The following is a 72,089-nucleotide window of genomic DNA, read 5'->3' on the forward strand; positions in this document are numbered from 1 at the left end:
GAAAAGAGATACGTGCTGCCCAATTTCCATACTGCACATGAAGTTAGAGAAGACAACGAGCTCAAACAAAGCTCCTGTATGACACAATTCTTGTCGCAAAACAGACAAAGCATCACGTCGTCGGCAGGGTTCGAACCTGCGCGGGGAGACCCCAATGGATTTCAAGTCCATCGCCTTAACCTCTCGGCCACGACTACTCCTTTCAGTGAGTCACATGCTATTTTCACGGCTAGATGTGAGCAGCAGAGGAGGCCGGGTCAAACCGTTGATGTACCCGACTACAATATTGAATTGGCAAAAAGGAGTTGAGTGCCGCCTTCGCCTACACGAAAAGACTGCCATGACCCGGATTCGGACTGCGGTTGCTGCGGGCACAACGCAGAGTACTAAACGCTATACAGTGATGGTAGGAACACTGTCATTGAAAGAGTTGTTTTATTTCATTACAAGTTGATAACTCTTACGTGGTTTGGAATGAATGGCCAAAAACACAGATGACCGGGACTTTTTGAAACAGTTCTCGCTTCAGACTCGAAAAGAGATGTGGGTTGCCAAATTTCCGTTCTGCATGTGAAGTTAGAGAACAAAAGCAGGTCAACTAAAGCTCCTGGAGGGAACAACTCCCGACGGAAACCGACAAAGCACCACGTAGTCGGCAGGGTTCGAACCTGCGCGGGGAGACCCCAATGGATTTCAAGTCCATCGCCTTAACCTCTCGGCCACGACTACTCCTTTCAGTGAGTCACATGCTATTTTCACGGCTAGATGTGAGCAGCAGAGGAGGCCGGGTCAAACCGTCGATGTACCTGACTACAATATTGAATTGGCAAAAAGGAGTTGAGTGGCGCCTTCGCCTACACGAAAAGACTGCCATGTCCCGGATTCGGACTGCGGTTGCTGCGGGCACAACGCAGAGTACTAAACGCTATACAGTGATGGCACTCCAAATCACCAAGGCCCGCTGAGAAGTGCCTGAACATACAGCGTCAACGGATAGCTTCAGCTCTGCTCTCTCAAGTCCCCCAACCCTGCTTGCTGAGACAGCAACCATGTCTTAAAGCAGGTAAAACAAAACCAAAGACTGGGAAAAAAACAACACCACATCTTTTCTTGGGGAGGAAGACCATTTCTCTCAAAGGCAGGAAAGAGCACGGCAAGTTATTAGGGGAGGTCTGCAACAAACTGCCAGCCCTTCACCCGAACAGGGACTTGAACCCTGGACCCTCAGACTAAAAGTCTGATGCTCTACCGACTGAGCTGTCTGGGCTCTTGCCACAGTACAGTCACCCTGGGGACATAACAGTACTTTCTCCATAACGTGTTCATGCTTTGTCATCTTAAGGATGAAGACAACAATTTATAAAGGGAAGAGATATGGGCTGCTCCTGGTAAGGTAGGAACAATGTCATTGAAAGAGTTGTTTTATTTCATTACAAGTTGATAACTCTTACGTGGTTTGGAATGAATGGCCAAAAACACAGATGACCGGGACTTTTTGAAACAGTTCTCGCTTCAGACTCGAAAAGAGATGTGGGTTGCCAAATTTCCGTTCTGCATGTGAAGTTAGAGAACAAAAGCAGGTCAACTAAAGCTCCTGGAGGGAACAACCCCCGACGGAAACCGACAAAGCACCACGTAGTCGGCAGGGTCCGAACCTGCGCGGGGAGACCCCAATGGATTTCGAGTCCATCGCCTTAACCTCTCGGCCACGACTACTCCTTGATAAGAGTCGCATGTAATTTTCTTGGCAGGATGTGAAGGGCAGAGTACAAGGGTACAATGCACACAGCTAAAAAATCGAGTTGTGAGCTGCACCTGAAGTTAGAGAAGACACTGAGCTGTAACAAAGCTCCTGTATGACACAATTCTTTTCACAAACAGACAAAGCATCACGTAGTCGGCAGGGTTCGAACCTGCGCGGGGAGACCCCAATGGATTTCAAGTCCATCGCCTTAACCTCTCGGCCACGACTACTGGATTCAGGGAGTCGCATGCTATTTTCTTGGCTGGATTTGAGCAGCAGAGGAGATCAGGTCCAACCTTCCATGCACCCGGCTACAAAATCGAGTTGGCAAAAAGGAGTTCAATGTCATCTTCGCCTACAAGAAAAGACTGCCATGACCCGGATTCGGACCGCGGTTGCTGCGGGTACAATGCAGAGTACTAAAAGCAATACGGTGACGGCACACCAATTGCCAGGGCTTGCATGCTTAAGTGGTTTGAACAGAGGAGTAAATGGTACATAATGAGTAGGCTTCTGTTTTACTATTGTAAGAGAGAACAAGTGCAACATTTAAAAAATAAAGACTAATATGCAAGGTTCTCCACAATACATAATTCAGTGACTCTTGAGCTGCACAACGTCAAGGCCTTGAAGTTATCGAGGGTTACCAAAGCCATTGCTCCGACTGCCTATATAGAATGGCCAGAAAATCAGATGACCGGGGCTTTTTGAAACGGTGCTCACTTAAGTCTTGAAAAGAGATACGTGCTGCCCAATTTCCATACTGCACATGAAGTTAGAGAAGACAACGAGCTCAAACAAAGCTCCTGTATGACACAATTCTTGTCGCAAAACAGACAAAGCATCACGTAGTCGGCAGGGTTCGAACCTGCGCGGGGAGACCCCAATGGATTTCAAGTCCATCGCCTTAACCTCTCGGCCACGACTACTCCTTTCAGTGAGTCACATGCTATTTTCACGGCTAGATGTGAGCAGCAGAGGAGATCAGGTCCAACCTTCCATGCACCCGGCTACAAAATCGAGTTGGCAAAAAGGAGTTCAATGTCATCTTCGCCTACAAGAAAAGACTGCCATGACCCGGATTCGGACCGCGGTTGCTGCGGGTACAATGCAGAGTACTAAAAGCAATACGGTGACGGCACACCAATTGCCAGGGCTTGCATGCTTAAGTGGTTTGAACAGAGGAGTAAATGGTACATAATGAGTAGGCTTCTGTTTTACTATTGTAAGAGAGAACAAGTGCAACATTTAAAAAATAAAGACTAATATGCAAGGTTCTCCACAATACATAATTCAGTGACTCTTGAGCTGCACAACGTCAAGGCCTTGAAGTTATCGAGGGTTACCAAAGCCATTGCTCCGACTGCCTATATAGAATGGCCAGAAAATCAGATGACCGGGGCTTTTTGAAACGGTGCTCACTTAAGTCTTGAAAAGAGATACGTGCTGCCCAATTTCCATACTGCACATGAAGTTAGAGAAGACAACGAGCTCAAACAAAGCTCCTGTATGACACAATTCTTGTCGCAAAACAGACAAAGCATCACGTAGTCGGCAGGGTTCGAACCTGCGCGGGGAGACCCCAATGGATTTCAAGTCCATCGCCTTAACCTCTCGGCCACGACTACTCCTTTCAGTGAGTCACATGCTATTTTCACGGCTAGATGTGAGCAGCAGAGGAGGCCGGGTCAAACCGTCGATGTACCCGACTACAATATTGAATTGGCAAAAAGGAGTTGAGTGCCGCCTTCGCCTACACGAAAAGACTGCCATGACCCGGATTCGGACTGCGGTTGCTGCGGGCACAACGCAGAGTACTAAACGCTATACAGTGATGGTAGGAACACTGTCATTGAAAGAGTTGTTTTATTTCATTACAAGTTGATAACTCTTACGTGGTTTGGAATGAATGGCCAAAAACACAGATGACCGGGACTTTTTGAAACAGTTCTCGCTTCAGACTCGAAAAGAGATGTGGGTTGCCAAATTTCCGTTCTGCATGTGAAGTTAGAGAACAAAAGCAGGTCAACTAAAGCTCCTGGAGGGAACAACTCCCGACGGAAACCGACAAAGCACCACGTAGTCGGCAGGGTTCGAACCTGCGCGGGGAGACCCCAATGGATTTCGAGTCCATCGCCTTAAACTCTCGGCCACGACTACTCCTTGATTAGAGTCGCATGTCATTTTCTTGGCAGGATGTGAAAGGCAGAGTACAAGGGTACAATGCACACAGCTAAAAAATCGAGTTGTGAGCTGCACCTGAAGTTAGAGAAGACATTGAGCTGTAAGAAAGCTCCTATATGACACAATTCTTTTCACAAACAGACAAAGCATCACGTAGTCGGCAGGGTTCGAACCTGCGCGGGGAGACCCCAATGGATTTCAAGTCCATCGCCTTAACCTCTCGGCCACGACTACTGCATTCAGTGAGTCGCATGCTATTTTCTTGGCTGGATTTGAGCAGCAGAGGAGATCAGGTCCAACCTTCCATGCACCCGGCTACAAAATCGAGTTGGCAAAAAGGAGTTCAATGTCATCTTCGCCTACAAGAAAAGACTGCCATGACCCGGATTCGGACCGCGGTTGCTGCGGGTACAATGCAGAGTACTAAAAGCAATACGGTGACGGCACACCAATTGCCAGGGCTTGCATGCTTAAGTGGTTTGAACAGAGGAGTAAATGGTACATAATGAGTAGGCTTCTGTTTTACTATTGTAAGAGAGAACAAGTGCAACATTTAAAAAATAAAGACTAATATGCAAGGTTCTCCACAATACATAATTCAGTGACTCTTGAGCTGCACAACGTCAAGGCCTTGAAGTTATCGAGGGTTACCAAAGCCATTGCTCCGACTGCCTATATAGAATGGCCAGAAAATCAGATGACCGGGGCTTTTTGAAACGGTGCTCACTTAAGTCTTGAAAAGAGATACGTGCTGCCCAATTTCCATACTGCACATGAAGTTAGAGAAGACAACGAGCTCAAACAAAGCTCCTGTATGACACAATTCTTGTCGCAAAACAGACAAAGCATCACGTAGTCGGCAGGGTTCGAACCTGCGCGGGGAGACCCCAATGGATTTCAAGTCCATCGCCTTAACCTCTCGGCCACGACTACTCCTTTCAGTGAGTCACATGCTATTTTCACGGCTAGATGTGAGCAGCAGAGGAGATCAGGTCCAACCTTCCATGCACCCGGCTACAAAATCGAGTTGGCAAAAAGGAGTTCAATGTCATCTTCGCCTACAAGAAAAGACTGCCATGACCCGGATTCGGACCGCGGTTGCTGCGGGTACAATGCAGAGTACTAAAAGCAATACGGTGACGGCACACCAATTGCCAGGGCTTGCATGCTTAAGTGGTTTGAACAGAGGAGTAAATGGTACATAATGAGTAGGCTTCTGTTTTACTATTGTAAGAGAGAACAAGTGCAACATTTAAAAAATAAAAGACTAATATGCAAGGTTCTCCACAATACATAATTCAGTGACTCTTGAGCTGCACAACGTCAAGGCCTTGAAGTTATCGAGGGTTACCAAAGCCATTGCTCCGACTGCCTATATAGAATGGCCAGAAAATCAGATGACCGGGGCTTTTTGAAACGGTGCTCACTTAAGTCTTGAAAAGAGATACGTGCTGCCCAATTTCCATACTGCACATGAAGTTAGAGAAGACAACGAGCTCAAACAAAGCTCCTGTATGACACAATTCTTGTCGCAAAACAGACAAAGCATCACGTAGTCGGCAGGGTTCGAACCTGCGCGGGGAGACCCCAATGGATTTCAAGTCCATCGCCTTAACCTCTCGGCCACGACTACTCCTTTCAGTGAGTCACATGCTATTTTCACGGCTAGATGTGAGCAGCAGAGGAGGCCGGGTCAAACCGTCGATGTACCCGACTACAATATTGAATTGGCAAAAAGGAGTTGAGTGCCGCCTTCGCCTACACGAAAAGACTGCCATGACCCGGATTCGGACTGCGGTTGCTGCGGGCACAACGCAGAGTACTAAACGCTATACAGTGATGGTAGGAACACTGTCATTGAAAGAGTTGTTTTATTTCATTACAAGTTGATAACTCTTACGTGGTTTGGAATGAATGGCCAAAAACACAGATGACCGGGACTTTTTGAAACAGTTCTCGCTTCAGACTCGAAAAGAGATGTGGGTTGCCAAATTTCCGTTCTGCATGTGAAGTTAGAGAACAAAAGCAGGTCAACTAAAGCTCCTGGAGGGAACAACTCCCGACGGAAACCGACAAAGCACCACGTAGTCGGCAGGGTTCGAACCTGCGCGGGGAGACCCCAATGGATTTCGAGTCCATCGCCTTAACCTCTCGGCCACGACTACTCCTTGATTAGAGTCGCATGTCATTTTCTTGGCAGGATGTGAAGGGCAGAGTACAACGGGTACAATGCACACAGCTAAAAAATCGAGTTGTGAGCTGCACCTGAAGTTAGAGAAGACATTGAGCTGTAAGAAAGCTCCTATATGACACAATTCTTTTCACAAACAGACAAAGCATCACGTAGTCGGCAGGGTTCAAACCTGCGCGGGGAGACCCCAATGGATTTCAACTCCATCGCCTTAACCTCTCGGCCACGACTACTGCATTCAGTGAGTCGCATGCTATTTTCTTGGCTGGATTTGAGCAGCAGAGGAGATCAGGTCCAACCTTCCATGCACCCGGCTACAAAATCGAGTTGGCAAAAAGGAGTTCAATGTCATCTTCGCCTACAAGAAAAGACTGCCATGACCCGGATTCGGACCGCGGTTGCTGCGGGTACAATGCAGAGTACTAAAAGCAATACGGTGACGGCACACCAATTGCCAGGGCTTGCATGCTTAAGTGGTTTGAACAGAGGAGTAAATGGTACATAATGAGTAGGCTTCTGTTTTACTATTGTAAGAGAGAACAAGTGCAACATTTAAAAAATAAAAGACTAATATGCAAGGTTCTCCACAATACATAATTCAGTGACTCTTGAGCTGCACAACGTCAAGGCCTTGAAGTTATCGAGGGTTACCAAAGCCATTGCTCCGACTGCCTATATAGAATGGCCAGAAAATCAGATGACCGGGGCTTTTTGAAACGGTGCTCACTTAAGTCTTGAAAAGAGATACGTGCTGCCCAATTTCCATACTGCACATGAAGTTAGAGAAGACAACGAGCTCAAACAAAGCTCCTGTATGACACAATTCTTGTCGCAAAACAGACAAAGCATCACGTAGTCGGCAGGGTTCGAACCTGCGCGGGGAGACCCCAATGGATTTCAAGTCCATCGCCTTAACCTCTCGGCCACGACTACTCCTTTCAGTGAGTCACATGCTATTTTCACGGCTAGATGTGAGCAGCAGAGGAGGCCGGGTCAAACCGTCGATGTACCCGACTACAATATTGAATTGGCAAAAAGGAGTTGAGTGCCGCCTTCGCCTACACGAAAAGACTGCCATGACCCGGATTCGGACTGCGGTTGCTGCGGGCACAACGCAGAGTACTAAACGCTATACAGTGATGGTAGGAACACTGTCATTGAAAGAGTTGTTTTATTTCATTACAAGTTGATAACTCTTACGTGGTTTGGAATGAATGGCCAAAAACACAGATGACCGGGACTTTTTGAAACAGTTCTCGCTTCAGACTCGAAAAGAGATGTGGGTTGCCAAATTTCCGTTCTGCATGTGAAGTTAGAGAACAAAAGCAGGTCAACTAAAGCTCCTGGAGGGAACAACTCCCGACGGAAACCGACAAAGCACCACGTAGTCGGCAGGGTTCGAACCTGCGCGGGGAGACCCCAATGGATTTCGAGTCCATCGCCTTAAACTCTCGGCCACGACTACTCCTTGATTAGAGTCGCATGTCATTTTCTTGGCAGGATGTGAAAGGCAGAGTACAAGGGTACAATGCACACAGCTAAAAAATCGAGTTGTGAGCTGCACCTGAAGTTAGAGAAGACATTGAGCTGTAAGAAAGCTCCTATATGACACAATTCTTTTCACAAACAGACAAAGCATCACGTAGTCGGCAGGGTTCGAACCTGCGCGGGGAGACCCCAATGGATTTCAAGTCCATCGCCTTAACCTCTCGGCCACGACTACTGCATTCAGTGAGTCGCATGCTATTTTCTTGGCTGGATTTGAGCAGCAGAGGAGATCAGGTCCAACCTTCCATGCACCCGGCTACAAAATCGAGTTGGCAAAAAGGAGTTCAATGTCATCTTCGCCTACAAGAAAAGACTGCCATGACCCGGATTCGGACCGCGGTTGCTGCGGGTACAATGCAGAGTACTAAAAGCAATACGGTGACGGCACACCAATTGCCAGGGCTTGCATGCTTAAGTGGTTTGAACAGAGGAGTAAATGGTACATAATGAGTAGGCTTCTGTTTTACTATTGTAAGAGAGAACAAGTGCAACATTTAAAAAATAAAGACTAATATGCAAGGTTCTCCACAATACATAATTCAGTGACTCTTGAGCTGCACAACGTCAAGGCCTTGAAGTTATCGAGGGTTACCAAAGCCATTGCTCCGACTGCCTATATAGAATGGCCAGAAAATCAGATGACCGGGGCTTTTTGAAACGGTGCTCACTTAAGTCTTGAAAAGAGATACGTGCTGCCCAATTTCCATACTGCACATGAAGTTAGAGAAGACAACGAGCTCAAACAAAGCTCCTGTATGACACAATTCTTGTCGCAAAACAGACAAAGCATCACGTAGTCGGCAGGGTTCGAACCTGCGCGGGGAGACCCCAATGGATTTCAAGTCCATCGCCTTAACCTCTCGGCCACGACTACTCCTTTCAGTGAGTCACATGCTATTTTCACGGCTAGATGTGAGCAGCAGAGGAGATCAGGTCCAACCTTCCATGCACCCGGCTACAAAATCGAGTTGGCAAAAAGGAGTTCAATGTCATCTTCGCCTACAAGAAAAGACTGCCATGACCCGGATTCGGACCGCGGTTGCTGCGGGTACAATGCAGAGTACTAAAAGCAATACGGTGACGGCACACCAATTGCCAGGGCTTGCATGCTTAAGTGGTTTGAACAGAGGAGTAAATGGTACATAATGAGTAGGCTTCTGTTTTACTATTGTAAGAGAGAACAAGTGCAACATTTAAAAAATAAAGACTAATATGCAAGGTTCTCCACAATACATAATTCAGTGACTCTTGAGCTGCACAACGTCAAGGCCTTGAAGTTATCGAGGGTTACCAAAGCCATTGCTCCGACTGCCTATATAGAATGGCCAGAAAATCAGATGACCGGGGCTTTTTGAAACGGTGCTCACTTAAGTCTTGAAAAGAGATACGTGCTGCCCAATTTCCATACTGCACATGAAGTTAGAGAAGACAACGAGCTCAAACAAAGCTCCTGTATGACACAATTCTTGTCGCAAAACAGACAAAGCATCACGTAGTCGGCAGGGTTCGAACCTGCGCGGGGAGACCCCAATGGATTTCAAGTCCATCGCCTTAACCTCTCGGCCACGACTACTCCTTTCAGTGAGTCACATGCTATTTTCACGGCTAGATGTGAGCAGCAGAGGAGGCCGGGTCAAACCGTCGATGTACCCGACTACAATATTGAATTGGCAAAAAGGAGTTGAGTGCCGCCTTCGCCTACACGAAAAGACTGCCATGACCCGGATTCGGACTGCGGTTGCTGCGGGCACAACGCAGAGTACTAAACGCTATACAGTGATGGTAGGAACACTGTCATTGAAAGAGTTGTTTTATTTCATTACAAGTTGATAACTCTTACGTGGTTTGGAATGAATGGCCAAAAACACAGATGACCGGGACTTTTTGAAACAGTTCTCGCTTCAGACTCGAAAAGAGATGTGGGTTGCCAAATTTCCGTTCTGCATGTGAAGTTAGAGAACAAAAGCAGGTCAACTAAAGCTCCTGGAGGGAACAACTCCCGACGGAAACCGACAAAGCACCACGTAGTCGGCAGGGTTCGAACCTGCGCGGGGAGACCCCAATGGATTTCGAGTCCATCGCCTTAACCTCTCGGCCACGACTACTCCTTGATTAGAGTCGCATGTCATTTTCTTGGCAGGATGTGAAGGGCAGAGTACAACGGGTACAATGCACACAGCTAAAAAATCGAGTTGTGAGCTGCACCTGAAGTTAGAGAAGACATTGAGCTGTAAGAAAGCTCCTATATGACACAATTCTTTTCACAAACAGACAAAGCATCACGTAGTCGGCAGGGTTCGAACCTGCACGGGGAGACCCCAATGGATTTCAAGTCCATCGCCTTAACCTCTCGGCCACGACTACTGCATTCAGTGAGTCGCATGCTATTTTCTTGGCTGGATTTGAGCAGCAGAGGAGATCAGGTCCAACCTTCCATGCACCCGGCTACAAAATCGAGTTGGCAAAAAGGAGTTCAATGTCATCTTCGCCTACAAGAAAAGACTGCCATGACCCGGATTCGGACCGCGGTTGCTGCGGGTACAATGCAGAGTACTAAAAGCAATACGGTGACGGCACACCAATTGCCAGGGGTTGCATGCTTAAGTGGTTTGAACAGAGGAGTAAATGGTACATAATGAGTAGGCTTCTGTTTTACTATTGTAAGAGAGAACAAGTGCAACATTTAAAAAATAAAGACTAATATGCAAGGTTCTCCACAATACATAATTCAGTGACTCTTGAGCTGCACAACGTCAAGGCCTTGAAGTTATCGAGGGTTACCAAAGCCATTGCTCCGACTGCCTATATAGAATGGCCAGAAAATCAGATGACCGGGGCTTTTTGAAACGGTGCTCACTTAAGTCTTGAAAAGAGATACGTGCTGCCCAATTTCCATACTGCACATGAAGTTAGAGAAGACAACGAGCTCAAACAAAGCTCCTGTATGACACAATTCTTGTCGCAAAACAGACAAAGCATCACGTAGTCGGCAGGGTTCGAACCTGCGCGGGGAGACCCCAATGGATTTCAAGTCCATCGCCTTAACCTCTCGGCCACGACTACTCCTTTCAGTGAGTCACATGCTATTTTCACGGCTAGATGTGAGCAGCAGAGGAGGCCGGGTCAAACCGTCGATGTACCCGACTACAATATTGAATTGGCAAAAAGGAGTTGAGTGCCGCCTTCGCCTACACGAAAAGACTGCCATGACCCGGATTCGGACTGCGGTTGCTGCGGGCACAACGCAGAGTACTAAACGCTATACAGTGATGGTAGGAACACTGTCATTGAAAGAGTTGTTTTATTTCATTACAAGTTGATAACTCTTACGTGGTTTGGAATGAATGGCCAAAAACACAGATGACCGGGACTTTTTGAAACAGTTCTCGCTTCAGACTCGAAAAGAGATGTGGGTTGCCAAATTTCCGTTCTGCATGTGAAGTTAGAGAACAAAAGCAGGTCAACTAAAGCTCCTGGAGGGAACAACTCCCGACGGAAACCGACAAAGCACCACGTAGTCGGCAGGGTTCGAACCTGCGCGGGGAGACCCCAATGGATTTCGAGTCCATCGCCTTAACCTCTCGGCCACGACTACTCCTTGATTAGAGTCGCATGTCATTTTCTTGGCAGGATGTGAAGGGCAGAGTACAACGGGTACAATGCACACAGCTAAAAAATCGAGTTGTGAGCTGCACCTGAAGTTAGAGAAGACATTGAGCTGTAAGAAAGCTCCTATATGACACAATTCTTTTCACAAACAGACAAAGCATCACGTAGTCGGCAGGGTTCGAACCTGCGCGGGGAGACCCCAATGGATTTCAAGTCCATCGCCTTAACCTCTCGGCCACGACTACTGCATTCAGTGAGTCGCATGCTATTTTCTTGGCTGGATTTGAGCAGCAGAGGAGATCAGGTCCAACCTTCCATGCACCCGGCTACAAAATCGAGTTGGCAAAAAGGAGTTCAATGTCATCTTCGCCTACAAGAAAAGACTGCCATGACCCGGATTCGGACCGCGGTTGCTGCGGGTACAATGCAGAGTACTAAAAGCAATACGGTGACGGCACACCAATTGCCAGGGGTTGCATGCTTAAGTGGTTTGAACAGAGGAGTAAATGGTACATAATGAGTAGGCTTCTGTTTTACTATTGTAAGAGAGAACAAGTGCAACATTTAAAAAATAAAGACTAATATGCAAGGTTCTCCACAATACATAATTCAGTGACTCTTGAGCTGCACAACGTCAAGGCCTTGAAGTTATCGAGGGTTACCAAAGCCATTGCTCCGACTGCCTATATAGAATGGCCAGAAAATCAGATGACCGGGGCTTTTTGAAACGGTGCTCACTTAAGTCTTGAAAAGAGATACGTGCTGCCCAATTTCCATACTGCACATGAAGTTAGAGAAGACAACGAGCTCAAACAAAGCTCCTGTATGACACAATTCTTGTCGCAAAACAGACAAAGCATCACGTAGTCGGCAGGGTTCGAACCTGCGCGGGGAGACCCCAATGGATTTCAAGTCCATCGCCTTAACCTCTCGGCCACGACTACTCCTTTCAGTGAGTCACATGCTATTTTCACGGCTAGATGTGAGCAGCAGAGGAGGCCGGGTCAAACCGTCGATGTACCCGACTACAATATTGAATTGGCAAAAAGGAGTTGAGTGCCGCCTTCGCCTACACGAAAAGACTGCCATGACCCGGATTCGGACTGCGGTTGCTGCGGGCACAACGCAGAGTACTAAACGCTATACAGTGATGGTAGGAACACTGTCATTGAAAGAGTTGTTTTATTTCATTACAAGTTGATAACTCTTACGTGGTTTGGAATGAATGGCCAAAAACACAGATGACCGGGACTTTTTGAAACAGTTCTCGCTTCAGACTCGAAAAGAGATGTGGGTTGCCAAATTTCCGTTCTGCATGTGAAGTTAGAGAACAAAAGCAGGTCAACTAAAGCTCCTGGAGGGAACAACTCCCGACGGAAACCGACAAAGCACCACGTAGTCGGCAGGGTTCGAACCTGCGCGGGGAGACCCCAATGGATTTCGAGTCCATCGCCTTAACCTCTCGGCCACGACTACTCCTTGATAAGAGTCGCATGTCATTTTCTTGGCAGGATGTGAAGGGCAGAGTACAACGGGTACAATGCACACAGCTAAAAAATCGAGTTGTGAGCTGCACCTGAAGTTAGAGAAGACATTGAGCTGTAAGAAAGCTCCTATATGACACAATTCTTTTCACAAACAGACAAAGCATCACGTAGTCGGCAGGGTTCGAACCTGCGCGGGGAGACCCCAATGGATTTCAAGTCCATCGCCTTAACCTCTCGGCCACGACTACTGCATTCAGTGAGTCGCATGCTATTTTCTTGGCTGGATTTGAGCAGCAGAGGAGATCAGGTCCAACCTTCCATGCACCCGGCTACAAAATCGAGTTGGCAAAAAGGAGTTCAATGTCATCTTCGCCTACAAGAAAAGACTGCCATGACCCGGACTCGGACCGCGGTTGCTGCGGGTACAATGCAGAGTACTAAAAGCAATACGGTGACGGCACACCAATTGCCAGGGCTTGCATGCTTAAGTGGTTTGAACAGAGGAGTAAATGGTACATAATGAGTAGGCTTCTGTTTTACTATTGTAAGAGAGAACAAGTGCAACATTTAAAAAATAAAGACTAATATGCAAGGTTCTCCACAATACATAATTCAGTGACTCTTGAGCTGCACAACGTCAAGGCCTTGAAGTTATCGAGGGTTACCAAAGCCATTGCTCCGACTGCCTATATAGAATGGCCAGAAAATCAGATGACCGGGGCTTTTTGAAACGGTGCTCACTTAAGTCTTGAAAAGAGATACGTGCTGCCCAATTTCCATACTGCACATGAAGTTAGAGAAGACAACGAGCTCAAACAAAGCTCCTGTATGACACAATTCTTGTCGCAAAACAGACAAAGCATCACGTAGTCGGCAGGGTTCGAACCTGCGCGGGGAGACCCCAATGGATTTCAAGTCCATCGCCTTAACCTCTCGGCCACGACTACTCCTTTCAGTGAGTCACATGCTATTTTCACGGCTAGATGTGAGCAGCAGAGGAGGCCGGGTCAAACCGTCGATGTACCCGACTACAATATTGAATTGGCAAAAAGGAGTTGAGTGCCGCCTTCGCCTACACGAAAAGACTGCCATGACCCGGATTCGGACTGCGGTTGCTGCGGGCACAACGCAGAGTACTAAACGCTATACAGTGATGGTAGGAACACTGTCATTGAAAGAGTTGTTTTATTTCATTACAAGTTGATAACTCTTACGTGGTTTGGAATGAATGGCCAAAAACACAGATGACCGGGACTTTTTGAAACAGTTCTCGCTTCAGACTCGAAAAGAGATGTGGGTTGCCAAATTTCCGTTCTGCAAGTGAAGTTAGAGAACAAAAGCAGGTCAACTAAAGCTCCTGGAGGGAACAACTCCCGACGGAAACCGACAAAGCACCACGTAGTCGGCAGGGTTCGAACCTGCGCGGGGAGACCCCAATGGATTTCGAGTCCATCGCCTTAACCTCTCGGCCACGACTACTCCTTGATTAGAGTCGCATGTCATTTTCTTGGCAGGATGTGAAGGGCAGAGTACAACGGGTACAATGCACACAGCTAAAAAATCGAGTTGTGAGCTGCACCTGAAGTTAGAGAAGACATTGAGCTGTAAGAAAGCTCCTATATGACACAATTCTTTTCACAAACAGACAAAGCATCACGTAGTAGGCAGGGTTCGAACCTGCGCGGGGAGACCCCAATGGATTTCAAGTCCATCGCCTTAACCTCTCGGCCACGACTACTGCATTCAGTGAGTCGCATGCTATTTTCTTGGCTGGATTTGAGCAGCAGAGGAGATCAGGTCCAACCTTCCATGCACCCGGCTACAAAATCGAGTTGGCAAAAAGGAGTTCAATGTCATCTTCGCCTACAAGAAAAGACTGCCATGACCCGGATTCGGACCGCGGTTGCTGCGGGTACAATGCAGAGTACTAAAAGCAATACGGTGACGGCACACCAATTGCCAGGGCTTGCATGCTTAAGTGGTTTGAACAGAGGAGTAAATGGTACATAATGAGTAGGCTTCTGTTTTACTATTGTAAGAGAGAACAAGAGCAACATTTAAAAAATAAAGACTAATATGCAAGGATCTCCACAATACATAATTCAGTGACTCTTGAGCTGCACAACGTCAAGGCCTTGAAGTTATCGAGGGTTACCAAAGCCATTGCTCCGACTGCCTATATAGAATGGCCAGAAAATCAGATGACCGGGGCTTTTTGAAATGGTGCTCACTTAAGTCTTGAAAAGAGATACGTGCTGCCCAATTTCCATACTGCACATGAAGTTAGAGAAGACAACGAGCTCAAACAAAGCTCCTGTATGACACAATTCTTGTCGCAAAACAGACAAAGCATCACGTAGTCGGCAGGGTTCGAACCTGCGCGGGGAGACCCCAATGGATTTCAAGTCCATCGCCTTAACCTCTCGGCCACGACTACTCCTTTCAGTGAGTCACATGCTATTTTCACGGCTAGATGTGAGCAGCAGAGGAGGCCGGGTCAAACCGTCGATGTACCCGACTACAATATTGAATTGGCAAAAAGGAGTTGAGTGCCGCCTTCGCCTACACGAAAAGACTGCCATGACCCGGATTCGGACTGCGGTTGCTGCGGGCACAACGCAGAGTACTAAACGCTATACAGTGATGGTAGGAACACTGTCATTGAAAGAGTTGTTTTATTTCATTACAAGTTGATAACTCTTACGTGGTTTGGAATGAATGGCCAAAAACACAGATGACCGGGACTTTTTGAAACAGTTCTCGCTTCAGACTCGAAAAGAGATGTGGGTTGCCAAATTTCCGTTCTGCATGTGAAGTTAGAGAACGAAAGCAGGTCAACTAAAGCTCCTGGAGGGAACAACTCCCGACGGAAACCGACAAAGCACCACGTAGTCGGCAGGGTTCGAACCTGCGCGGGGAGACCCCAATGGATTTCGAGTCCATCGCCTTAACCTCTCGGCCACGACTACTCCTTGATAAGAGTCGCATGTCATTTTCTTGGCAGGATGTGAAGGGCAGAGTACAACGGGTACAATGCACACAGCTAAAAAATCGAGTTGTGAGCTGCACCTGAAGTTAGAGAAGACATTGAGCTGTAAGAAAGCTCCTATATGACACAATTCTTTTCACAAACAGACAAAGCATCACGTAGTCGGCAGGGTTCGAACCTGCGCGGGGAGACCCCAATGGATTTCAAGTCCATCGCCTTAACCTCTCGGCCACGACTACTGCATTCAGTGAGTCGCATGCTATTTTCTTGGCTGGATTTGAGCAGCAGAGGAGATCAGGTCCAACCTTCCATGCACCCGGCTACAAAATCGAGTTGGCAAAAAGGAGTTCAATGTCATCTTCGCCTACAAGAAAAGACTGCCATGACCCGGATTCGGACCGCGGTTGCTGCGGGTACAATGCAGAGTACTAAAAGCAATACGGTGACGGCACACCAATTGCCAGGGCTTGCATGCTTAAGTGGTTTGAACAGAGGAGTAAATGGTACATAATGAGTAGGCTTCTGTTTTACTATTGTAAGAGAGAACAAGAGCAACATTTAAAAAATAAAGACTAATATGCAAGGATCTCCACAATACATAATTCAGTGACTCTTGAGCTGCACAACGTCAAGGCCTTGAAGTTATCGAGGGTTACCAAAGCCATTGCTCCGACTGCCTATATAGAATGGCCAGAAAATCAGATGACCGGGGCTTTTTGAAATGGTGCTCACTTAAGTCTTGAAAAGAGATACGTGCTGCCCAATTTCCATACTGCACATGAAGTTAGAGAAGACAACGAGCTCAAACAAAGCTCCTGTATGACACAATTCTTGTCGCAAAACAGACAAAGCATCACGTAGTCGGCAGGGTTCGAACCTGCGCGGGGAGACCCCAATGGATTTCAAGTCCATCGCCTTAACCTCTCGGCCACGACTACTCCTTTCAGTGAGTCACATGCTATTTTCACGGCTAGATGTTAGCAGCAGAGGAGGCCGGGTCAAACCGTCGATGTACCCGACTACAATATTGAATTGGCAAAAAGGAGTTGAGTGCCGCCTTCGCCTACACGAAAAGACTGCCATGACCCGGATTCGGACTGCGGTTGCTGCGGGCACAACGCAGAGTACTAAACGCTATACAGTGATGGTAGGAACACTGTCATTGAAAGAGTTGTTTTATTTCATTACAAGTTGATAACTCTTACGTGGTTTGGAATGAATGGCCAAAAACACAGATGACCGGGACTTTTTGAAACAGTTCTCGCTTCAGACTCGAAAAGAGATGTGGGTTGCCAAATTTCCGTTCTGCATGTGAAGTTAGAGAACGAAAGCAGGTCAACTAAAGCTCCTGGAGGGAACAACTCCCGACGGAAACCGACAAAGCACCACGTAGTCGGCAGGGTTCGAACCTGCGCGGGGAGACCCCAATGGATTTCGAGTCCATCGCCTTAACCTCTCGGCCACGACTACTCCTTGATAAGAGTCGCATGTCATTTTCTTGGCAGGATGTGAAGGGCAGAGTACAACGGGTACAATGCACACAGCTAAAAAATCGAGTTGTGAGCTGCACCTGAAGTTAGAGAAGACATTGAGCTGTAAGAAAGCTCCTATATGACACAATTCTTTTCACAAACAGACAAAGCATCACGTAGTCGGCAGGGTTCGAACCTGCGCGGGGAGACCCCAATGGATTTCAAGTCCATCGCCTTAACCTCTCGGCCACGACTACTGCATTCAGTGAGTCGCATGCTATTTTCTTGGCTGGATTTGAGCAGCAGAGGAGATCAGGTCCAACCTTCCATGCACCCGGCTACAAAATCGAGTTGGCAAAAAGGAGTTCAATGTCATCTTCGCCTACAAGAAAAGACTGCCATGACCCGGATTCGGACCGCGGTTGCTGCGGGTACAATGCAGAGTACTAAAAGCAATACGGTGACGGCACACCAATTGCCAGGGCTTGCATGCTTAAGTGGTTTGAACAGAGGAGTAAATGGTACATAATGAGTAGGCTTCTGTTTTACTATTGTAAGAGAGAACAAGTGCAACATTTAAAAAATAAAGACTAATATGCAAGGTTCTCCACAATACATAATTCAGTGACTCTTGAGCTGCACAACGTCAAGGCCTTGAAGTTATCGAGGGTTACCAAAGCCATTGCTCCGACTGCCTATATAGAATGGCCAGAAAATCAGATGACCGGGGCTTTTTGAAACGGTGCTCACTTAAGTCTTGAAAAGAGATACGTGCTGCCCAATTTCCATACTGCACATGAAGTTAGAGAAGACAACGAGCTCAAACAAAGCTCCTGTATGACACAATTCTTGTCGCAAAACAGACAAAGCATCACGTAGTCGGCAGGGTTCGAACCTGCGCGGGGAGACCCCAATGGATTTCAAGTCCATCGCCTTAACCTCTCGGCCACGACTACTCCTTTCAGTAAGTCACATGCTATTTTCACGGCTAGATGTGAGCAGCAGAGGAGGCCGGGTCAAACCGTCGATGTACCCGACTACAATATTGAATTGGCAAAAAGGAGTTGAGTGCCGCCTTCGCCTACACGAAAAGACTGCCATGACCCGGATTCGGACTGCGGTTGCTGCGGGCACAACGCAGAGTACTAAACGCTATACAGTGATGGTAGGAACACTGTCATTGAAAGAGTTGTTTTATTTCATTACAAGTTGATAACTCTTACGTGGTTTGGAATGAATGGCCAAAAACACAGATGACCGGGACTTTTTGAAACAGTTCTCGCTTCAGACTCGAAAAGAGATGTGGGTTGCCAAATTTCCGTTCTGCATGTGAAGTTAGAGAACAAAAGCAGGTCAACTAAAGCTCCTGGAGGGAACAACTCCCGACGGAAACCGACAAAGCACCACGTAGTCGGCAGGGTTCGAACCTGCGCGGGGAGACCCCAATGGATTTCGAGTCCATCGCCTTAACCTCTCGGCCACGACTACTCCTTGATAAGAGTCGCATGTCATTTTCTTGGCAGGATGTGAAGGGCAGAGTACAACGGGTACAATGCACACAGCTAAAAAATCGAGTTGTGAGCTGCACCTGAAGTTAGAGAAGACATTGAGCTGTAAGAAAGCTCCTATATGACACAATTCTTTTCACAAACAGACAAAGCATCACGTAGTCGGCAGGGTTCGAACCTGCGCGGGGAGACCCCAATGGATTTCAAGTCCATCGCCTTAACCTCTCGGCCACGACTACTGCATTCAGTGAGTCGCATGCTATTTTCTTGGCTGGATTTGAGCAGCAGAGGAGATCAGGTCCAACCTTCCATGCACCCGGCTACAAAATCGAGTTGGCAAAAAGGAGTTCAATGTCATCTTCGCCTACAAGAAAAGACTGCCATGACCCGGATTCGGACCGCGGTTGCTGCGGGTACAATGCAGAGTACTAAAAGCAATACGGTGACGGCACACCAATTGCCAGGGCTTGCATGCTTAAGTGGTTTGAACAGAGGAGTAAATGGTACATAATGAGTAGGCTTCTGTTTTACTATTGTAAGAGAGAACAAGTGCAACATTTAAAAAATAAAGACTAATATGCAAGGTTCTCCACAATACATAATTCAGTGACTCTTGAGCTGCACAACGTCAAGGCCTTGAAGTTATTGAGGGTTACCAAAGCCATTGCTCCGACTGCCTATATAGAATGGCCAGAAAATCAGATGACCGGGGCTTTTTGAAACGGTGCTCACTTAAGTCTTGAAAAGAGATACGTGCTGCCCAATTTCCATACTGCACATGAAGTTAGAGAAGACAACGAGCTCAAACAAAGCTCCTGTATGACACAATTCTTGTCGCAAAACAGACAAAGCATCACGTAGTCGGCAGGGTTCGAACCTGCGCGGGGAGACCCCAATGGATTTCAAGTCCATCGCCTTAACCTCTCGGCCACGACTACTCCTTTCAGTGAGTCACATGCTATTTTCACGGCTAGATGTGAGCAGCAGAGGAGGCCGGGTCAAACCGTCGATGTACCCGACTACAATATTGAATTGGCAAAAAGGAGTTGAGTGCCGCCTTCGCCTACACGAAAAGACTGCCATGACCCGGATTCGGACTGCGGTTGCTGCGGGCACAAAGCAGAGTACTAAACGCTATACAGTGATGGTAGGAACACTGTCATTGAAAGAGTTGTTTTATTTCATTACAAGTTGATAACTCTTACGTGGTTTGGAATGAATGGCCAAAAACACAGATGACCGGGACTTTTTGAAACAGTTCTCGCTTCAGACTCGAAAAGAGATGTGGGTTGCCAAATTTCCGTTCTGCATGTGAAGTTAGAGAACGAAAGCAGGTCAACTAAAGCTCCTGGAGGGAACAACTCCCGACGGAAACCGACAAAGCACCACGTAGTCGGCAGGGTTCGAACCTGCGCGGGGAGACCCCAATGGATTTCGAGTCCATCGCCTTAACCTCTCGGCCACGACTACTCCTTGATAAGAGTCGCATGTCATTTTCTTGGCAGGATGTGAAGGGCAGAGTACAACGGGTACAATGCACACAGCTAAAAAATCGAGTTGTGAGCTGCACCTGAAGTTAGAGAAGACATTGAGCTGTAAGAAAGCTCCTATATGACACAATTCTTTTCACAAACAGACAAAGCATCACGTAGTCGGCAGGGTTCGAACCTGCGCGGGGAGACCCCAATGGATTTCAAGTCCATCGCCTTAACCTCTCGGCCACGACTACTGCATTCAGTGAGTCGCATGCTATTTTCTTGGCTGGATTTGAGCAGCAGAGGAGATCAGGTCCAACCTTCCATGCACCCGGCTACAAAATCGAGTTGGCAAAAAGGAGTTCAATGTCATCTTCGCCTACAAGAAAAGACTGCCATGACCCGGATTCGGACCGCGGTTGCTGCGGGTACAATGCAGAGTACTAAAAGCAATACGGTGACGGCACACCAATTGCCAGGGCTTGCATGCTTAAGTGGTTTGAACAGAGGAGTAAATGGTACATAATGAGTAGGCTTCTGTTTTACTATTGTAAGAGAGAACAAGTGCAACATTTAAAAAATAAAGACTAATATGCAAGGTTCTCCACAATACATAATTCAGTGACTCTTGAGCTGCACAACGTCAAGGCCTTGAAGTTATCGAGGGTTACCAAAGCCATTGCTCCGACTGCCTATATAGAATGGCCAGAAAATCAGATGACCGGGGCTTTTTGAAACGGTGCTCACTTAAGTCTTGAAAAGAGATACGTGCTGCCCAATTTCCATACTGCACATGAAGTTAGAGAAGACAACGAGCTCAAACAAAGCTCCTGTATGACACAATTCTTGTCGCAAAACAGACAAAGCATCACGTAGTCGGCAGGGTTCGAACCTGCGCGGGGAGACCCCAATGGATTTCAAGTCCATCGCCTTAACCTCTCGGCCACGACTACTCCTTTCAGTAAGTCACATGCTATTTTCACGGCTAGATGTGAGCAGCAGAGGAGGCCGGGTCAAACCGTCGATGTACCCGACTACAATATTGAATTGGCAAAAAGGAGTTGAGTGCCGCCTTCGCCTACACGAAAAGACTGCCATGACCCGGATTCGGACTGCGGTTGCTGCGGGCACAACGCAGAGTACTAAACGCTATACAGTGATGGTAGGAACACTGTCATTGAAAGAGTTGTTTTATTTCATTACAAGTTGATAACTCTTACGTGGTTTGGAATGAATGGCCAAAAACACAGATGACCGGGACTTTTTGAAACAGTTCTCGCTTCAGACTCGAAAAGAGATGTGGGTTGCCAAATTTCCGTTCTGCATGTGAAGTTAGAGAACAAAAGCAGGTCAACTAAAGCTCCTGGAGGGAACAACTCCCGACGGAAACCGACAAAGCACCACGTAGTCGGCAGGGTTCGAACCTGCGCGGGGAGACCCCAATGGATTTCGAGTCCATCGCCTTAACCTCTCGGCCACGACTACTCCTTGATAAGAGTCGCATGTCATTTTCTTGGCAGGATGTGAAGGGCAGAGTACAACGGGTACAATGCACACAGCTAAAAAATCGAGTTGTGAGCTGCACCTGAAGTTAGAGAAGACATTGAGCTGTAAGAAAGCTCCTATATGACACAATTCTTTTCACAAACAGACAAAGCATCACGTAGTCGGCAGGGTTCGAACCTGCGCGGGGAGACCCCAATGGATTTCAAGTCCATCGCCTTAACCTCTCGGCCACGACTACTGCATTCAGTGAGTCGCATGCTATTTTCTTGGCTGGATTTGAGCAGCAGAGGAGATCAGGTCCAACCTTCCATGCACCCGGCTACAAAATCGAGTTGGCAAAAAGGAGTTCAATGTCATCTTCGCCTACAAGAAAAGACTGCCATGACCCGGATTCGGACCGCGGTTGCTGCGGGTACAATGCAGAGTACTAAAAGCAATACGGTGACGGCACACCAATTGCCAGGGCTTGCATGCTTAAGTGGTTTGAACAGAGGAGTAAATGGTACATAATGAGTAGGCTTCTGTTTTACTATTGTAAGAGAGAACAAGTGCAACATTTAAAAAATAAAGACTAATATGCAAGGTTCTCCACAATACATAATTCAGTGACTCTTGAGCTGCACAACGTCAAGGCCTTGAAGTTATTGAGGGTTACCAAAGCCATTGCTCCGACTGCCTATATAGAATGGCCAGAAAATCAGATGACCGGGGCTTTTTGAAACGGTGCTCACTTAAGTCTTGAAAAGAGATACGTGCTGCCCAATTTCCATACTGCACATGAAGTTAGAGAAGACAACGAGCTCAAACAAAGCTCCTGTATGACACAATTCTTGTCGCAAAACAGACAAAGCATCACGTAGTCGGCAGGGTTCGAACCTGCGCGGGGAGACCCCAATGGATTTCAAGTCCATCGCCTTAACCTCTCGGCCACGACTACTCCTTTCAGTGAGTCACATGCTATTTTCACGGCTAGATGTGAGCAGCAGAGGAGGCCGGGTCAAACCGTCGATGTACCCGACTACAATATTGAATTGGCAAAAAGGAGTTGAGTGCCGCCTTCGCCTACACGAAAAGACTGCCATGACCCGGATTCGGACTGCGGTTGCTGCGGGCACAAAGCAGAGTACTAAACGCTATACAGTGATGGTAGGAACACTGTCATTGAAAGAGTTGTTTTATTTCATTACAAGTTGATAACTCTTACGTGGTTTGGAATGAATGGCCAAAAACACAGATGACCGGGACTTTTTGAAACAGTTCTCGCTTCAGACTCGAAAAGAGATGTGGGTTGCCAAATTTCCGTTCTGCATGTGAAGTTAGAGAACGAAAGCAGGTCAACTAAAGCTCCTGGAGGGAACAACTCCCGACGGAAACCGACAAAGCACCACGTAGTCGGCAGGGTTCGAACCTGCGCGGGGAGACCCCAATGGATTTCGAGTCCATCGCCTTAACCTCTCGGCCACGACTACTCCTTGATAAGAGTCGCATGTCATTTTCTTGGCAGGATGTGAAGGGCAGAGTACAACGGGTACAATGCACACAGCTAAAAAATCGAGTTGTGAGCTGCACCTGAAGTTAGAGAAGACATTGAGCTGTAAGAAAGCTCCTATATGACACAATTCTTTTCACAAACAGACAAAGCATCACGTAGTCGGCAGGGTTCGAACCTGCGCGGGGAGACCCCAATGGATTTCAAGTCCATCGCCTTAACCTCTCGGCCACGACTACTGCATTCAGTGAGTCGCATGCTATTTTCTTGGCTGGATTTGAGCAGCAGAGGAGATCAGGTCCAACCTTCCATGCACCCGGCTACAAAATCGAGTTGGCAAAAAGGAGTTCAATGTCATCTTCGCCTACAAGAAAAGACTGCCATGACCCGGACTCGGACCGCGGTTGCTGCGGGTACAATGCAGAGTACTAAAAGCAATACGGTGACGGCACACCAATTGCCAGGGCTTGCATGCTTAAGTGGTTTGAACAGAGGAGTAAATGGTACATAATGAGTAGGCTTCTGTTTTACTATTGTAAGAGAGAACAAGTGCAACATTTAAAAAATAAAGACTAATATGCAAGGTTCTCCACAATACATAATTCAGTGACTCTTGAGCTGCACAACGTCAAGGCCTTGAAGTTATCGAGGGTTACCAAAGCCATTGCTCCGACTGCCTATATAGAATGGCCAGAAAATCAGATGACCGGGGCTTTTTGAAACGGTGCTCACTTAAGTCTTGAAAAGAGATACGTGCTGCCCAATTTCCATACTGCACATGAAGTTAGAGAAGACAACGAGCTCAAACAAAGCTCCTGTATGACACAATTCTTGTCGCAAAACAGACAAAGCATCACGTAGTCGGCAGGGTTCGAACCTGCGCGGGGAGACCCCAATGGATTTCAAGTCCATCGCCTTAACCTCTCGGCCACGACTACTCCTTTCAGTAAGTCACATGCTATTTTCACGGCTAGATGTGAGCAGCAGAGGAGGCCGGGTCAAACCGTCGATGTACCCGACTACAATATTGAATTGGCAAAAAGGAGTTGAGTGCCGCCTTCGCCTACACGAAAAGACTGCCATGACCCGGATTCGGACTGCGGTTGCTGCGGGCACAACGCAGAGTACTAAACGCTATACAGTGATGGTAGGAACACTGTCATTGAAAGAGTTGTTTTATTTCATTACAAGTTGATAACTCTTACGTGGTTTGGAATGAATGGCCAAAAACACAGATGACCGGGACTTTTTGAAACAGTTCTCGCTTCAGACTCGAAAAGAGATGTGGGTTGCCAAATTTCCGTTCTGCATGTGAAGTTAGAGAACAAAAGCAGGTCAACTAAAGCTCCTGGAGGGAACAACTCCCGACGGAAACCGACAAAGCACCACGTAGTCGGCAGGGTTCGAACCTGCGCGGGGAGACCCCAATGGATTTCGAGTCCATCGCCTTAACCTCTCGGCCACGACTACTCCTTGATAAGAGTCGCATGTCATTTTCTTGGCAGGATGTGAAGGGCAGAGTACAACGGGTACAATGCACACAGCTAAAAAATCGAGTTGTGAGCTGCACCTGAAGTTAGAGAAGACATTGAGCTGTAAGAAAGCTCCTATATGACACAATTCTTTTCACAAACAGACAAAGCATCACGTAGTCGGCAGGGTTCGAACCTGCGCGGGGAGACCCCAATGGATTTCAAGTCCATCGCCTTAACCTCTCGGCCACGACTACTGCATTCAGTGAGTCGCATGCTATTTTCTTGGCTGGATTTGAGCAGCAGAGGAGATCAGGTCCAACCTTCCATGCACCCGGCTACAAAATCGAGTTGGCAAAAAGGAGTTCAATGTCATCTTCGCCTACAAGAAAAGACTGCCATGACCCGGATTCGGACCGCGGTTGCTGCGGGTACAATGCAGAGTACTAAAAGCAATACGGTGACGGCACACCAATTGCCAGGGCTTGCATGCTTAAGTGGTTTGAACAGAGGAGTAAATGGTACATAATGAGTAGGCTTCTGTTTTACTATTGTAAGAGAGAACAAGTGCAACATTTAAAAAATAAAGACTAATATGCAAGGTTCTCCACAATACATAATTCAGTGACTCTTGAGCTGCACAACGTCAAGGCCTTGAAGTTATTGAGGGTTACCAAAGCCATTGCTCCGACTGCCTATATAGAATGGCCAGAAAATCAGATGACCGGGGCTTTTTGAAACGGTGCTCACTTAAGTCTTGAAAAGAGATACGTGCTGCCCAATTTCCATACTGCACATGAAGTTAGAGAAGACAACGAGCTCAAACAAAGCTCCTGTATGACACAATTCTTGTCGCAAAACAGACAAAGCATCACGTAGTCGGCAGGGTTCGAACCTGCGCGGGGAGACCCCAATGGATTTCAAGTCCATCGCCTTAACCTCTCGGCCACGACTACTCCTTTCAGTGAGTCACATGCTATTTTCACGGCTAGATGTGAGCAGCAGAGGAGGCCGGGTCAAACCGTCGATGTACCCGACTACAATATTGAATTGGCAAAAAGGAGTTGAGTGCCGCCTTCGCCTACACGAAAAGACTGCCATGACCCGGATTCGGACTGCGGTTGCTGCGGGCACAAAGCAGAGTACTAAACGCTATACAGTGATGGTAGGAACACTGTCATTGAAAGAGTTGTTTTATTTCATTACAAGTTGATAACTCTTACGTGGTTTGGAATGAATGGCCAAAAACACAGATGACCGGGACTTTTTGAAACAGTTCTCGCTTCAGACTCGAAAAGAGATGTGGGTTGCCAAATTTCCGTTCTGCATGTGAAGTTAGAGAACGAAAGCAGGTCAACTAAAGCTCCTGGAGGGAACAACTCCCGACGGAAACCGACAAAGCACCACGTAGTCGGCAGGGTTCGAACCTGCGCGGGGAGACCCCAATGGATTTCGAGTCCATCGCCTTAACCTCTCGGCCACGACTACTCCTTGATAAGAGTCGCATGTCATTTTCTTGGCAGGATGTGAAGGGCAGAGTACAACGGGTACAATGCACACAGCTAAAAAATCGAGTTGTGAGCTGCACCTGAAGTTAGAGAAGACATTGAGCTGTAAGAAAGCTCCTATATGACACAATTCTTTTCACAAACAGACAAAGCATCACGTAGTCGGCAGGGTTCGAACCTGCGCGGGGAGACCCCAATGGATTTCAAGTCCATCGCCTTAACCTCTCGGCCACGACTACTGCATTCAGTGAGTCGCATGCTATTTTCTTGGCTGGATTTGAGCAGCAGAGGAGATCAGGTCCAACCTTCCATGCACCCGGCTACAAAATCGAGTTGGCAAAAAGGAGTTCAATGTCATCTTCGCCTACAAGAAAAGACTGCCATGACCCGGATTCGGACCGCGGTTGCTGCGGGTACAATGCAGAGTACTAAAAGCAATACGGTGACGGCACACCAATTGCCAGGGCTTGCATGCTTAAGTGGTTTGAACAGAGGAGTAAATGGTACATAATGAGTAGGCTTCTGTTTTACTATTGTAAGAGAGAACAAGTGCAACATTTAAAAAATAAAGACTAATATGCAAGGTTCTCCACAATACATAATTCAGTGACTCTTGAGCTGCACAACGTCAAGGCCTTGAAGTTATCGAGGGTTACCAAAGCCATTGCTCCGACTGCCTATATAGAATGGCCAGAAAATCAGATGACCGGGGCTTTTTGAAACGGTGCTCACTTAAGTCTTGAAAAGAGATACGTGCTGCCCAATTTCCATACTGCACATGAAGTTAGAGAAGACAACGAGCTCAAACAAAGCTCCTGTATGACACAATTCTTGTCGCAAAACAGACAAAGCATCACGTAGTCGGCAGGGTTCGAACCTGCGCGGGGAGACCCCAATGGATTTCAAGTCCATCGCCTTAACCTCTCGGCCACGACTACTCCTTTCAGTAAGTCACATGCTATTTTCACGGCTAGATGTGAGCAGCAGAGGAGGCCGGGTCAAACCGTCGATGTACCCGACTACAATATTGAATTGGCAAAAAGGAGTTGAGTGCCGCCTTCGCCTACACGAAAAGACTGCCATGACCCGGATTCGGACTGCGGTTGCTGCGGGCACAACGCAGAGTACTAAACGCTATACAGTGATGGTAGGAACACTGTCATTGAAAGAGTTGTTTTATTTCATTACAAGTTGATAACTCTTACGTGGTTTGGAATGAATGGCCAAAAACACAGATGACCGGGACTTTTTGAAACAGTTCTCGCTTCAGACTCGAAAAGAGATGTGGGTTGCCAAATTTCCGTTCTGCATGTGAAGTTAGAGAACAAAAGCAGGTCAACTAAAGCTCCTGGAGGGAACAACTCCCGACGGAAACCGACAAAGCACCACGTAGTCGGCAGGGTTCGAACCTGCGCGGGGAGACCCCAATGGATTTCGAGTCCATCGCCTTAACCTCTCGGCCACGACTACTCCTTGATAAGAGTCGCATGTCATTTTCTTGGCAGGATGTGAAGGGCAGAGTACAACGGGTACAATGCACACAGCTAAAAAATCGAGTTGTGAGCTGCACCTGAAGTTAGAGAAGACATTGAGCTGTAAGAAAGCTCCTATATGACACAATTCTTTTCACAAACAGACAAAGCATCACGTAGTCGGCAGGGTTCGAACCTGCGCGGGGAGACCCCAATGGATTTCAAGTCCATCGCCTTAACCTCTCGGCCACGACTACTGCATTCAGTGAGTCGCATGCTATTTTCTTGGCTGGATTTGAGCAGCAGAGGAGATCAGGTCCAACCTTCCATGCACCCGGCTACAAAATCGAGTTGGCAAAAAGGAGTTCAATGTCATCTTCGCCTACAAGAAAAGACTGCCATGACCCGGATTCGGACCGCGGTTGCTGCGGGTACAATGCAGAGTACTAAAAGCAATACGGTGACGGCACACCAATTGCCAGGGCTTGCATGCTTAAGTGGTTTGAACAGAGGAGTAAATGGTACATAATGAGTAGGCTTCTGTTTTACTATTGTAAGAGAGAACAAGTGCAACATTTAAAAAATAAAGACTAATATGCAAGGTTCTCCACAATACATAATTCAGTGACTCTTGAGCTGCACAACGTCAAGGCCTTGAAGTTATTGAGGGTTACCAAAGCCATTGCTCCGACTGCCTATATAGAATGGCCAGAAAATCAGATGACCGGGGCTTTTTGAAACGGTGCTCACTTAAGTCTTGAAAAGAGATACGTGCTGCCCAATTTCCATACTGCACATGAAGTTAGAGAAGACAACGAGCTCAAACAAAGCTCCTGTATGACACAATTCTTGTCGCAAAACAGACAAAGCATCACGTAGTCGGCAGGGTTCGAACCTGCGCGGGGAGACCCCAATGGATTTCAAGTCCATCGCCTTAACCTCTCGGCCACGACTACTCCTTTCAGTGAGTCACATGCTATTTTCACGGCTAGATGTGAGCAGCAGAGGAGGCCGGGTCAAACCGTCGATGTACCCGACTACAATATTGAATTGGCAAAAAGGAGTTGAGTGCCGCCTTCGCCTACACGAAAAGACTGCCATGACCCGGATTCGGACTGCGGTTGCTGCGGGCACAAAGCAGAGTACTAAACGCTATACAGTGATGGTAGGAACACTGTCATTGAAAGAGTTGTTTTATTTCATTACAAGTTGATAACTCTTACGTGGTTTGGAATGAATGGCCAAAAACACAGATGACCGGGACTTTTTGAAACAGTTCTCGCTTCAGACTCGAAAAGAGATGTGGGTTGCCAAATTTCCGTTCTGCATGTGAAGTTAGAGAACAAAAGCAGGTCAACTAAAGCTCCTGGAGGGAACAACTCCCGACGGAAACCGACAAAGCACCACGTAGTCGGCAGGGTTCGAACCTGCGCGGGGAGACCCCAATGGATTTCGAGTCCATCGCCTTAACCTCTCGGCCACGACTACTCCTTGATAAGAGTCGCATGTCATTTTCTTGGCAGGATGTGAAGGGCAGAGTACAACGGGTACAATGCACACAGCTAAAAAATCGAGTTGTGAGCTGCACCTGAAGTTAGAGAAGACATTGAGCTGTAAGAAAGCTCCTATATGACACAATTCTTTTCACAAACAGACAAAGCATCACGTAGTCGGCAGGGTTCGAACCTGCGCGGGGAGACCCCAATGGATTTCAAGTCCATCGCCTTAACCTCTCGGCCACGACTACTGCATTCAGTGAGTCGCATGCTATTTTCTTGGCTGGATTTGAGCAGCAGAGGAGATCAGGTCCAACCTTCCATGCACCCGGCTACAAAATCGAGTTGGCAAAAAGGAGTTCAATGTCATCTTCGCCTACAAGAAAAGACTGCCATGACCCGGACTCGGACCGCGGTTGCTGCGGGTACAATGCAGAGTACTAAAAGCAATACGGTGACGGCACACCAATTGCCAGGGCTTGCATGCTTAAGTGGTTTGAACAGAGGAGTAAATGGTACATAATGAGTAGGCTTCTGTTTTACTATTGTAAGAGAGAACAAGTGCAACATTTAAAAAATAAAGACTAATATGCAAGGTTCTCCACAATACATAATTCAGTGACTCTTGAGCTGCACAACGTCAAGGCCTTGAAGTTATCGAGGGTTACCAAAGCCATTGCTCCGACTGCCTATATAGAATGGCCAGAAAATCAGATGACCGGGGCTTTTTGAAACGGTGCTCACTTAAGTCTTGAAAAGAGATACGTGCTGCCCAATTTCCATACTGCACATGAAGTTAGAGAAGACAACGAGCTCAAACAAAGCTCCTGTATGACACAATTCTTGTCGCAAAACAGACAAAGCATCACGTAGTCGGCAGGGTTCGAACCTGCGCGGGGAGACCCCAATGGATTTCAAGTCCATCGCCTTAACCTCTCGGCCACGACTACTCCTTTCAGTGAGTCACATGCTATTTTCACGGCTAGATGTGAGCAGCAGAGGAGGCCGGGTCAAACCGTCGATGTACCCGACTACAATATTGAATTGGCAAAAAGGAGTTGAGTGCCGCCTTCGCCTACACGAAAAGACTGCCATGACCCGGATTCGGACTGCGGTTGCTGCGGGCACAACGCAGAGTACTAAACGCTATACAGTGATGGTAGGAACACTGTCATTGAAAGAGTTGTTTTATTTCATTACAAGTTGATAACTCTTACGTGGTTTGGAATGAATGGCCAAAAACACAGATGACCGGGACTTTTTGAAACAGTTCTCGCTTCAGACTCGAAAAGAGATGTGGGTTGCCAAATTTCCGTTCTGCATGTGAAGTTAGAGAACGAAAGCAGGTCAACTAAAGCTCCTGGAGGGAACAACTCCCGACGGAAACCGACAAAGCACCACGTAGTCGGCAGGGTTCGAACCTGCGCGGGGAGACCCCAATGGATTTCGAGTCCATCGCCTTAACCTCTCGGCCACGACTACTCCTTGATTAGAGTCGCATGTCATTTTCTTGGCAGGATGTGAAGGGCAGAGTACAACGGGTACAATGCACACAGCTAAAAAATCGAGTTGTGAGCTGCACCTGAAGTTAGAGAAGACATTGAGCTGTAAGAAAGCTCCTATATGACACAATTCTTTTCACAAACAGACAAAAGCATCACGTAGTCGGCAGGGTTCGAACCTGCGCGGGGAGACCCCAATGGATTTCAAGTCCATCGCCTTAACCTCTCGGCCACGACTACTGCATTCAGTGAGTCGCATGCTATTTTCTTGGCTGGATTTGAGCAGCAGAGGAGATCAGGTCCAACCTTCCATGCACCCGGCTACAAAATCGAGTTGGCAAAAAGGAGTTCAATGTCATCTTCGCCTACAAGAAAAGACTGCCATGACCCGGATTCGGACCGCGGTTGCTGCGGGTACAATGCAGAGTACTAAAAGCAATACGGTGACGGCACACCAATTGCCAGGGGTTGCATGCTTAAGTGGTTTGAACAGAGGAGTAAATGGTACATAATGAGTAGGCTTCTGTTTTACTATTGTAAGAGAGAACAAGTGCAACATTTAAAAAATAAAGACTAATATGCAAGGTTCTCCACAATACATAATTCAGTGACTCTTGAGCTGCACAACGTCAAGGCCTTGAAGTTATCGAGGGTTACCAAAGCCATTGCTCCGACTGCCTATATAGAATGGCCAGAAAATCAGATGACCGGGGCTTTTTGAAACGGTGCTCACTTAAGTCTTGAAAAGAGATACGTGCTGCCCAATTTCCATACTGCACATGAAGTTAGAGAAGACAACGAGCTCAAACAAAGCTCCTGTATGACAAAATTCTTGTCGCAAAACAGACAAAGCATCACGTAGTCGGCAGGGTTCGAACCTGCGCGGGGAGACCCCAATGGATTTCAAGTCCATCGCCTTAACCTCTCGGCCACGACTACTCCTTGCAGTGAGTCACATGCTATTTTCACGGCTAGATGTGAACAACAGAGGAGGCCGGGTCAAACCGTCGATGTACCCGACTACAATATTGAATTGGCAAAAAGGAGTTGAGTGCCGCCTTCGCCTACACGAAAAGACTGCCATGACCCGGATTCGGACTGCGGTTGCTGCGGGCACAACGCAGAGTACTAAACGCTATACAGTGATGGTAGGAACACTGTCATTGAAAGAGTTGTTTTATTTCATTACAAGTTGATAACTCTTACGTGGTTTGGAATGAATGGCCAAAAACACAGATGACCGGGACTTTTTGAAACAGTTCTCGCTTCAGACTCGAAAAGAGATGTGGGTTGCCAAATTTCCGTTCTGCATGTGAAGTTAGAGAACAAAAGCAGGTCAACTAAAGCTCCTGGAGGGAACAACTCCCGACGGAAACCGACAAAGCACCACGTAGTCGGCAGGGTTCGAAACTGCGCGGGGAGACCCCAATGGATTTCGAGTCCATCGCCTTAACCTCTCGGCCACGACTACTCCTTGATAAGAGTCGCATGTCATTTTCTTGGCAGGATGTGAAGGGCAGAGTACAACGGGTACAATGCACACAGCTAAAAAATCGAGTTGTGAGTTGCACCTGAAGTTAGAGAAGACATTGAGCTGTAAGAAAGCTCCTATATGACACAATTCTTTTCACAAACAGACAAAGCATCACGTAGTCGGCAGGGTTCCAACCTGCGCGGGGAGACCCCAATGGATTTCAAGTCCATCGCCTTAACCTCTCGGCCACGACTACTGCATTCAGTGAGTCGCATGCTATTTTCTTGGCTGGATTTGAGCAGCAGAGGAGATCAGGTCCAACCTTCCATGCACCCGGCTACAAAATCGAGTTGGCAAAAAGGAGTTCAATGTCATCTTCGCCTACAAGAAAAGACTGCCATGACCCGGATTCGGACCGCGGTTGCTGCGGGTACAATGCAGAGTACTAAAAGCAATACGGTGACGGCACACCAATTGCCAGGGCTTGCATGCTTAAGTGGTTTGAACAGAGGAGTAAATGGTACATAATGAGTAGGCTTCTGTTTTACTATTGTAAGAGAGAACAAGTGCAACATTTAAAAAATAAAGACTAATATGCAAGGTTCTCCACAATACATAATTCAGTGACTCTTGAGCTGCACAACGTCAAGGCCTTGAAGTTATCGAGGGTTACCAAAGCCATTGCTCCGACTGCCTATATAGAATGGCCAGAAAATCAGATGACCGGGGCTTTTTGAAACGGTGCTCACTTAAGTCTTGAAAAGAGATACGTGCTGCCCAATTTCCATACTGCACATGAAGTTAGAGAAGACAACGAGCTCAAACAAAGCTCCTGTATGACACAATTCTTGTCGCAAAACAGACAAAGCATCACGTAGTCGGCAGGGTTCGAACCTGCGCGGGGAGACCCCAATGGATTTCAAGTCCATCGCCTTAACCTCTCGGCCACGACTACTCCTTTCAGTGAGTCACATGCTATTTTCACGGCTAGATGTGAGCAGCAGAGGAGGCCGGGTCAAACCGTCGATGTACCCGACTACAATATTGAATTGGCAAAAAGGAGTTGAGTGCCGCCTTCGCCTACACGAAAAGACTGCCATGACCCGGATTCGGACTGCGGTTGCTGCGGGCACAACGCAGAGTACTAAACGCTATACAGTGATGGTAGGAACACTGTCATTGAAAGAGTTGTTTTATTTCATTACAAGTTGATAACTCTTACGTGGTTTGGAATGAATGGCCAAAAACACAGATGACCGGGACTTTTTGAAACAGTTCTCGCTTCAGACTCGAAAAGAGATGTGGGTTGCCAAATTTCCGTTCTGCATGTGAAGTTAGAGAACAAAAGCAGGTCAACTAAAGCTCCTGGAGGGAACAACTCCCGACGGAAACCGACAAAGCACCACGTAGTCGGCAGGGTTCGAACCTGCGCGGGGAGACCCCAATGGATTTCGAGTCCATCGCCTTAACCTCTCGGCCACGACTACTCCTTGATAAGAGTCGCATGTCATTTTCTTGGCAGGATGTGAAGGGCAGAGTACAACGGGTACAATGCACACAGCTAAAAAATCGAGTTGTGAGCTGCACCTGAAGTTAGAGAAGACATTGAGCTGTAAGAAAGCTCCTATATGACACAATTCTTTTCACAAACAGACAAAGCATCACGTAGTCGGCAGGGTTCGAACCTGCGCGGGGAGACCCCAATGGATTTCAAGTCCATCGCCTTAACCTCTCGGCCACGACTACTGCATTCAGTGAGTCGCATGCTATTTTCTTGGCTGGATTTGAGCAGCAGAGGAGATCAGGTCCAACCTTCCATGCACCCGGCTACAAAATCGAGTTGGCAAAAAGGAGTTCAATGTCATCTTCGCCTACAAGAAAAGACTGCCATGACCCGGATTCGGACCGCGGTTGCTGCGGGTACAATGCAGAGTACTAAAAGCAATACGGTGACGGCACACCAATTGCCAGGGCTTGCATGCTTAAGTGGTTTGAACAGAGGAGTAAATGGTACATAATGAGTAGGCTTCTGTTTTACTATTGTAAGAGAGAACAAGTGCAACATTTAAAAAATAAAGACTAATATGCAAGGTTCTCCACAATACATAATTCAGTGACTCTTGAGCTGCACAACGTCAAGGCCTTGAAGTTATCGAGGGTTACCAAAGCCATTGCTCCGACTGCCTATATAGAATGGCCAGAAAATCAGATGACCGGGGCTTTTTGAAACGGTGCTCACTTAAGTCTTGAAAAGAGATACGTGCTGCCCAATTTCCATACTGCACATGAAGTTAGAGAAGACAACGAGCTCAAACAAAGCTCCTGTATGACACAATTCTTGTCGCAAAACAGACAAAGCATCACGTAGTCGGCAGGGTTCGAACCTGCGCGGGGAGACCCCAATGGATTTCAAGTCCATCGCCTTAACCTCTCGGCCACGACTACTCCTTTCAGTGAGTCACATGCTATTTTCACGGCTAGATGTGAGCAGCAGAGGAGGCCGGGTCAAACCGTCGATGTACCCGACTACAATATTGAATTGGCAAAAAGGAGTTGAGTGCCGCCTTCGCCTACACGAAAAGACTGCCATGACCCGGATTCGGACTGCGGTTGCTGCGGGCACAACGCAGAGTACTAAACGCTATACAGTGATGGTAGGAACACTGTCATTGAAAGAGTTGTTTTATTTCATTACAAGTTGATAACTCTTACGTGGTTTGGAATGAATGGCCAAAAACACAGATGACCGGGACTTTTTGAAACAGTTCTCGCTTCAGACTCGAAAAGAGATGTGGGTTGCCAAATTTCCGTTCTGCATGTGAAGTTAGAGAACAAAAGCAGGTCAACTAAAGCTCCTGGAGGGAACAACTCCCGACGGAAACCGACAAAGCACCACGTAGTCGGCAGGGTTCGAACCTGCGCGGGGAGACCCCAATGGATTTCGAGTCCATCGCCTTAACCTCTCGGCCACGACTACTCCTTGATAAGAGTCGCATGTCATTTTCTTGGCAGGATGTGAAGGGCAGAGTACAACGGGTACAATGCACACAGCTAAAAAATCGAGTTGTGAGCTGCACCTGAAGTTAGAGAAGACATTGAGCTGTAAGAAAGCTCCTATATGACACAATTCTTTTCACAAACAGACAAAGCATCACGTAGTCGGCAGGGTTCGAACCTGCGCGGGGAGACCCCAATGGATTTCAAGTCCATCGCCTTAACCTCTCGGCCACGACTACTGCATTCAGTGAGTCGCATGCTATTTTCTTGGCTGGATTTGAGCAGCAGAGGAGATCAGGTCCAACCTTCCATGCACCCGGCTACAAAATCGAGTTGGCAAAAAGGAGTTCAATGTCATCTTCGCCTACAAGAAAAGACTGCCATGACCCGGATTCGGACCGCGGTTGCTGCGGGTACAATGCAGAGTACTAAAAGCAATACGGTGACGGCACACCAATTGCCAGGGCTTGCATGCTTAAGTGGTTTGAACAGAGGAGTAAATGGTACATAATGAGTAGGCTTCTGTTTTACTATTGTAAGAGAGAACAAGTGCAACATTTAAAAAATAAAGACTAATATGCAAGGTTCTCCACAATACATAATTCAGTGACTCTTGAGCTGCACAACGTCAAGGCCTTGAAGTTATCGAGGGTTACCAAAGCCATTGCTCCGACTGCCTATATAGAATGGCCAGAAAATCAGATGACCGGGGCTTTTTGAAACGGTGCTCACTTAAGTCTTGAAAAGAGATACGTGCTGCCCAATTTCCATACTGCACATGAAGTTAGAGAAGACAACGAGCTCAAACAAAGCTCCTGTATGACACAATTCTTGTCGCAAAACAGACAAAGCATCACGTAGTCGGCAGGGTTCGAACCTGCGCGGGGAGACCCCAATGGATTTCAAGTCCATCGCCTTAACCTCTCGGCCACGACTACTCCTTTCAGTGAGTCACATGCTATTTTCACGGCTAGATGTGAGCAGCAGAGGAGGCCGGGTCAAACCGTCGATGTACCCGACTACAATATTGAATTGGCAAAAAGGAGTTGAGTGCCGCCTTCGCCTACACGAAAAGACTGCCATGACCCGGATTCGGACTGCGGTTGCTGCGGGCACAACGCAGAGTACTAAACGCTATACAGTGATGGTAGGAACACTGTCATTGAAAGAGTTGTTTTATTTCATTACAAGTTGATAACTCTTACGTGGTTTGGAATGAATGGCCAAAAACACAGATGACCGGGACTTTTTGAAACAGTTCTCGCTTCAGACTCGAAAAGAGATGTGGGTTGCCAAATTTCCGTTCTGCATGTGAAGTTAGAGAACAAAAGCAGGTCAACTAAAGCTCCTGGAGGGAACAACTCCCGACGGAAACCGACAAAGCACCACGTAGTCGGCAGGGTTCGAACCTGCGCGGGGAGACCCCAATGGATTTCGAGTCCATCGCCTTAACCTCTCGGCCACGACTACTCCTTGATTAGAGTCGCATGTCATTTTCTTGGCAGGATGTGAAGGGCAGAGTACAACGGGTACAATGCACACAGCTAAAAAATCGAGTTGTGAGCTGCACCTGAAGTTAGAGAAGACATTGAGCTGTAAGAAAGCTCCTATATGACACAATTCTTTTCACAAACAGACAAAGCATCACGTAGTCGGCAGGGTTCGAACCTGCGCGGGGAGACCCCAATGGATTTCAAGTCCATCGCCTTAACCTCTCGGCCACGACTACTGCATTCAGTGAGTCGCATGCTATTTTCTTGGCTGGATTTGAGCAGCAGAGGAGATCAGGTCCAACCTTCCATGCACCCGGCTACAAAATCGAGTTGGCAAAAAGGAGTTCAATGTCATCTTCGCCTACAAGAAAAGACTGCCATGACCCGGATTCGGACCGCGGTTGCTGCGGGTACAATGCAGAGTACTAAAAGCAATACGGTGACGGCACACCAATTGCCAGGGGTTGCATGCTTAAGTGGTTTGAACAGAGGAGTAAATGGTACATAATGAGTAGGCTTCTGTTTTACTATTGTAAGAGAGAACAAGTGCAACATTTAAAAAATAAAGACTAATATGCAAGGTTCTCCACAATACATAATTCAGTGACTCTTGAGCTGCACAACGTCAAGGCCTTGAAGTTATCGAGGGTTACCAAAGCCATTGCTCCGACTGCCTATATAGAATGGCCAGAAAATCAGATGACCGGGGCTTTTTGAAACGGTGCTCACTTAAGTCTTGAAAAGAGATACGTGCTGCCCAATTTCCATACTGCACATGAAGTTAGAGAAGACAACGAGCTCAAACAAAGCTCCTGTATGACAAAATTCTTGTCGCAAAACAGACAAAGCATCACGTAGTCGGCAGGGTTCGAACCTGCGCGGGGAGACCCCAATGGATTTCAAGTCCATCGCCTTAACCTCTCGGCCACGACTACTCCTTGCAGTGAGTCACATGCTATTTTCACGGCTAGATGTGAACAACAGAGGAGGCCGGGTCAAACCGTCGATGTACCCGACTACAATATTGAATTGGCAAAAAGGAGTTGAGTGCCGCCTTCGCCTACACGAAAAGACTGCCATGACCCGGATTCGGACTGCGGTTGCTGCGGGCACAACGCAGAGTACTAAACGCTATACAGTGATGGTAGGAACACTGTCATTGAAAGAGTTGTTTTATTTCATTACAAGTTGATAACTCTTACGTGGTTTGGAATGAATGGCCAAAAACACAGATGACCGGGACTTTTTGAAACAGTTCTCGCTTCAGACTCGAAAAGAGATGTGGGTTGCCAAATTTCCGTTCTGCATGTGAAGTTAGAGAACAAAAGCAGGTCAACTAAAGCTCCTGGAGGGAACAACTCCCGACGGAAACCGACAAAGCACCACGTAGTCGGCAGGGTTCGAAACTGCGCGGGGAGACCCCAATGGATTTCGAGTCCATCGCCTTAACCTCTCGGCCACGACTACTCCTTGATAAGAGTCGCATGTCATTTTCTTGGCAGGATGTGAAGGGCAGAGTACAACGGGTACAATGCACACAGCTAAAAAATCGAGTTGTGAGTTGCACCTGAAGTTAGAGAAGACATTGAGCTGTAAGAAAGCTCCTATATGACACAATTCTTTTCACAAACAGACAAAGCATCACGTAGTCGGCAGGGTTCCAACCTGCGCGGGGAGACCCCAATGGATTTCAAGTCCATCGCCTTAACCTCTCGGCCACGACTACTGCATTCAGTGAGTCGCATGCTATTTTCTTGGCTGGATTTGAGCAGCAGAGGAGATCAGGTCCAACCTTCCATGCACCCGGCTACAAAATCGAGTTGGCAAAAAGGAGTTCAATGTCATCTTCGCCTACAAGAAAAGACTGCCATGACCCGGATTCGGACCGCGGTTGCTGCGGGTACAATGCAGAGTACTAAAAGCAATACGGTGACGGCACACCAATTGCCAGGGCTTGCATGCTTAAGTGGTTTGAACAGAGGAGTAAATGGTACATAATGAGTAGGCTTCTGTTTTACTATTGTAAGAGAGAACAAGTGCAACATTTAAAAAATAAAGACTAATATGCAAGGTTCTCCACAATACATAATTCAGTGACTCTTGAGCTGCACAACGTCAAGGCCTTGAAGTTATCGAGGGTTACCAAAGCCATTGCTCCGACTGCCTATATAGAATGGCCAGAAAATCAGATGACCGGGGCTTTTTGAAACGGTGCTCACTTAAGTCTTGAAAAGAGATACGTGCTGCCCAATTTCCATACTGCACATGAAGTTAGAGAAGACAACGAGCTCAAACAAAGCTCCTGTATGACACAATTCTTGTCGCAAAACAGACAAAGCATCACGTAGTCGGCAGGGTTCGAACCTGCGCGGGGAGACCCCAATGGATTTCAAGTCCATCGCCTTAACCTCTCGGCCACGACTACTCCTTTCAGTGAGTCACATGCTATTTTCACGGCTAGATGTGAGCAGCAGAGGAGGCCGGGTCAAACCGTCGATGTACCCGACTACAATATTGAATTGGCAAAAAGGAGTTGAGTGCCGCCTTCGCCTACACGAAAAGACTGCCATGACCCGGATTCGGACTGCGGTTGCTGCGGGCACAACGCAGAGTACTAAACGCTATACAGTGATGGTAGGAACACTGTCATTGAAAGAGTTGTTTTATTTCATTACAAGTTGATAACTCTTACGTGGTTTGGAATGAATGGCCAAAAACACAGATGACCGGGACTTTTTGAAACAGTTCTCGCTTCAGACTCGAAAAGAGATGTGGGTTGCCAAATTTCCGTTCTGCATGTGAAGTTAGAGAACAAAAGCAGGTCAACTAAAGCTCCTGGAGGGAACAACTCCCGACGGAAACCGACAAAGCACCACGTAGTCGGCAGGGTTCGAACCTGCGCGGGGAGACCCCAATGGATTTCGAGTCCATCGCCTTAACCTCTCGGCCACGACTACTCCTTGATAAGAGTCGCATGTCATTTTCTTGGCAGGATGTGAAGGGCAGAGTACAACGGGTACAATGCACACAGCTAAAAAATCGAGTTGTGAGCTGCACCTGAAGTTAGAGAAGACATTGAGCTGTAAGAAAGCTCCTATATGACACAATTCTTTTCACAAACAGACAAAGCATCACGTAGTCGGCAGGGTTCGAACCTGCGCGGGGAGACCCCAATGGATTTCAAGTCCATCGCCTTAACCTCTCGGCCACGACTACTGCATTCAGTGAGTCGCATGCTATTTTCTTGGCTGGATTTGAGCAGCAGAGGAGATCAGGTCCAACCTTCCATGCACCCGGCTACAAAATCGAGTTGGCAAAAAGGAGTTCAATGTCATCTTCGCCTACAAGAAAAGACTGCCATGACCCGGATTCGGACCGCGGTTGCTGCGGGTACAATGCAGAGTACTAAAAGCAATACGGTGACGGCACACCAATTGCCAGGGCTTGCATGCTTAAGTGGTTTGAACAGAGGAGTAAATGGTACATAATGAGTAGGCTTCTGTTTTACTATTGTAAGAGAGAACAAGTGCAACATTTAAAAAATAAAGACTAATATGCAAGGTTCTCCACAATACATAATTCAGTGACTCTTGAGCTGCACAACGTCAAGGCCTTGAAGTTATCGAGGGTTACCAAAGCCATTGCTCCGACTGCCTATATAGAATGGCCAGAAAATCAGATGACCGGGGCTTTTTGAAACGGTGCTCACTTAAGTCTTGAAAAGAGATACGTGCTGCCCAATTTCCATACTGCACATGAAGTTAGAGAAGACAACGAGCTCAAACAAAGCTCCTGTATGACACAATTCTTGTCGCAAAACAGACAAAGCATCACGTAGTCGGCAGGGTTCGAACCTGCGCGGGGAGACCCCAATGGATTTCAAGTCCATCGCCTTAACCTCTCGGCCACGACTACTCCTTTCAGTGAGTCACATGCTATTTTCACGGCTAGATGTGAGCAGCAGAGGAGGCCGGGTCAAACCGTCGATGTACCCGACTACAATGTTGAATTGGCAAAAAGGAGTTGAGTGCCGCCTTCGCCTACACGAAAAGACTGCCATGACCCGGATTCGGACTGCGGTTGCTGCGGGCACAACGCAGAGTACTAAACGCTATACAGTGATGGTAGGAACACTGTCATTGAAAGAGTTGTTTTATTTCATTACAAGTTGATAACTCTTACGTGGTTTGGAATGAATGGCCAAAAACACAGATGACCGGGACTTTTTGAAACAGTTCTCGCTTCAGACTCGAAAAGAGATGTGGGTTGCCAAATTTCCGTTCTGCATGTGAAGTTAGAGAACAAAAGCAGGTCAACTAAAGCTCCTGGAGGGAACAACTCCCGACGGAAACCGACAAAGCACCACGTAGTCGGCAGGGTTCGAACCTGCGCGGGGAGACCCCAATGGATTTCGAGTCCATCGCCTTAACCTCTCGGCCACGACTACTCCTTGATTAGAGTCGCATGTCATTTTCTTGGCAGGATGTGAAGGGCAGAGTACAACGGGTACAATGCACACAGCTAAAAAATCGAGTTGTGAGCTGCACCTGAAGTTAGAGAAGACATTGAGCTGTAAGAAAGCTCCTATATGACACAATTCTTTTCACAAACAGACAAAGCATCACGTAGTCGGCAGGGTTCGAACCTGCGCGGGGAGACCCCAATGGATTTCAAGTCCATCGCCTTAACCTCTCGGCCACGACTACTGCATTCAGTGAGTCGCATGCTATTTTCTTGGCTGGATTTGAGCAGCAGAGGAGATCAGGTCCAACCTTCCATGCACCCGGCTACAAAATCGAGTTGGCAAAAAGGAGTTCAATGTCATCTTCGCCTACAAGAAAAGACTGCCATGACCCGGATTCGGACCGCGGTTGCTGCGGGTACAATGCAGAGTACTAAAAGCAATACGGTGACGGCACACCAATTGCCAGGGGTTGCATGCTTAAGTGGTTTGAACAGAGGAGTAAATGGTACATAATGAGTAGGCTTCTGTTTTACTATTGTAAGAGAGAACAAGTGCAACATTTAAAAAATAAAGACTAATATGCAAGGTTCTCCACAATACATAATTCAGTGACTCTTGAGCTGCACAACGTCAAGGCCTTGAAGTTATCGAGGGTTACCAAAGCCATTGCTCCGACTGCCTATATAGAATGGCCAGAAAATCAGATGACCGGGGCTTTTTGAAACGGTGCTCACTTAAGTCTTGAAAAGAGATACGTGCTGCCCAATTTCCATACTGCACATGAAGTTAGAGAAGACAACGAGCTCAAACAAAGCTCCTGTATGACACAATTCTTGTCGCAAAACAGACAAAGCATCACGTAGTCGGCAGGGTTCGAACCTGCGCGGGGAGACCCCAATGGATTTCAAGTCCATCGCCTTAACCTCTCGGCCACGACTACTCCTTTCAGTGAGTCACATGCTATTTTCACGGCTAGATGTGAGCAGCAGAGGAGGCCGGGTCAAACCGTCGATGTACCCGACTACAATATTGAATTGGCAAAAAGGAGTTGAGTGCCGCCTTCGCCTACACGAAAAGACTGCCATGACCCGGATTCGGACTGCGGTTGCTGCGGGCACAACGCAGAGTACTAAACGCTATACAGTGATGGTAGGAACACTGTCATTGAAAGAGTTGTTTTATTTCATTACAAGTTGATAACTCTTACGTGGTTTGGAATGAATGGCCAAAAACACAGATGACCGGGACTTTTTGAAACAGTTCTCGCTTCAGACTCGAAAAGAGATGTGGGTTGCCAAATTTCCGTTCTGCATGTGAAGTTAGAGAACAAAAGCAGGTCAACTAAAGCTCCTGGAGGGAACAACTCCCGACGGAAACCGACAAAGCACCACGTAGTCGGCAGGGTTCGAACCTGCGCGGGGAGACCCCAATGGATTTCGAGTCCATCGCCTTAACCTCTCGGCCACGACTACTCCTTGATTAGAGTCGCATGTCATTTTCTTGGCAGGATGTGAAGGGCAGAGTACAACGGGTACAATGCACACAGCTAAAAAATCGAGTTGTGAGCTGCACCTGAAGTTAGAGAAGACATTGAGCTGTAAGAAAGCTCCTATATGACACAATTCTTTTCACAAACAGACAAAGCATCACGTAGTCGGCAGGGTTCGAACCTGCGCGGGGAGACCCCAATGGATTTCAAGTCCATCGCCTTAACCTCTCGGCCACGACTACTGCATTCAGTGAGTCGCATGCTATTTTCTTGGCTGGATTTGAGCAGCAGAGGAGATCAGGTCCAACCTTCCATGCACCCGGCTACAAAATCGAGTTGGCAAAAAGGAGTTCAATGTCATCTTCGCCTACAAGAAAAGACTGCCATGACCCGGATTCGGACCGCGGTTGCTGCGGGTACAATGCAGAGTACTAAAAGCAATACGGTGACGGCACACCAATTGCCAGGGGTTGCATGCTTAAGTGGTTTGAACAGAGGAGTAAATGGTACATAATGAGTAGGCTTCTGTTTTACTATTGTAAGAGAGAACAAGTGCAACATTTAAAAAATAAAGACTAATATGCAAGGTTCTCCACAATACATAATTCAGTGACTCTTGAGCTGCACAACGTCAAGGCCTTGAAGTTATCGAGGGTTACCAAAGCCATTGCTCCGACTGCCTATATAGAATGGCCAGAAAATCAGATGACCGGGGCTTTTTGAAACGGTGCTCACTTAAGTCTTGAAAAGAGATACGTGCTGCCCAATTTCCATACTGCACATGAAGTTAGAGAAGACAACGAGCTCAAACAAAGCTCCTGTATGACACAATTCTTGTCGCAAAACAGACAAAGCATCACGTAGTAGGCAGGGTTCGAACCTGCGCGGGGAGACCCCAATGGATTTCAAGTCCATCGCCTTAACCTCTCGGCCACGACTACTCCTTTCAGTGAGTCACATGCTATTTTCACGGCTAGATGTGAGCAGCAGAGGAGGCCGGGTCAAACCGTCGATGTACCCGACTACAATATTGAATTGGCAAAAAGGAGTTGAGTGCCGCCTTCGCCTACACGAAAAGACTGCCATGACCCGGATTCGGACTGCAGTTGCTGCGGGCACAACGCAGAGTACTAAACGCTATACAGTGATGGTAGGAACACTGTCATTGAAAGAGTTGTTTTATTTCATTACAAGTTGATAACTCTTACGTGGTTTGGAATGAATGGCCAAAAACACAGATGACCGGGACTTTTTGAAACAGTTCTCGCTTCAGACTCGAAAAGAGATGTGGGTTGCCAAATTTCCGTTCTGCATGTGAAGTTAGAGAACAAAAGCAGGTCAACTAAAGCTCCTGGAGGGAACAACTCCCGACGGAAACCGACAAAGCACCACGTAGTCGGCAGGGTTCGAACCTGCGCGGGGAGACCCCAATGGATTTCGAGTCCATCGCCTTAACCTCTCGGCCACGACTACTCCTTGATAAGAGTCGCATGTCATTTTCTTGGCAGGATGTGAAGGGCAGAGTACAACGGGTACAATGCACACAGCTAAAAAATCGAGTTGTGAGCTGCACCTGAAGTTAGAGAAGACATTGAGCTGTAAGAAAGCTCCTATATGACACAATTCTTTTCACAAACAGACAAAGCATCACGTAGTCGGCAGGGTTCGAACCTGCGCGGGGAGACCCCAATGGATTTCAAGTCCATCGCCTTAACCTCTCGGCCACGACTACTGCATTCAGTGAGTCGCATGCTATTTTCTTGGCTGGATTTGAGCAGCAGAGGAGATCAGGTCCAACCTTCCATGCACCCGGCTACAAAATCGAGTTGGCAAAAAGGAGTTCAATGTCATCTTCGCCTACAAGAAAAGACTGCCATGACCCGGATTCGGACCGCGGTTGCTGCGGGTACAATGCAGAGTACTAAAAGCAATACGGTGACGGCACACCAATTGCCAGGGCTTGCATGCTTAAGTGGTTTGAACAGAGGAGTAAATGGTACATAATGAGTAGGCTTCTGTTTTACTATTGTAAGAGAGAACAAGTGCAACATTTAAAAAATAAAGACTAATATGCAAGGTTCTCCACAATACATAATTCAGTGACTCTTGAGCTGCACAACGTCAAGGCCTTGAAGTTATCGAGGGTTACCAAAGCCATTGCTCCGACTGCCTATATAGAATGGCCAGAAAATCAGATGACCGGGGCTTTTTGAAACGGTGCTCACTTAAGTCTTGAAAAGAGATACGTGCTGCCCAATTTCCATACTGCACATGAAGTTAGAGAAGACAACGAGCTCAAACAAAGCTCCTGTATGACACAATTCTTGTCGCAAAACAGACAAAGCATCACGTAGTCGGCAGGGTTCGAACCTGCGCGGGGAGACCCCAATGGATTTCAAGTCCATCGCCTTAACCTCTCGGCCACGACTACTCCTTTCAGTGAGTCACATGCTATTTTCACGGCTAGATGTGAGCAGCAGAGGAGGCCGGGTCAAACCGTCGATGTACCCGACTACAATATTGAATTGGCAAAAAGGAGTTGAGTGCCGCCTTCGCCTACACGAAAAGACTGCCATGACCCGGATTCGGACTGCGGTTGCTGCGGGCACAACGCAGAGTACTAAACGCTATACAGTGATGGTAGGAACACTGTCATTGAAAGAGTTGTTTTATTTCATTACAAGTTGATAACTCTTACGTGGTTTGGAATGAATGGCCAAAAACACAGATGACCGGGACTTTTTGAAACAGTTCTCGCTTCAGACTCGAAAAGAGATGTGGGTTGCCAAATTTCCGTTCTGCAAGTGAAGTTAGAGAACAAAAGCAGGTCAACTAAAGCTCCTGGAGGGAACAACTCCCGACGGAAACCGACAAAGCACCACGTAGTCGGCAGGGTTCGAACCTGCGCGGGGAGACCCCAATGGATTTCGAGTCCATCGCCTTAACCTCTCGGCCACGACTACTCCTTGATTAGAGTCGCATGTCATTTTCTTGGCAGGATGTGAAGGGCAGAGTACAACGGGTACAATGCACACAGCTAAAAAATCGAGTTGTGAGCTGCACCTGAAGTTAGAGAAGACATTGAGCTGTAAGAAAGCTCCTATATGACACAATTCTTTTCACAAACAGACAAAGCATCACGTAGTAGGCAGGGTTCGAACCTGCGCGGGGAGACCCCAATGGATTTCAAGTCCATCGCCTTAACCTCTCGGCCACGACTACTGCATTCAGTGAGTCGCATGCTATTTTCTTGGCTGGATTTGAGCAGCAGAGGAGATCAGGTCCAACCTTCCATGCACCCGGCTACAAAATCGAGTTGGCAAAAAGGAGTTCAATGTCATCTTCGCCTACAAGAAAAGACTGCCATGACCCGGATTCGGACCGCGGTTGCTGCGGGTACAATGCAGAGTACTAAAAGCAATACGGTGACGGCACACCAATTGCCAGGGCTTGCATGCTTAAGTGGTTTGAACAGAGGAGTAAATGGTACATAATGAGTAGGCTTCTGTTTTACTATTGTAAGAGAGAACAAGAGCAACATTTAAAAAATAAAGACTAATATGCAAGGATCTCCACAATACATAATTCAGTGACTCTTGAGCTGCACAACGTCAAGGCCTTGAAGTTATCGAGGGTTACCAAAGCCATTGCTCCGACTGCCTATATAGAATGGCCAGAAAATCAGATGACCGGGGCTTTTTGAAATGGTGCTCACTTAAGTCTTGAAAAGAGATACGTGCTGCCCAATTTCCATACTGCACATGAAGTTAGAGAAGACAACGAGCTCAAACAAAGCTCCTGTATGACACAATTCTTGTCGCAAAACAGACAAAGCATCACGTAGTCGGCAGGGTTCGAACCTGCGCGGGGAGACCCCAATGGATTTCAAGTCCATCGCCTTAACCTCTCGGCCACGACTACTCCTTTCAGTGAGTCACATGCTATTTTCACGGCTAGATGTGAGCAGCAGAGGAGGCCGGGTCAAACCGTCGATGTACCCGACTACAATATTGAATTGGCAAAAAGGAGTTGAGTGCCGCCTTCTCCTAAACGAAAAGACTGCCATGACCCGGATTCGGACTGCGGTTGCTGCGGGCACAACGCAGAGTACTAAACGCTATACAGTGATGGTAGGAACACTGTCATTGAAAGAGTTGTTTTATTTCATTACAAGTTGATAACTCTTACGTGGTTTGGAATGAATGGCCAAAAACACAGATGACCGGGACTTTTTGAAACAGTTCTCGCTTCAGACTCGAAAAGAGATGTGGGTTGCCAAATTTCCGTTCTGCATGTGAAGTTAGAGAACGAAAGCAGGTCAACTAAAGCTCCTGGAGGGAACAACTCCCGACGGAAACCGACAAAGCACCACGTAGTCGGCAGGGTTCGAACCTGCGCGGGGAGACCCCAATGGATTTCGAGTCCATCGCCTTAACCTCTCGGCCACGACTACTCCTTGATAAGAGTCGCATGTCATTTTCTTGGCAGGATGTGAAGGGCAGAGTACAACGGGTACAATGCACACAGCTAAAAAATCGAGTTGTGAGCTGCACCTGAAGTTAGAGAAGACATTGAGCTGTAAGAAAGCTCCTATATGACACAATTCTTTTCACAAACAGACAAAGCATCACGTAGTCGGCAGGGTTCGAACCTGCGCGGGGAGACCCCAATGGATTTCAAGTCCATCGCCTTAACCTCTCGGCCACGACTACTGCATTCAGTGAGTCGCATGCTATTTTCTTGGCTGGATTTGAGCAGCAGAGGAGATCAGGTCCAACCTTCCATGCACCCGGCTACAAAATCGAGTTGGCAAAAAGGAGTTCAATGTCATCTTCGCCTACAAGAAAAGACTGCCATGACCCGGATTCGGACCGCGGTTGCTGCGGGTACAATGCAGAGTACTAAAAGCAATACGGTGACGGCACACCAATTGCCAGGGCTTGCATGCTTAAGTGGTTTGAACAGAGGAGTAAATGGTACATAATGAGTAGGCTTCTGTTTTACTATTGTAAGAGAGAACAAGAGCAACATTTAAAAAATAAAGACTAATATGCAAGGATCTCCACAATACATAATTCAGTGACTCTTGAGCTGCACAACGTCAAGGCCTTGAAGTTATCGAGGGTTACCAAAGCCATTGCTCCGACTGCCTATATAGAATGGCCAGAAAATCAGATGACCGGGGCTTTTTGAAATGGTGCTCACTTAAGTCTTGAAAAGAGATACGTGCTGCCCAATTTCCATACTGCACATGAAGTTAGAGAAGACAACGAGCTCAAACAAAGCTCCTGTATGACACAATTCTTGTCGCAAAACAGACAAAGCATCACGTAGTCGGCAGGGTTCGAACCTGCGCGGGGAGACCCCAATGGATTTCAAGTCCATCGCCTTAACCTCTCGGCCACGACTACTCCTTTCAGTGAGTCACATGCTATTTTCACGGCTAGATGTGAGCAGCAGAGGAGGCCGGGTCAAACCGTCGATGTACCCGACTACAATATTGAATTGGCAAAAAGGAGTTGAGTGCCGCCTTCGCCTACACGAAAAGACTGCCATGACCCGGATTCGGACTGCGGTTGCTGCGGGCACAACGCAGAGTACTAAACGCTATACAGTGATGGTAGGAACACTGTCATTGAAAGAGTTGTTTTATTTCATTACAAGTTGATAACTCTTACGTGGTTTGGAATGAATGGCCAAAAACACAGATGACCGGGACTTTTTGAAACAGTTCTCGCTTCAGACTCGAAAAGAGATGTGGGTTGCCAAATTTCCGTTCTGCATGTGAAGTTAGAGAACGAAAGCAGGTCAACTAAAGCTCCTGGAGGGAACAACTCCCGACGGAAACCGACAAAGCACCACGTAGTCGGCAGGGTTCGAACCTGCGCGGGGAGACCCCAATGGATTTCGAGTCCATCGCCTTAACCTCTCGGCCACGACTACTCCTTGATAAGAGTCGCATGTCATTTTCTTGGCAGGATGTGAAGGGCAGAGTACAACGGGTACAATGCACACAGCTAAAAAATCGAGTTGTGAGCTGCACCTGAAGTTAGAGAAGACATTGAGCTGTAAGAAAGCTCCTATATGACACAATTCTTTTCACAAACAGACAAAGCATCACGTAGTCGGCAGGGTTCGAACCTGCGCGGGGAGACCCCAATGGATTTCAAGTCCATCGCCTTAACCTCTCGGCCACGACTACTGCATTCAGTGAGTCGCATGCTATTTTCTTGGCTGGATTTGAGCAGCAGAGGAGATCAGGTCCAACCTTCCATGCACCCGGCTACAAAATCGAGTTGGCAAAAAGGAGTTCAATGTCATCTTCGCCTACAAGAAAAGACTGCCATGACCCGGATTCGGACCGCGGTTGCTGCGGGTACAATGCAGAGTACTAAAAGCAATACGGTGACGGCACACCAATTGCCAGGGCTTGCATGCTTAAGTGGTTTGAACAGAGGAGTAAATGGTACATAATGAGTAGGCTTCTGTTTTACTATTGTAAGAGAGAACAAGTGCAACATTTAAAAAATAAAGACTAATATGCAAGGTTCTCCACAATACATAATTCAGTGACTCTTGAGCTGCACAACGTCAAGGCCTTGAAGTTATCGAGGGTTACCAAAGCCATTGCTCCGACTGCCTATATAGAATGGCCAGAAAATCAGATGACCGGGGCTTTTTGAAACGGTGCTCACTTAAGTCTTGAAAAGAGATACGTGCTGCCCAATTTCCATACTGCACATGAAGTTAGAGAAGACAACGAGCTCAAACAAAGCTCCTGTATGACACAATTCTTGTCGCAAAACAGACAAAGCATCACGTAGTCGGCAGGGTTCGAACCTGCGCGGGGAGACCCCAATGGATTTCAAGTCCATCGCCTTAACCTCTCGGCCACGACTACTCCTTTCAGTGAGTCACATGCTATTTTCACGGCTAGATGTGAGCAGCAGAGGAGGCCGGGTCAAACCGTCGATGTACCCGACTACAATATTGAATTGGCAAAAAGGAGTTGAGTGCCGCCTTCGCCTACACGAAAAGACTGCCATGACCCGGATTCGGACTGCGGTTGCTGCGGGCACAACGCAGAGTACTAAACGCTATACAGTGATGGTAGGAACACTGTCATTGAAAGAGTTGTTTTATTTCATTACAAGTTGATAACTCTTACGTGGTTTGGAATGAATGGCCAAAAACACAGATGACCGGGACTTTTTGAAACAGTTCTCGCTTCAGACTCGAAAAGAGATGTGGGTTGCCAAATTTCCGTTCTGCATGTGAAGTTAGAGAACAAAAGCAGGTCAACTAAAGCTCCTGGAGGGAACAACTCCCGACGGAAACCGACAAAGCACCACGTAGTCGGCAGGGTTCGAACCTGCGCGGGGAGACCCCAATGGATTTCGAGTCCATCGCCTTAACCTCTCGGCCACGACTACTCCTTGATAAGAGTCGCATGTCATTTTCTTGGCAGGATGTGAAGGGCAGAGTACAACGGGTACAATGCACACAGCTAAAAAATCGAGTTGTGAGCTGCACCTGAAGTTAGAGAAGACATTGAGCTGTAAGAAAGCTCCTATATGACACAATTCTTTTCACAAACAGACAAAGCATCACGTAGTCGGCAGGGTTCGAACCTGCGCGGGGAGACCCCAATGGATTTCAAGTCCATCGCCTTAACCTCTCGGCCACGACTACTGCATTCAGTGAGTCGCATGCTATTTTCTTGGCTGGATTTGAGCAGCAGAGGAGATCAGGTCCAACCTTCCATGCACCCGGCTACAAAATCGAGTTGGCAAAAAGGAGTTCAATGTCATCTTCGCCTACAAGAAAAGACTGCCATGACCCGGATTCGGACCGCGGTTGCTGCGGGTACAATGCAGAGTACTAAAAGCAATACGGTGACGGCACACCAATTGCCAGGGCTTGCATGCTTAAGTGGTTTGAACAGAGGAGTAAATGGTACATAATGAGTAGGCTTCTGTTTTACTATTGTAAGAGAGAACAAGTGCAACATTTAAAAAATAAAGACTAATATGCAAGGTTCTCCACAATACATAATTCAGTGACTCTTGAGCTGCACAACGTCAAGGCCTTGAAGTTATCGAGGGTTACCAAAGCCATTGCTCCGACTGCCTATATAGAATGGCCAGAAAATCAGATGACCGGGGCTTTTTGAAACGGTGCTCACTTAAGTCTTGAAAAGAGATACGTGCTGCCCAATTTCCATACTGCACATGAAGTTAGAGAAGACAACGAGCTCAAACAAAGCTCCTGTATGACACAATTCTTGTCGCAAAACAGACAAAGCATCACGTAGTCGGCAGGGTTCGAACCTGCGCGGGGAGACCCCAATGGATTTCAAGTCCATCGCCTTAACCTCTCGGCCACGACTACTCCTTTCAGTGAGTCACATGCTATTTTCACGGCTAGATGTGAGCAGCAGAGGAGGCCGGGTCAAACCGTCGATGTACCCGACTACAATATTGAATTGGCAAAAAGGAGTTGAGTGCCGCCTTCGCCTACACGAAAAGACTGCCATGACCCGGATTCGGACTGCGGTTGCTGCGGGCACAACGCAGAGTACTAAACGCTATACAGTGATGGTAGGAACACTGTCATTGAAAGAGTTGTTTTATTTCATTACAAGTTGATAACTCTTACGTGGTTTGGAATGAATGGCCAAAAACACAGATGACCGGGACTTTTTGAAACAGTTCTCGCTTCAGACTCGAAAAGAGATGTGGGTTGCCAAATTTCCGTTCTGCATGTGAAGTTAGAGAACAAAAGCAGGTCAACTAAAGCTCCTGGAGGGAACAACTCCCGACGGAAACCGACAAAGCACCACGTAGTCGGCAGGGTTCGAACCTGCGCGGGGAGACCCCAATGGATTTCGAGTCCATCGCCTTAACCTCTCGGCCACGACTACTCCTTGATAAGAGTCGCATGTCATTTTCTTGGCAGGATGTGAAGGGCAGAGTACAACGGGTACAATGCACACAGCTAAAAAATCGAGTTGTGAGCTGCACCTGAAGTTAGAGAAGACATTGAGCTGTAAGAAAGCTCCTATATGACACAATTCTTTTCACAAACAGACAAAGCATCACGTAGTCGGCAGGGTTCGAACCTGCGCGGGGAGACCCCAATGGATTTCAAGTCCATCGCCTTAACCTCTCGGCCACGACTACTGCATTCAGTGAGTCGCATGCTATTTTCTTGGCTGGATTTGAGCAGCAGAGGAGATCAGGTCCAACCTTCCATGCACCCGGCTACAAAATCGAGTTGGCAAAAAGGAGTTCAATGTCATCTTCGCCTACAAGAAAAGACTGCCATGACCCGGATTCGGACCGCGGTTGCTGCGGGTACAATGCAGAGTACTAAAAGCAATACGGTGACGGCACACCAATTGCCAGGGCTTGCATGCTTAAGTGGTTTGAACAGAGGAGTAAATGGTACATAATGAGTAGGCTTCTGTTTTACTATTGTAAGAGAGAACAAGTGCAACATTTAAAAAATAAAGACTAATATGCAAGGTTCTCCACAATACATAATTCAGTGACTCTTGAGCTGCACAACGTCAAGGCCTTGAAGTTATCGAGGGTTACCAAAGCCATTGCTCCGACTGCCTATATAGAATGGCCAGAAAATCAGATGACCGGGGCTTTTTGAAACGGTGCTCACTTAAGTCTTGAAAAGAGATACGTGCTGCCCAATTTCCATACTGCACATGAAGTTAGAGAAGACAACGAGCTCAAACAAAGCTCCTGTATGACACAATTCTTGTCGCCAAACAGACAAAGCATCACGTAGTCGGCAGGGTTCGAACCTGCGCGGGGAGACCCCAATGGATTTCAAGTCCATCGCCTTAACCTCTCGGCCACGACTACTCCTTTCAGTGAGTCACATGCTATTTTCACGGCTAGATGTGAGCAGCAGAGGAGGCCGGGTCAAACCGTCGATGTACCCGACTACAATATTGAATTGGCAAAAAGGAGTTGAGTGCCGCCTTCGCCTACACGAAAAGACTGCCATGACCCGGATTCGGACTGCGGTTGCTGCGGGCACAACGCAGAGTACTAAACGCTATACAGTGATGGTAGGAACACTGTCATTGAAAGAGTTGTTTTATTTCATTACAAGTTGATAACTCTTACGTGGTTTGGAATGAATGGCCAAAAACACAGATGACCGGGACTTTTTGAAACAGTTCTCGCTTCAGACTCGAAAAGAGATGTGGGTTGCCAAATTTCCGTTCTGCATGTGAAGTTAGAGAACAAAAGCAGGTCAACTAAAGCTCCTGGAGGGAACAACTCCCGACGGAAACCGACAAAGCACCACGTAGTCGGCAGGGTTCGAACCTGCGCGGGGAGACCCCAATGGATTTCGAGTCCATCGCCTTAACCTCTCGGCCACGACTACTCCTTGATAAGAGTCGCATGTCATTTTCTTGGCAGGATGTGAAGGGCAGAGTACAACGGGTACAATGCACACAGCTAAAAAATCGAGTTGTGAGCTGCACCTGAAGTTAGAGAAGACATTGAGCTGTAAGAAAGCTCCTATATGACACAATTCTTTTCACAAACAGACAAAGCATCACGTAGTCGGCAGGGTTCGAACCTGCGCGGGGAGACCCCAATGGATTTCAAGTCCATCGCCTTAACCTCTCGGCCACGACTACTGCATTCAGTGAGTCGCATGCTATTTTCTTGGCTGGATTTGAGCAGCAGAGGAGATCAGGTCCAACCTTCCATGCACCCGGCTACAAAATCGAGTTGGCAAAAAGGAGTTCAATGTCATCTTCGCCTACAAGAAAAGACTGCCATGACCCGGACTCGGACCGCGGTTGCTGCGGGTACAATGCAGAGTACTAAAAGCAATACGGTGACGGCACACCAATTGCCAGGGCTTGCATGCTTAAGTGGTTTAAACAGAGGAGTAAATGGTACATAATGAGTAGGCTTCTGTTTTACTATTGTAAGAGAGAACAAGTGCAACATTTAAAAAATAAAGACTAATATGCAAGGTTCTCCACAATACATAATTCAGTGACTCTTGAGCTGCACAACGTCAAGGCCTTGAAGTTATCGAGGGTTACCAAAGCCATTGCTCCGACTGCCTATATAGAATGGCCAGAAAATCAGATGACCGGGGCTTTTTGAAACGGTGCTCACTTAAGTCTTGAAAAGAGATACGTGCTGCCCAATTTCCATACTGCACATGAAGTTAGAGAAGACAACGAGCTCAAACAAAGCTCCTGTATGACACAATTCTTGTCGCCAAACAGACAAAGCATCACGTAGTCGGCAGGGTTCGAACCTGCGCGGGGAGACCCCAATGGATTTCAAGTCCATCGCCTTAACCTCTCGGCCACGACTACTCCTTTCAGTGAGTCACATGCTATTTTCACGGCTAGATGTGAGCAGCAGAGGAGGCCGGGTCAAACCGTCGATGTACCCGACTACAATATTGAATTGGCAAAAAGGAGTTGAGTGCCGCCTTCGCCTACACGAAAAGACTGCCATGACCCGGATTCGGACTGCGGTTGCTGCGGGCACAACGCAGAGTACTAAACGCTATACAGTGATGGTAGGAACACTGTCATTGAAAGAGTTGTTTTATTTCATTACAAGTTGATAACTCTTACGTGGTTTGGAATGAATGGCCAAAAACACAGATGACCGGGACTTTTTGAAACAGTTCTCGCTTCAGACTCGAAAAGAGATGTGGGTTGCCAAATTTCCGTTCTGCATGTGAAGTTAGAGAACAAAAGCAGGTCAACTAAAGCTCCTGGAGGGAACAACTCCCGACGGAAACCGACAAAGCACCACGTAGTCGGCAGGGTTCGAACCTGCGCGGGGAGACCCCAATGGATTTCGAGTCCATCGCCTTAACCTCTCGGCCACGACTACTCCTTGATAAGAGTCGCATGTCATTTTCTTGGCAGGATGTGAAGGGCAGAGTACAACGGGTACAATGCACACAGCTAAAAAATCGAGTTGTGAGCTGCACCTGAAGTTAGAGAAGACATTGAGCTGTAAGAAAGCTCCTATATGACACAATTCTTTTCACAAACAGACAAAGCATCACGTAGTCGGCAGGGTTCGAACCTGCGCGGGGAGACCCCAATGGATTTCAAGTCCATCGCCTTAACCTCTCGGCCACGACTACTGCATTCAGTGAGTCGCATGCTATTTTCTTGGCTGGATTTGAGCAGCAGAGGAGATCAGGTCCAACCTTCCATGCACCCGGCTACAAAATCGAGTTGGCAAAAAGGAGTTCAATGTCATCTTCGCCTACAAGAAAAGACTGCCATGACCCGGACTCGGACCGCGGTTGCTGCGGGTACAATGCAGAGTACTAAAAGCAATACGGTGACGGCACACCAATTGCCAGGGCTTGCATGCTTAAGTGGTTTGAACAGAGGAGTAAATGGTACATAATGAGTAGGCTTCTGTTTTACTATTGTAAGAGAGAACAAGTGCAACATTTAAAAAATAAAGACTAATATGCAAGGTTCTCCACAATACATAATTCAGTGACTCTTGAGCTGCACAACGTCAAGGCCTTGAAGTTATCGAGGGTTACCAAAGCCATTGCTCCGACTGCCTATATAGAATGGCCAGAAAATCAGATGACCGGGGCTTTTTGAAACGGTGCTCACTTAAGTCTTGAAAAGAGATACGTGCTGCCCAATTTCCATACTGCACATGAAGTTAGAGAAGACAACGAGCTCAAACAAAGCTCCTGTATGACACAATTCTTGTCGCAAAACAGACAAAGCATCACGTAGTCGGCAGGGTTCGAACCTGCGCGGGGAGACCCCAATGGATTTCAAGTCCATCGCCTTAACCTCTCGGCCACGACTACTCCTTTCAGTGAGTCACATGCTATTTTCACGGCTAGATGTGAGCAGCAGAGGAGGCCGGGTCAAACCGTCGATGTACCCGACTACAATATTGAATTGGCAAAAAGGAGTTGAGTGCCGCCTTCGCCTACACGAAAAGACTGCCATGACCCGGATTCGGACTGCGGTTGCTGCGGGCACAACGCAGAGTACTAAACGCTATACAGTGATGGTAGGAACACTGTCATTGAAAGAGTTGTTTTATTTCATTACAAGTTGATAACTCTTACGTGGTTTGGAATGAATGGCCAAAAACACAGATGACCGGGACTTTTTGAAACAGTTCTCGCTTCAGACTCGAAAAGAGATGTGGGTTGCCAAATTTCCGTTCTGCATGTGAAGTTAGAGAACAAAAGCAGGTCAACTAAAGCTCCTGGAGGGAACAACTCCCGACGGAAACCGACAAAGCACCACGTAGTCGGCAGGGTTCGAACCTGCGCGGGGAGACCCCAATGGATTTCGAGTCCATCGCCTTAACCTCTCGGCCACGACTACTCCTTGATAAGAGTCGCATGTCATTTTCTTGGCAGGATGTGAAGGGCAGAGTACAACGGGTACAATGCACACAGCTAAAAAATCGAGTTGTGAGCTGCACCTGAAGTTAGAGAAGACATTGAGCTGTAAGAAAGCTCCTATATGACACAATTCTTTTCACAAACAGACAAAGCATCACGTAGTCGGCAGGGTTCGAACCTGCGCGGGGAGACCCCAATGGATTTCAAGTCCATCGCCTTAACCTCTCGGCCACGACTACTGCATTCAGTGAGTCGCATGCTATTTTCTTGGCTGGATTTGAGCAGCAGAGGAGATCAGGTCCAACCTTCCATGCACCCGGCTACAAAATCGAGTTGGCAAAAAGGAGTTCAATGTCATCTTCGCCTACAAGAAAAGACTGCCATGACCCGGATTCGGACCGCGGTTGCTGCGGGTACAATGCAGAGTACTAAAAGCAATACGGTGACGGCACACCAATTGCCAGGGCTTGCATGCTTAAGTGGTTTGAACAGAGGAGTAAATGGTACATAATGAGTAGGCTTCTGTTTTACTATTGTAAGAGAGAACAAGTGCAACATTTAAAAAATAAAGACTAATATGCAAGGTTCTCCACAATACATAATTCAGTGACTCTTGAGCTGCACAACGTCAAGGCCTTGAAGTTATCGAGGGTTACCAAAGCCATTGCTCCGACTGCCTATATAGAATGGCCAGAAAATCAGATGACCGGGGCTTTTTGAAACGGTGCTCACTTAAGTCTTGAAAAGAGATACGTGCTGCCCAATTTCCATACTGCACATGAAGTTAGAGAAGACAACGAGCTCAAACAAAGCTCCTGTATGACACAATTCTTGTCGCAAAACAGACAAAGCATCACGTAGTCGGCAGGGTTCGAACCTGCGCGGGGAGACCCCAATGGATTTCAAGTCCATCGCCTTAACCTCTCGGCCACGACTACTCCTTTCAGTGAGTCACATGCTATTTTCACGGCTAGATGTGAGCAGCAGAGGAGGCCGGGTCAAACCGTCGATGTACCCGACTACAATATTGAATTGGCAAAAAGGAGTTGAGTGCCGCCTTCGCCTACACGAAAAGACTGCCATGACCCGGATTCGGACTGCGGTTGCTGCGGGCACAACGCAGAGTACTAAACGCTATACAGTGATGGTAGGAACACTGTCATTGAAAGAGTTGTTTTATTTCATTACAAGTTGATAACTCTTACGTGGTTTGGAATGAATGGCCAAAAACACAGATGACCGGGACTTTTTGAAACAGTTCTCGCTTCAGACTCGAAAAGAGATGTGGGTTGCCAAATTTCCGTTCTGCATGTGAAGTTAGAGAACAAAAGCAGGTCAACTAAAGCTCCTGGAGGGAACAACTCCCGACGGAAACCGACAAAGCACCACGTAGTCGGCAGGGTTCGAACCTGCGCGGGGAGACCCCAATGGATTTCTAGTCCATCGCCTTAACCTCTCGGCCACGACTACTCCTTGATAAGAGTCGCATGTCATTTTCTTGGCAGGATGTGAAGGGCAGAGTACAACGGGTACAATGCACACAGCTAAAAAATCGAGTTGTGAGCTGCACCTGAAGTTAGAGAAGACATTGAGCTGTAAGAAAGCTCCTATATGACACAATTCTTTTCACAAACAGACAAAGCATCACGTAGTCGGCAGGGTTCGAACCTGCGCGGGGAGACCCCAATGGATTTCAAGTCCATCGCCTTAACCTCTCGGCCACGACTACTGCATTCAGTGAGTCGCATGCTATTTTCTTGGCTGGATTTGAGCAGCAGAGGAGATCAGGTCCAACCTTCCATGCACCCGGCTACAAAATCGAGTTGGCAAAAAGGAGTTCAATGTCATCTTCGCCTACAAGAAAAGACTGCCATGACCCGGATTCGGACCGCGGTTGCTGCGGGTACAATGCAGAGTACTAAAAGCAATACGGTGACGGCACACCAATTGCCAGGGCTTGCATGCTTAAGTGGTTTGAACAGAGGAGTAAATGGTACATAATGAGTAGGCTTCTGTTTTACTATTGTAAGAGAGAACAAGTGCAACATTTAAAAAATAAAGACTAATATGCAAGGTTCTCCACAATACATAATTCAGTGACTCTTGAGCTGCACAACGTCAAGGCCTTGAAGTTATCGAGGGTTACCAAAGCCATTGCTCCGACTGCCTATATAGAATGGCCAGAAAATCAGATGACCGGGGCTTTTTGAAACGGTGCTCACTTAAGTCTTGAAAAGAGATACGTGCTGCCCAATTTCCATACTGCACATGAAGTTAGAGAAGACAACGAGCTCAAACAAAGCTCCTGTATGACACAATTCTTGTCGCAAAACAGACAAAGCATCACGTAGTCGGCAGGGTTCGAACCTGCGCGGGGAGACCCCAATGGATTTCAAGTCCATCGCCTTAACCTCTCGGCCACGACTACTCCTTTCAGTGAGTCACATGCTATTTTCACGGCTAGATGTGAGCAGCAGAGGAGGCCGGGTCAAACCGTCGATGTACCCGACTACAATATTGAATTGGCAAAAAGGAGTTGAGTGCCGCCTTCGCCTACACGAAAAGACTGCCATGACCCGGATTCGGACTGCGGTTGCTGCGGGCACAACGCAGAGTACTAAACGCTATACAGTGATGGTAGGAACACTGTCATTGAAAGAGTTGTTTTATTTCATTACAAGTTGATAACTCTTACGTGGTTTGGAATGAATGGCCAAAAACACAAATGACCGGGACTTTTTGAAACAGTTCTCGCTTCAGACTCGAAAAGAGATGTGGGTTGCCAAATTTCCGTTCTGCATGTGAAGTTAGAGAACAAAAGCAGGTCAACTAAAGCTCCTGGAGGGAACAACTCCCGACGGAAACCGACAAAGCACCACGTAGTCGGCAGGGTTCGAACCTGCGCGGGGAGACCCCAATGGATTTCTAGTCCATCGCCTTAACCTCTCGGCCACGACTACTCCTTGATAAGAGTCGCATGTCATTTTCTTGGCAGGATGTGAAGGGCAGAGTACAACGGGTACAATGCACACAGCTAAAAAATCGAGTTGTGAGCTGCACCTGAAGTTAGAGAAGACATTGAGCTGGAAGAAAGCTCCTATATGACACAATTCTTTTCACAAACAGACAAAGCATCACGTAGTCGGCAGGGTTCGAACCTGCGCGGGGAGACCCCAATGGATTTCAAGTCCATCGCCTTAACCTCTCGGCCACGACTACTGCATTCAGTGAGTCGCATGCTATTTTCTTGGCTGGATTTGAGCAGCAGAGGAGATCAGGTCCAACCTTCCATGCACCCGGCTACAAAATCGAGTTGGCAAAAAGGAGTTCAATGTCATCTTCGCCTACAAGAAAAGACTGCCATGACCCGGACTCGGACCGCGGTTGCTGCGGGTACAATGCAGAGTACTAAAAGCAATACGGTGACGGCACACCAATTGCCAGGGCTTGCATGCTTAAGTGGTTTGAACAGAGGAGTAAATGGTACATAATGAGTAGGCTTCTGTTTTACTATTGTAAGAGAGAACAAGTGCAACATTTAAAAAATAAAGACTAATATGCAAGGTTCTCCACAATACATAATTCAGTGACTCTTGAGCTGCACAACGTCAAGGCCTTGAAGTTATCGAGGGTTACCAAAGCCATTGCTCCGACTGCCTATATAGAATGGCCAGAAAATCAGATGACCGGGGCTTTTTGAAACGGTGCTCACTTAAGTCTTGAAAAGAGATACGTGCTGCCCAATTTCCATACTGCACATGAAGTTAGAGAAGACAACGAGCTCAAACAAAGCTCCTGTATGACACAATTCTTGTCGCAAAACAGACAAAGCATCACGTAGTCGGCAGGGTTCGAACCTGCGCGGGGAGACCCCAATGGATTTCAAGTCCATCGCCTTAACCTCTCGGCCACGACTACTCCTTTCAGTGAGTCACATGCTATTTTCACGGCTAGATGTGAGCAGCAGAGGAGGCCGGGTCAAACCGTCGATGTACCCGACTACAATATTGAATTGGCAAAAAGGAGTTGAGTGCCGCCTTCGCCTACACGAAAAGACTGCCATGACCCGGATTCGGACTGCGGTTGCTGCGGGCACAACGCAGAGTACTAAACGCTATACAGTGATGGTAGGAACACTGTCATTGAAAGAGTTGTTTTATTTCATTACAAGTTGATAACTCTTACGTGGTTTGGAATGAATGGCCAAAAACACAGATGACCGGGACTTTTTGAAACAGTTCTCGCTTCAGACTCGAAAAGAGATGTGGGTTGCCAAATTTCCGTTCTGCATGTGAAGTTAGAGAACAAAAGCAGGTCAACTAAAGCTCCTGGAGGGAACAACTCCCGACGGAAACCGACAAAGCACCACGTAGTCGGCAGGGTTCGAACCTGCGCGGGGAGACCCCAATGGATTTCGAGTCCATCGCCTTAACCTCTCGGCCACGACTACTCCTTGATAAGAGTCGCATGTCATTTTCTTGGCAGGATGTGAAGGGCAGAGTACAACGGGTACAATGCACACAGCTAAAAAATCGAGTTGTGAGCTGCACCTGAAGTTAGAGAAGACATTGAGCTGTAAGAAAGCTCCTATATGACACAATTCTTTTCACAAACAGACAAAGCATCACGTAGTCGGCAGGGTTCGAACCTGCGCGGGGAGACCCCAATGGATTTCAAGTCCATCGCCTTAACCTCTCGGCCACGACTACTGCATTCAGTGAGTCGCATGCTATTTTCTTGGCTGGATTTGAGCAGCAGAGGAGATCAGGTCCAACCTTCCATGCACCCGGCTACAAAATCGAGTTGGCAAAAAGGAGTTCAATGTCATCTTCGCCTACAAGAAAAGACTGCCATGACCCGGACTCGGACCGCGGTTGCTGCGGGTACAATGCAGAGTACTAAAAGCAATACGGTGACGGCACACCAATTGCCAGGGCTTGCATGCTTAAGTGGTTTGAACAGAGGAGTAAATGGTACATAATGAGTAGGCTTCTGTTTTACTATTGTAAGAGAGAACAAGTGCAACATTTAAAAAATAAAGACTAATATGCAAGGTTCTCCACAATACATAATTCAGTGACTCTTGAGCTGCACAACGTCAAGGCCTTGAAGTTATCGAGGGTTACCAAAGCCATTGCTCCGACTGCCTATATAGAATGGCCAGAAAATCAGATGACCGGGGCTTTTTGAAACGGTGCTCACTTAAGTCTTGAAAAGAGATACGTGCTGCCCAATTTCCATACTGCACATGAAGTTAGAGAAGACAACGAGCTCAAACAAAGCTCCTGTATGACACAATTCTTGTCGCAAAACAGACAAAGCATCACGTAGTCGGCAGGGTTCAAACCTGCGCGGGGAGACCCCAATGGATTTCAAGTCCATCGCCTTAACCTCTCGGCCACGACTACTCCTTTCAGTGAGTCACATGCTATTTTCACGGCTAGATGTGAGCAGCAGAGGAGGCCGGGTCAAACCGTCGATGTACCCGACTACAATATTGAATTGGCAAAAAGGAGTTGAGTGCCGCCTTCGCCTACACGAAAAGACTGCCATGACCCGGATTCGGACTGCGGTTGCTGCGGGCACAACGCAGAGTACTAAACGCTATACAGTGATGGTAGGAACACTGTCATTGAAAGAGTTGTTTTATTTCATTACAAGTTGATAACTCTTACGTGGTTTGGAATGAATGGCCAAAAACACAGATGACCGGGACTTTTTGAAACAGTTCTCGCTTCAGACTCGAAAAGAGATGTGGGTTGCCAAATTTCCGTTCTGCATGTGAAGTTAGAGAACAAAAGCAGGTCAACTAAAGCTCCTGGAGGGAACAACTCCCGACGGAAACCGACAAAGCACCACGTAGTCGGCAGGGTTCGAACCTGCGCGGGGAGACCCCAATGGATTTCGAGTCCATCGCCTTAACCTCTCGGCCACGACTACTCCTTGATTAGAGTCGCATGTCATTTTCTTGGCAGGATGTGAAGGGCAGAGTACAACGGGTACAATGCACACAGCTAAAAAATCGAGTTGTGAGCTGCACCTGAAGTTAGAGAAGACATTGAGCTGTAAGAAAGCTCCTATATGACACAATTCTTTTCACAAACAGACAAAGCATCACGTAGTCGGCAGGGTTCGAACCTGCGCGGGGAGACCCCAATGGATTTCAAGTCCATCGCCTTAACCTCTCGGCCACGACTACTGCATTCAGTGAGTCGCATGCTATTTTCTTGGCTGGATTTGAGCAGCAGAGGAGATCTGGTCCAACCTTCCATGCACCCGGCTACAAAATCGAGTTGGCAAAAAGGAGTTCAATGTCATCTTCGCCTACAAGAAAAGACTGCCATGACCCGGATTCGGACCGCGGTTGCTGCGGGTACAATGCAGAGTACTAAAAGCAATACGGTGACGGCACACCAATTGCCAGGGCTTGCATGCTTAAGTGGTTTGAACAGAGGAGTAAATGGTACATAATGAGTAGGCTTCTGTTTTACTATTGTAAGAGAGAACAAGTGCAACATTTAAAAAATAAAGACTAATATGCAAGGTTCTCCACAATACATAATTCAGTGACTCTTGAGCTGCACAACGTCAAGGCCTTGAAGTTATCGAGGGTTACCAAAGCCATTGCTCCGACTGCCTATATAGAATGGCCAGAAAATCAGATGACCGGGGCTTTTTGAAACGGTGCTCACTTAAGTCTTGAAAAGAGATACGTGCTGCCCAATTTCCATACTGCACATGAAGTTAGAGAAGACAACGAGCTCAAACAAAGCTCCTGTATGACACAATTCTTGTCGCAAAACAGACAAAGCATCACGTAGTCGGCAGGGTTCGAACCTGCGCGGGGAGACCCCAATGGATTTCAAGTCCATCGCCTTAACCTCTCGGCCACGACTACTCCTTTCAGTGAGTCACATGCTATTTTCACGGCTAGATGTGAGCAGCAGAGGAGGCCGGGTCAAACCGTCGATGTACCCGACTACAATATTGAATTGGCAAAAAGGAGTTGAGTGCCGCCTTCGCCTACACGAAAAGACTGCCATGACCCGGATTCGGACTGCGGTTGCTGCGGGCACAACGCAGAGTACTAAACGCTATACAGTGATGGTAGGAACACTGTCATTGAAAGAGTTGTTTTATTTCATTACAAGTTGATAACTCTTACGTGGTTTGGAATGAATGGCCAAAAACACAGATGACCGGGACTTTTTGAAACAGTTCTCGCTTCAGACTCGAAAAGAGATGTGGGTTGCCAAATTTCCGTTCTGCATGTGAAGTTAGAGAACAAAAGCAGGTCAACTAAAGCTCCTGGAGGGAACAACTCCCGACGGAAACCGACAAAGCACCACGTAGTCGGCAGGGTTCGAACCTGCGCGGGGAGACCCCAATGGATTTCGAGTCCATCGCCTTAACCTCTCGGCCACGACTACTCCTTGATAAGAGTCGCATGTCATTTTCTTGGCAGGATGTGAAGGGCAGAGTACAACGGGTACAATGCACACAGCTAAAAAATCGAGTTGTGAGCTGCACCTGAAGTTAGAGAAGACATTGAGCTGTAAGAAAGCTCCTATATGACACAATTCTTTTCACAAACAGACAAAGCATCACGTAGTCGGCAGGGTTCGAACCTGCGCGGGGAGACCCCAATGGATTTCAAGTCCATCGCCTTAACCTCTCGGCCACGACTACTGCATTCAGTGAGTCGCATGCTATTTTCTTGGCTGGATTTGAGCAGCAGAGGAGATCAGGTCCAACCTTCCATGCACCCGGCTACAAAATCGAGTTGGCAAAAAGGAGTTCAATGTCATCTTCGCCTACAAGAAAAGACTGCCATGACCCGGACTCGGACCGCGGTTGCTGCGGGTACAATGCAGAGTACTAAAAGCAATACGGTGACGGCACACCAATTGCCAGGGCTTGCATGCTTAAGTGGTTTGAACAGAGGAGTAAATGGTACATAATGAGTAGGCTTCTGTTTTACTATTGTAAGAGAGAACAAGTGCAACATTTAAAAAATAAAGACTAATATGCAAGGTTCTCCACAATACATAATTCAGTGACTCTTGAGCTGCACAACGTCAAGGCCTTGAAGTTATCGAGGGTTACCAAAGCCATTGCTCCGACTGCCTATATAGAATGGCCAGAAAATCAGATGACCGGGGCTTTTTGAAACGGTGCTCACTTAAGTCTTGAAAAGAGATACGTGCTGCCCAATTTCCATACTGCACATGAAGTTAGAGAAGACAACGAGCTCAAACAAAGCTCCTGTATGACACAATTCTTGTCGCAAAACAGACAAAGCATCACGTAGTCGGCAGGGTTCGAACCTGCGCGGGGAGACCCCAATGGATTTCAAGTCCATCGCCTTAACCTCTCGGCCACGACTACTCCTTTCAGTGAGTCACATGCTATTTTCACGGCTAGATGTGAGCAGCAGAGGAGGCCGGGTCAAACCGTCGATGTACCCGACTACAATATTGAATTGGCAAAAAGGAGTTGAGTGCCGCCTTCGCCTACACGAAAAGACTGCCATGACCCGGATTCGGACTGCGGTTGCTGCGGGCACAACGCAGAGTACTAAACGCTATACAGTGATGGTAGGAACACTGTCATTGAAAGAGTTGTTTTATTTCATTACAAGTTGATAACTCTTACGTGGTTTGGAATGAATGGCCAAAAACACAGATGACCGGGACTTTTTGAAACAGTTCTCGCTTCAGACTCGAAAAGAGATGTGGGTTGCCAAATTTCCGTTCTGCATGTGAAGTTAGAGAACAAAAGCAGGTCAACTAAAGCTCCTGGAGGGAACAACTCCCGACGGAAACCGACAAAGCACCACGTAGTCGGCAGGGTTCGAACCTGCGCGGGGAGACCCCAATGGATTTCGAGTCCATCGCCTTAACCTCTCGGCCACGACTACTCCTTGATAAGAGTCGCATGTCATTTTCTTGGCAGGATGTGAAGGGCAGAGTACAACGGGTACAATGCACACAGCTAAAAAATCGAGTTGTGAGCTGCACCTGAAGTTAGAGAAGACATTGAGCTGTAAGAAAGCTCCTATATGACACAATTCTTTTCACAAACAGACAAAGCATCACGTAGTCGGCAGGGTTCGAACCTGCGCGGGGAGACCCCAATGGATTTCAAGTCCATCGCCTTAACCTCTCGGCCACGACTACTGCATTCAGTGAGTCGCATGCTATTTTCTTGGCTGGATTTGAGCAGCAGAGGAGATCAGGTCCAACCTTCCATGCACCCGGCTACAAAATCGAGTTGGCAAAAAGGAGTTCAATGTCATCTTCGCCTACAAGAAAAGACTGCCATGACCCGGACTCGGACCGCGGTTGCTGCGGGTACAATGCAGAGTACTAAAAGCAATACGGTGACGGCACACCAATTGCCAGGGCTTGCATGCTTAAGTGGTTTGAACAGAGGAGTAAATGGTACATAATGAGTAGGCTTCTGTTTTACTATTGTAAGAGAGAACAAGTGCAACATTTAAAAAATAAAGACTAATATGCAAGGTTCTCCACAATACATAATTCAGTGACTCTTGAGCTGCACAACGTCAAGGCCTTGAAGTTATCGAGGGTTACCAAAGCCATTGCTCCGACTGCCTATATAGAATGGCCAGAAAATCAGATGACCGGGGCTTTTTGAAACGGTGCTCACTTAAGTCTTGAAAAGAGATACGTGCTGCCCAATTTCCATACTGCACATGAAGTTAGAGAAGACAACGAGCTCAAACAAAGCTCCTGTATGACACAATTCTTGTCGCAAAACAGACAAAGCATCACGTAGTCGGCAGGGTTCAAACCTGCGCGGGGAGACCCCAATGGATTTCAAGTCCATCGCCTTAACCTCTCGGCCACGACTACTCCTTTCAGTGAGTCACATGCTATTTTCACGGCTAGATGTGAGCAGCAGAGGAGGCCGGGTCAAACCGTCGATGTACCCGACTACAATATTGAATTGGCAAAAAGGAGTTGAGTGCCGCCTTCGCCTACACGAAAAGACTGCCATGACCCGGATTCGGACTGCGGTTGCTGCGGGCACAACGCAGAGTACTAAACGCTATACAGTGATGGTAGGAACACTGTCATTGAAAGAGTTGTTTTATTTCATTACAAGTTGATAACTCTTACGTGGTTTGGAATGAATGGCCAAAAACACAGATGACCGGGACTTTTTGAAACAGTTCTCGCTTCAGACTCGAAAAGAGATGTGGGTTGCCAAATTTCCGTTCTGCATGTGAAGTTAGAGAACAAAAGCAGGTCAACTAAAGCTCCTGGAGGGAACAACTCCCGACGGAAACCGACAAAGCACCACGTAGTCGGCAGGGTTCGAACCTGCGCGGGGAGACCCCAATGGATTTCGAGTCCATCGCCTTAACCTCTCGGCCACGACTACTCCTTGATTAGAGTCGCATGTCATTTTCTTGGCAGGATGTGAAGGGCAGAGTACAACGGGTACAATGCACACAGCTAAAAAATCGAGTTGTGAGCTGCACCTGAAGTTAGAGAAGACATTGAGCTGTAAGAAAGCTCCTATATGACACAATTCTTTTCACAAACAGACAAAGCATCACGTAGTCGGCAGGGTTCGAACCTGCGCGGGGAGACCCCAATGGATTTCAAGTCCATCGCCTTAACCTCTCGGCCACGACTACTGCATTCAGTGAGTCGCATGCTATTTTCTTGGCTGGATTTGAGCAGCAGAGGAGATCTGGTCCAACCTTCCATGCACCCGGCTACAAAATCGAGTTGGCAAAAAGGAGTTCAATGTCATCTTCGCCTACAAGAAAAGACTGCCATGACCCGGATTCGGACCGCGGTTGCTGCGGGTACAATGCAGAGTACTAAAAGCAATACGGTGACGGCACACCAATTGCCAGGGCTTGCATGCTTAAGTGGTTTGAACAGAGGAGTAAATGGTACATAATGAGTAGGCTTCTGTTTTACTATTGTAAGAGAGAACAAGTGCAACATTTAAAAAATAAAGACTAATATGCAAGGTTCTCCACAATACATAATTCAGTGACTCTTGAGCTGCACAACGTCAAGGCCTTGAAGTTATCGAGGGTTACCAAAGCCATTGCTCCGACTGCCTATATAGAATGGCCAGAAAATCAGATGACCGGGGCTTTTTGAAACGGTGCTCACTTAAGTCTTGAAAAGAGATACGTGCTGCCCAATTTCCATACTGCACATGAAGTTAGAGAAGACAACGAGCTCAAACAAAGCTCCTGTATGACACAATTCTTGTCGCAAAACAGACAAAGCATCACGTAGTCGGCAGGGTTCGAACCTGCGCGGGGAGACCCCAATGGATTTCAAGTCCATCGCCTTAACCTCTCGGCCACGACTACTCCTTTCAGTGAGTCACATGCTATTTTCACGGCTAGATGTGAGCAGCAGAGGAGGCCGGGTCAAACCGTCGATGTACCCGACTACAATATTGAATTGGCAAAAAGGAGTTGAGTGCCGCCTTCGCCTACACGAAAAGACTGCCATGACCCGGATTCGGACTGCGGTTGCTGCGGGCACAACGCAGAGTACTAAACGCTATACAGTGATGGTAGGAACACTGTCATTGAAAGAGTTGTTTTATTTCATTACAAGTTGATAACTCTTACGTGGTTTGGAATGAATGGCCAAAAACACAGATGACCGGGACTTTTTGAAACAGTTCTCGCTTCAGACTCGAAAAGAGATGTGGGTTGCCAAATTTCCGTTCTGCATGTGAAGTTAGAGAACAAAAGCAGGTCAACTAAAGCTCCTGGAGGGAACAACTCCCGACGGAAACCGACAAAGCACCACGTAGTCGGCAGGGTTCGAACCTGCGCGGGGAGACCCCAATGGATTTCGAGTCCATCGCCTTAACCTCTCGGCCACGACTACTCCTTGATAAGAGTCGCATGTCATTTTCTTGGCAGGATGTGAAGGGCAGAGTACAACGGGTACAATGCACACAGCTAAAAAATCGAGTTGTGAGCTGCACCTGAAGTTAGAGAAGACATTGAGCTGTAAGAAAGCTCCTATATGACACAATTCTTTTCACAAACAGACAAAGCATCACGTAGTCGGCAGGGTTCGAACCTGCGCGGGGAGACCCCAATGGATTTCAAGTCCATCGCCTTAACCTCTCGGCCACGACTACTGCATTCAGTGAGTCGCATGCTATTTTCTTGGCTGGATTTGAGCAGCAGAGGAGATCAGGTCCAACCTTCCATGCACCCGGCTACAAAATCGAGTTGGCAAAAAGGAGTTCAATGTCATCTTCGCCTACAAGAAAAGACTGCCATGACCCGGATTCGGACCGCGGTTGCTGCGGGTACAATGCAGAGTACTAAAAGCAATACGGTGACGGCACACCAATTGCCAGGGCTTGCATGCTTAAGTGGTTTGAACAGAGGAGTAAATGGTACATAATGAGTAGGCTTCTGTTTTACTATTGTAAGAGAGAACAAGTGCAACATTTAAAAAATAAAGACTAATATGCAAGGTTCTCCACAATACATAATTCAGTGACTCTTGAGCTGCACAACGTCAAGGCCTTGAAGTTATCGAGGGTTACCAAAGCCATTGCTCCGACTGCCTATATAGAATGGCCAGAAAATCAGATGACCGGGGCTTTTTGAAACGGTGCTCACTTAAGTCTTGAAAAGAGATACGTGCTGCCCAATTTCCATACTGCACATGAAGTTAGATAAGACAACGAGCTCAAACAAAGCTCCTGTATGACACAATTCTTGTCGCAAAACAGACAAAGCATCACGTAGTCGGCAGGGTTCGAACCTGCGCGGGGAGACCCCAATGGATTTCAAGTCCATCGCCTTAACCTCTCGGCCACGACTACTCCTTTCAGTGAGTCACATGCTATTTTCACGGCTAGATGTGAGCAGCAGAGGAGGCCGGGTCAAACCGTCGATGTACCCGACTACAATATTGAATTGGCAAAAAGGAGTTGAGTGCCGCCTTCGCCTACACGAAAAGACTGCCATGACCCGGATTCGGACTGCGGTTGCTGCGGGCACAACGCAGAGTACTAAACGCTATACAGTGATGGTAGGAACACTGTCATTGAAAGAGTTGTTTTATTTCATTACTAGTTGATAACTCTTACGTGGTTTGGAATGAATGGCCAAAAACACAGATGACCGGGACTTTTTGAAACAGTTCTCGCTTCAGACTCGAAAAGAGATGTGGGTTGCCAAATTTCCGTTCTGCATGTGAAGTTAGAGAACAAAAGCAGGTCAACTAAAGCTCCTGGAGGGAACAACTCCCGACGGAAACCGACAAAGCACCACGTAGTCGGCAGGGTTCGAAACTGCGCGGGGAGACCCCAATGGATTTCGAGTCCATCGCCTTAACCTCTCGGCCACGACTACTCCTTGATAAGAGTCGCATGTCATTTTCTTGGCAGGATGTGAAGGGCAGAGTACAACGGGTACAATGCACACAGCTAAAAAATCGAGTTGTGAGCTGCACCTGAAGTTAGAGAAGACATTGAGCTGTAAGAAAGCTCCTATATGACACAATTCTTTTCACAAACAGACAAAGCATCACGTAGTCGGCAGGGTTCGAACCTGCGCGGGGAGACCCCAATGGATTTCAAGTCCATCGCCTTAACCTCTCGGCCACGACTACTGCATTCAGTAAGTCGCATGCTATTTTCTTGGCTGGATTTGAGCAGCAGAGGAGATCAGGTCCAACCTTCCATGCACCCGGCTACAAAATCGAGTTGGCAAAAAGGAGTTCAATGTCATCTTCGCCTACAAGAAAAGACTGCCATGACCCGGATTCGGACCGCGGTTGCTGCGGGTACAATGCAGAGTACTAAAAGCAATACGGTGACGGCACACCAATTGCCAGGGCTTGCATGCTTAAGTGGTTTGAACAGAGGAGTAAATGGTACATAATGAGTAGGCTTCTGTTTTACTATTGTAAGAGAGAACAAGTGCAACATTTAAAAAATAAAGACTAATATGCAAGGTTCTCCACAATACATAATTCAGTGACTCTTGAGCTGCACAACGTCAAGGCCTTGAAATTATCGAGGGTTACCAAAGCCATTGCTCCGACTGCCTATATAGAATGGCCAGAAAATCAGATGACCGGGGCTTTTTGAAACGGTGCTCACTTAAGTCTTGAAAAGAGATACGTGCTGCCCAATTTCCATACTGCACATGAAGTTAGAGAAGACAACGAGCTCAAACAAAGCTCCTGTATGACACAATTCTTGTCGCAAAACAGACAAAGCATCACGTAGTCGGCAGGGTTCGAACCTGCGCGGGGAGACCCCAATGGATTTCAAGTCCATCGCCTTAACCTCTCGGCCACGACTACTCCTTTCAGTGAGTCACATGCTATTTTCACGGCTAGATGTGAGCAGCAGAGGAGGCCGGGTCAAACCGTCGATGTACCCGACTACAATATTGAATTGGCAAAAAGGAGTTGAGTGCCGCCTTCGCCTACACGAAAAGACTGCCATGACCCGGATTCGGACTGCGGTTGCTGCGGGCACAACGCAGAGTACTAAACGCTATACAGTGATGGTAGGAACACTGTCATTGAAAGAGTTGTTTTATTTCATTACAAGTTGATAACTCTTACGTGGTTTGGAATGAATGGCCAAAAACACAGATGACCGGGACTTTTTGAAACAGTTCTCGCTTCAGACTCGAAAAGAGATGTGGGTTGCCAAATTTCCGTTCTGCATGTGAAGTTAGAGAACAAAAGCAGGTCAACTAAAGCTCCTGGAGGGAACAACTCCCGACGGAAACCGACAAAGCACCACGTAGTCGGCAGGGTTCGAACCTGCGCGGGGAGACCCCAATGGATTTCGAGTCCATCGCCTTAACCTCTCGGCCACGACTACTCCTTGATAAGAGTCGCATGTCATTTTCTTGGCAGGATGTGAAGGGCAGAGTACAACGGGTACAATGCACACAGCTAAAAAATCGAGTTGTGAGCTGCACCTGAAGTTAGAGAAGACATTGAGCTGTAAGAAAGCTCCTATATGACACAATTCTTTTCACAAACAGACAAAGCATCACGTAGTCGGCAGGGTTCGAACCTGCGCGGGGAGACCCCAATGGATTTCAAGTCCATCGCCTTAACCTCTCGGCCACGACTACTGCATTCAGTGAGTCGCATGCTATTTTCTTGGCTGGATTTGAGCAGCAGAGGAGATCGGGTCCAACCTTCCATGCACCCGGCTACAAAATCGAGTTGGCAAAAAGGAGTTCAATGTCATCTTCGCCTACAAGAAAAGACTGCCATGACCCGGATTCGGACCGCGGTTGCTGCGGGTACAATGCAGAGTACTAAAAGCAATACGGTGACGGCACACCAATTGCCAGGGCTTGCATGCTTAAGTGGTTTGAACAGAGGAGTAAATGGTACATAATGAGTAGGCTTCTGTTTTACTATTGTAAGAGAGAACAAGTGCAACATTTAAAAAATAAAGACTAATATGCAAGGTTCTCCACAATACATAATTCAGTGACTCTTGAGCTGCACAACGTCAAGGCCTTGAAATTATCGAGGGTTACCAAAGCCATTGCTCCGACTGCCTATATAGAATGGCCAGAAAATCAGATGACCGGGGCTTTTTGAAACGGTGCTCACTTAAGTCTTGAAAAGAGATACGTGCTGCCCAATTTCCATACTGCACATGAAGTTAGAGAAGACAACGAGCTCAAACAAAGCTCCTGTATGACACAATTCTTGTCGCAAAACAGACAAAGCATCACGTAGTCGGCAGGGTTCGAACCTGCGCGGGGAGACCCCAATGGATTTCAAGTCCATCGCCTTAACCTCTCGGCCACGACTACTCCTTTCAGTGAGTCACATGCTATTTTCACGGCTAGATGTGAGCAGCAGAGGAGGCCGGGTCAAACCGTCGATGTACCCGACTACAATATTGAATTGGCAAAAAGGAGTTGAGTGCCGCCTTCGCCTACACGAAAAGACTGCCATGACCCGGATTCGGACTGCGGTTGCTGCGGGCACAACGCAGAGTACTAAACGCTATACAGTGATGGTAGGAACACTGTCATTGAAAGAGTTGTTTTATTTCATTACAAGTTGATAACTCTTACG

Source organism: Gobio gobio (assembly GCF_949357685.1).
Source record: "Gobio gobio genome assembly, chromosome: 5".
Taxonomy (NCBI): Eukaryota; Metazoa; Chordata; class Actinopteri; order Cypriniformes; family Gobionidae; genus Gobio; species Gobio gobio.